Raw genomic sequence first — 66975 nt, 5'->3', positions numbered from 1 at the left:
CGAACGCCATCAAACAGAGAAAGGGGACTGTAGAGACACACATTGACATGCCACATACAACTACAGGCACCACAAAGTACATAAAAAACCCACAAACACCAACATTCCCATTCAGTGTAAGGTGTTTTGATGCCATTAAGAAGAATGGGATGAATGATCTGGAAATGTGCAGTGAGTTACTTAAACACTGATGAACCACGTGGCAATGGTTGTACCTCTTGTTTGTAACAATATATCCATACTCTTCTTTGTATTTGGTTTGATTTTTCGCTGGTGATGTATTGGGAACTCCTTTCCACTCCTTTTCCTCTACCTTCCACCCCTTCTCCTGTTTTAGCAAAGCGGCAGGAGGCTCTACTCTCTCCTCCTCTTTAATATCATTAGTTTTTGAAGATACATCATTGATGGAACCCTCCATAGCAAAAGTGGAAGGGGGTGAAATTGCTGGTACTGGAGCTTTTTGCACCATGTGTGTCATTTCTCCCTCAGTGATCATCTGTGAAAAGGAAACAAATTTGCATACCTGATTGCATAACATTGTTGTGATCAGTCACATGCTGAAATTCATGAAATCACTAACTACCTTCTGTGGTGTGGACGGATCCACCTTATGATCTGTGGAAAACGAAAGAGTGAGCTGTTATTGCTGTGTTGAAAAATCACCGAACTCAATAGCCTTTTTCAATAAGTGAACAAATTAGCAGCAGCTGTGAATCACCCTGATTGTGTGGGATTGGAGGTTCATTCTGCAGGAGGTCCAGGACAGTGAAGAGACTTTCCATTTCTCTGGGGTTCAAATTAGTCAGATCAAAGCCATGCTGCATTAGCAGCTTATTTAGACTCTGTTGAGTGGGGTCTGCATTAAAAACAGCCAACATGCAGAAAATATTAGACAATATGAAAATTTGGCTTTTACTTTTACATAAAATTAGCTTGATAATTGGGATTGATTTTCTCATTTTGTCCCCATATAAGATCTGTATGCCTGTGCTACACTAGTGTATAACGAATACAAATCTTAGACGAATACAATCTTAGACACCTGATCATAAAATTGTGCTGTGTGCTTTTTGAACATCCCATTCCACATTCAGTCCATCTACTGTTATAACAACCTCCACTCTCCTGGGAAGAGACTTTGGATTGCGGTTGTGGAGATTTGTGCTTGTTCAGCCACAAGGGCATGAGTAAGGTTAGGTACTAATGAAGACACGAGAAGGCCGGGGGTGCAATCTGTTCCAATTCCAAAGCAGGCCACTCAAGATCTTCCACTTCAACCCATGTATACCATATGTTAATGAAGCTGACTTTCAGCACAGGGGCATTGGTTTTAAACATGATTTTGTCTGGTAGTTTAAGTGACAAGAAAACTGAATGCTGTTGCATCAAAAGGTGGTTAAAAAATCGTGTGCCTCCCACATACGAGTGGAAATGTCATGTGTACCAGTTTTTTTTTTGTCTGTATAGTGCATTTCATTACCAAGATTATATAGGGTGTGTAAATTCCAATCCTAACCCATACTTCAAATCACATCAAACCTGATTTAAAATCATAAATATTAACCACGTTTAATACTTACAACTGCCGAAATGTAGTCGATTGCCTGCTGTCTTGTGGGAAAACAAGGGTCTAAACATTTGTCACATTTGTTCATTAAAAATTCAGCAAGAGCTCAGGTTCTATGGTCATGTCAGAGCATCACATCAGCGAAGACCAGTGAAGCAGGCCAGCATCCACACCAATACCCATAACAAGATGTTTCATTAATGAGCTAGTGCAGCTCAGGAGCAGCTATTCTATTCCTCCATTCTTCCATTATTCCATTTTAAGCAAACAGCAACCTGACCTTGAATGAATTCCTTTATCTTTCTGTGGATTATATTTTTCTATTCAAGACAGTCTTTTATTAAAACACGCATGACTGCTGGAGAATGTCAATTTAAATGGGAAATAATTAAATATTCAGCACATTAATACCCAAGTCACTGTTCCACTTCAATTTGATTGTGAATAGAATCAAAACAAGAATTATAATAATGGGCTGCACTGTGTTGTATCCTATGGTTAATAATGCAACTCTTGGCTGAGCTGTGGCCACACCGCATGCTTTAAAAACCTTCCCTACAGTTAACCCACTTCCCAGCTCCCAGTTCTCACCTTCATTACCAGGCCTATACTCCTTGGAGGACTTCTTCTTCTGTTCCTGGCTACTACCTCCCATGTCCATGTCCATGTTCCCAAGTGGGAAATCCAACCCTTGGAAGAAAGGTGATGTGGAGAGGGGTGTCGCCACCCGGTGGCGAGTTGTGGCTTGTGCAGGAGAGGAGAGAAGAAGAGACATCAAATCCTGAAGCAGCTGGGTGTCCTTATCCAAAGCATTAGGGCGGGGCCTTGTCACTCTGGAGGAAGATGATGGGTACATGTTTCCATCCACCAGGTTTAAAGAGCGCTCCTCATCATCTTGGTAACCATACTACATGGTGAGAAAACAATCCACAAATGGAAATAAGGTAAAGGTGTAAAAAAAGAAAGCAAGGGTTTAAACAGGGTCAACACCTTTCTGAGTGTATACATATGTGTTCTAACCTTTTGGTAGGTATAAGGTTCCAGGCTTTGCCTGTGAAGGGAGGACTGAGGAGGCTCAACAATCATGTAGTCCATGTAGTGCTGGAGTTTGGGGTTTAGCTGGTCTGCTGGACCTTCACCAGATCTGGACAGAATGAAAATGAGAATAGATGAAATTGTGTCGACACTTAAATCAAAGTGCAATTCACAGCACCTCGTGATCATTTTCAGTGACCACGTTGGCTCAAGCTGTTCTGCATGGTCAGATCTTAGAGAAACCCTAGCATCTCTTTTAATCAGACATCTTAAACATCTTAACACTGAGCATAACTTGTTTCTAGTAGAACACAGCAGCAACTAGCATATGCAGAGCTGAATAAATGTTTAATTACACCACTGATTGATTAAAACTACAGAAGACACAGTGGAAACATACAATAACATTGTTTATACAATAACATGCTCTGTTTTCTCTGTCAGGAGGGGGGAACAAAAGATTTCCAAAACCAAAATGGAACACCATGGTAACATTGCCTAGAATAGATATCGCTACATAATTTTTACAAGAAGGACAAATATTTATTGGGCCCCAATGTAAGGCAATATACATGTCTACAGCAATATTAATGTAGCTATAATTATATTGCAAATATTGTGGTCACTTTCTGGATGTGACAACAATTGCTAGTAGTCTGCACATGGTATAACCAATGGGGAATGATCGCTAGGTGAAAGTCATATCTCACAAAAAGAAAAATCCACACCCACCTCAATCCCCCCAAACCATGTTGTAAAATGTTTTATAGGTAAGGTACAACTTTTTGGTCATAATTTAAAAAAGCTATATTTGGCAGAAAAAAAAAACAATAAAAATCACCAAAAGAACCAAACATGGTGGTGGTAGCTTCCTGCTTTGGAGCTGTTTTTCTTAGCCTTCAGGCAATTGCTAGAATGATGATGATGAAAAGGAATTTCCCCTTTCAAGCACAACAGCAACCCAAAGCACACATCCATAATTAAACGAAGGAAATGGTTTTGCCAAAAGATCAACACTTCGGAATGCCCCAACTAGAGCCAAGACCTACTATATATTTGCTTGAAAATCTGTAGGGGCATGAATCTGGTGGCTCTAGACAGCTTAATCAATAGAAGAGGGGGAGAATAAGGTAAGATGTTATGAGTGTGAGGGCTTTAATACAATCAAAAGGTTAAGGTTGTGTACACTTATGCAACTAGGTTTTTATTTTCTTGAAAAATTCTGATTGTTTTCTGCTATTTTAAAATTTTGTGTAGTTTTTTTATTTACTGTAAGTTGGTTACTCATTTTTGAATCTGAATCAAACATCAGCAAAAAACTTACTTGTATTTGTACAGAAAGAAAAAAGTTCTATGTATCCGTAGCTAAAAAAAATTCTAGAAATAAAAGGCAAGAGATATGTGGTTCTCTGGTTTCGGCCAGATACTTTACATGGGTTGTAGTGGAGGATCTTACCCTATTAAACAGCTTTAAAATTAACTGAAAAGATGTCTGCACCCCAGGCCTCCTCACCACACCTACATCTCCTGAGTTTACGAAAGCACAATCCAAATTTTAGTTGAACCTCTTTGTAGAAAAGATTATTATAATAGGAAATGGGGACTAGATGTGTCCTTGCACATCTTATAGTCAGGTAGGCACATATTTTGTCCATAGAATGTACAGTATATTTACTGATGACTTTAACTTTATCTATTAACTCAGGAAGTCAGATCATGGACATGACCACTTTAGGTTGTTTGGTGGAACAAGAGGAAGTGGAAAGCTGAGATCAAGGTTCGAGTAATCAAGCACAAGAAGACCGTGGATTTTTCCTGGGAGCCTAGGACCTGTGTTGCCCGTAGCCGTAGGGAAGTCTCAAAATTAAATCGACATGTTTGCAAATAGAATATTAAGCAACACACTTGGCTTTACCTGTTATTCAGCTAGTCATCTTCCTGTTCGCTTTTGCGGAGGCGGAAGAAGACAGGAGGGAAAGATCACGGTAAGTGGATAAGGACAACACTGGATACTTCCCTAGAGATGTTACTTATGGAGGTACGCAGACATCTGAGAGGATAAGGCTGACTGGTATAGGCTGATTTTATTTAGTAATTCATTAGTCTATCATAGAGTTCAGTTCAGGGTAAAATCACTGCTGGTAGGAAAATGGACTGTGAGTAAGGTAATGTATTGTCCGTATAAGAGTGCATTCAGGTCTGGGAGGAGTGCTACATTATGATTTCCTGAGTGAGCGAGTGTTTTTAGATTAGATTGATAGATTTTTGGAGGTGATTTACTTGATTTACTGCATGTAACCTATTATGTAGGAGCTAGCATAAAATTATGTTCTGTATATCAAGTGTTGTAGTAATGCATAACATAGGGGACTGTGAAATCAGAAAATGTAGATACTGTGAATAAAATAAGCAGGCCCCTTTATGCTTTTACTGGCATGATTTCTGTTCCATCTCCTTTCTATAGACTTAAATCTTACTTTGAGGAGGGTGTATTCTTCACAGCAGATGACAGTGGGATCTTTAAAACCATGCTAAGTTCCTTATCTACGATCAATTGGGTGGCTTCATCCTGCCAGGTCAGTCCTACAAAAAACATTGTACAAACAAATTATAAAAATACCTACTGTTACTGTGGTAACATTTATATATTTTTTAAATTAGCAGATGGAATATAGTATTTTACTGTGATGTTTATATCATGGGCTGTTCTTATGGCATTGAATACACTTCTAAGCATTGTGGAAGATCAGCATTAAACATACAGGTTCAAATTACCATAATGAAAAGGTGTGTGTGTTTGTGATTAGACCTTTTCTCATGAGCATTTGCAGTAAAGACTGTAGTCTGTCCAGTAAGCCTGCAGTCACCCTGTAGTGAAATCTCTCTTGCTGCTGTGTAAGACACTGCCCAAACAACTCATCTGGAATTACAAAGACAGAACATAGCATATACAGAGGGTAAAATAAGTATTGAACACCTCACCATTTTTCTCAGTAGATATATTTCTAAACATGCTATTGACATGAAATGAGATGTTGGTAACCTCCCATTAAATCCACACATACAAAGAAATCAAACCATACATGTCCATTAATTAAGTTGTGTAATAATGTGAAATGACACAGAGAAAAAGTATTGAACATACTGTATTTAATACTTTATACCAAAGCTTTTGTTGGTAATGACAGCTTCAAGACGCCTCCTGAATGGAGAAACTAGTTGCACACATTGCTCAGGTGTGATTTTAGCCCATTCTTTTACATAAACAGTCGTAAAATCTTCAATGTTCTGTGGCCTCTTCTATGAACTCTGATCTTTAGGTCTTTCTAAAGATCTTTGATGGCATTCAAGTCAGGTGATTGGACCATTCTAGCAGCTTTATTTTCTTTTTCTGAAACCAATTGAGAGTTTTCTTGGCTGTGTATTTGAGATCGTTTTCTTGCTGAAATGTCTGACCTCCTTTCATCTTTATCATCCTGGTAGATGGCAGCAGACTTTTATCAGAAATGTCTCTGTACATTCTTTTAATTATATGTTTGCCAGTATTGTATGCTGAAAAACAGCCCCACACTATGATGTTCTCAACACCAAACCTTACTGTTGGTATGATGTTTTTGGGGTGATCTGCAGTGACATTTTTCTCCAAACATGATATGGCATCCATAAGAGTTCAATTTTGGTCTCATCTGACCAGACTATATTATCCCAGTATTTCACAGGCTTGTTGTGTATGTTGTGTAGCAAACTTTAAACAAGCTTCAATATGTTGTTGTTTTTTTTAAACAGAGTCTTGCGTGGTGAGCGTGCACACAGGCCATGGCGGTTCAGTGTATTACTTATTGTTTTCTTTGAAACGATTGTACCTGCTAATTCCAGGTCTTTCTGAAGCTCTCCACAAGTGATCCTTGGCTCTTGGACAACTCTTCTGATATTTTTTCATTTCTCTGTCGGAAATCTTGCGAGGAGCATCTGATTGTGGCCGCTTTATGGTGAAATGTTCTTTCAGCTTCTGGATTATCGCCCCAACGGTGCTCACTGGAACATTCAGAAGTTTAGAAATCCATCACCAATGCCATCAGTATGTTTTGCAACAATAAGGTTGTGAAGCTCTTTGAGAAAGCTCTTTGCTTTTACCCATCATGAGATGTTTCTTGTGTGACACCTTGGTAATGGGACACCTTTATATAGGCCACCAGTGTGTGATTGAACCAGCTGATATTAATTTGCACTGACACTGGGCAGGATTGCTTTCTAATTACTGATTGATTTTAGCTGGTGTCTTGGTTTTCCATGCCTTTTTTCACCTTTCTTTCTTTATGTGTTTAATACTTTTTCCCTGTGTCATTTCACTTCATTACACGTAACTTAATTTATGGACATGTATGGTTTGATTCCTTTGTATGTGCGGATTGCATGGGTTGTTACCAACATCTGGTAACAATTTCATGTAAATAGCACCTTTAGAAATATATTTTCTGAGAAATATTGAGACATGTTCAATACGTTATTTTACCCACTGTACATCCATAAGTATGCATAAGATGATTAGTGCTACTTATTCTAAATAGAACAATAACTACAGAGTTATTACTTTTTTTTTACTCAGTCAAATTGTCGTAAGCTTGCCAAGAGCATGCCATGTTTACTTTTATACTCCAAAGAAAGCAGGTTGTTTGAATATAAGTCATCAGTAGGGGTAACTCAAAAGGCATAAACAAAGCTTTGACTGCTTATTGGGGCTTTAAAATGAGTACTTTTGCTCAAAGAACCAATACAAAAATAAAAGAAAGTCACAACATATAATAATCTAAAACACTGTCAGACAGTTCAATTTATAAAAACTGGCTAAAATTTTAACTACCATTAAGTGTTTGTGCTTCTTGTTGCACCTTTTAATTGCTTTTTCTGCAATTGATGTCTATGATCAATATTTGTGACTTGTGACTTGTGAAAGTGTTTGTGCATAATAGGGAGTGGGGCGGAAAGGTTAAAAGCTTGCAAATACTAAATAAACATCAATGCATGTACTAGGGATCTGTTAGTACAGGGGTTCCCCAAACCAAACACCGGCTCATGGACCAGTACCGGGCTGGACAAAAAAAACAAAAAAACATTTGTATTATATAAATATAAGCTATATTATATTTATAATATAAATAATATATCTAAATCTTCATCTTCATCTAACGGCTGCTCCCATTAGGGGTCGCCACAGCAAATCATCCTACTCCATATTATTTCACCACATCCATAAAACATATAATATATCTAAATATATTATATATTTATATGTGGGCTGTCAATCGATTGAAATATTTATGTCATGAGTCAACTCGTGATTAATCGCAACTTAATCACACATTTTTATATGTTCCAAATGTACCTTAAATTAAGACTTTTCAAGTTTTTAGTAATCTAATCAACATCAACACAGACAACTACGGATGCTTTATGCAAATGTATGTTTATTATTAGTGAAACCTTACTCAACCTAAAGCATGAAAACTAGACATGTTTCAAAGGTCATATATGTTTTTCAGATAACTTCTTCAGGTCTATTAGGCAAATGATAAAATAACATACCAGGATCACATTACTTCTCTTTCTTTGAACTAAGCAATTTACTTACACAAACCAGTTTACATTTAAAGATGATAGGGCAGCTAGGATAAATAAATAAAAATTATGATGTTTTAATTTATATAAATCATCAGGACACCAAACAGAACTTTTCGTATGTTTCCACACGGACGGTATAAAGTGCCAGATGTGTGAATCACAGATTTTGGTGCTTAAATTAAAACTTGGCACATCAGTAAAATAAATGTTTAGATATTAAATATGTAAAAATTTTTTATATATATCTGAGTAATGAAAGGATGTCGTGAATAGATTGCATTAAAGGTTTTGTTGTGTTGAAGGTTTTAATTTAGCCTCTTTTATTATTTCATTATTTTTAAATAAAAATTGTCAAACAGAAATGCATGCTACATTAATCATGCGTTAATAAAATTAGTGCCGTTGAAAATGTATAAGTGCCGTTAAAAATTATTAACACAAATTTTGACAGCCGTAATTTGTATAGTATACAAACAACTTCTTCTTCTTTTTTTTTTCTATTAAGGGTCGCCACAGCGGATCATCCGTCTCCATGCTACTCTGTCCTCTACATCTGCCTCTTTCAAAACAACTACCTGCAAGTCTTCCCTCACCACATCCATAAACCTCCTCCTTGGCCTTCCTCTTTTCCTTCTTCCTGGTGGCTCCATCCTCAGCATTCTCCTACCGATATACCCCATGTCCCTCCTCTGCACATGTCTAAACAATGTCAATCTTGCGTCCCTCACCTTGTCTCCAAAACGTCCTACATGCGCTGTCCCTCTAATAAACTCATTTCTAATCCTGTCTATCCTCATCACTCCCAACGAAAACCTCAACATCTTCAGCTCTGCTACCTCCAGCTCCGCCTCCTGTCTTTTACTCAATGCCACTGTCTCTAAACCATACAACATCGCAGGTCCCACAGTCCTATAAAGGATAAAAACTTTTTGTGAGTAAAAGTTATAGTTTCATTCTATATGTAATTACATAATTAAATCATATAATATGTATAACTGAATTACAATATGCACATTATTGTGCTTAGTTATGCACCTGCATAATTGTCTTGCATAAAACTGGTCCATGGTGCAATAAAGTTTGGTGATCGCTGTGTTTTCACATGCAAAAGGCATTCATTTATGTTTATTCTGAACAAAATCCAAGTACACATACAAATCTAAAAACCCTTGCATTGTGCACTGTTTGTACACAGTATGTGTGGATTCAACATTTCTGCAAGAGTGAAAGGGAAAGTTTATAGGACTGTGGTGAGACCTGCGATGTTGTACGGTTTAGAGACAGTGGCATTGACTAAAAGACAGGAGGTGGAGCTGGAGGAAGCAGAGCTGAAGATGTTGAGGTTTTCGTTGGGAGTGACAAGGATGGACAGGATTAGAAATGAGTTTATTAGAGGGACGGCGCATGTAGGACAGTTTGGAGACAAGGTGAGGGAGGTGAGATTGAGATGTTTGGACATGTGCAGAAGAGGGACATGGGGTATATCGGTAGGAGAATGCTGAGGATGGAGCCACCAGGAAGGAGGAAAAGAGGAAGGCCAAAGAGGAGGTTTATGGATGTGGTGAGAGAAGACATGCAGGTAGTTGGTTTAAAGGAGGCAGATGTAGAGGACAGGGGGGTATGGAGACAGAAGAAGGAGAAGAAGGAGAAGAAGAAGATGTGTGAATTCGATATTATTTAAGAACTTAAGTAACTGTAGAAATGTCACTGCAACTCACTTTCCCTACTTCCCTCTCTCATATCTTTCTTACTTTCCTCAAAACCTTGAATGAAAGATGTTCAGTTTGTCGTTTTAAAATCACAGTTGTAATGAAAATGCTTAAAGGTTCCCATCACTGGATAAAACCAGGTGATCATAAAAGGCCGTGTTTATGGAGTAATTTGCGGTTTTGTTTAGATATTTTACACACATAGAGGAGCATATAAAACAATGGTGTATAAAAATATTATTTGAAACCTTCTGGTCAGTGCAAAGAACGAAAAATAAATACAGAAATATGAAAAGGAAAGTGATAAAAAAAGGAGCATGTGACATATGACAATTTCATATTTGGGTCTATTTTGACAAATTCATCTTTTACAGGATATCAGGTTGAATATGTATTCAGAATGAGAATGCTGTCTGCATGCATACTCACCATCCCAACAGACCTGACCATTGGTGCAAAGACCCCCATCAAACAAACATCCTGAGTGACAGACAGAGAAAGACAGAGGGAGGGGGTGGAGATAAGTGAGTGTGAATGAAGAAAAAAACAGGTAGATTGTGCATAAGGAAGAACAAACAGCAGAACAAAAGATAACAGAAGACCAGCCGTTAGAGAGAAGGTAATTAGTTCTGGAGATAAAATATTGGGGTTTCAATCCTGTTGCATGCTCTATTGTTTGTGTATGTGTGTGTGTGTGTCCTGTTTGATAAGCATAAGTGACCTTTAAGCCGTTCCGCTACCTGTCACAATCCAGGGAATCTCATTCACCAGGTAAGTGTTGATCAGAACATGTGACTGACCACCTGTCCATATCATTTGTAAATTTCCATTCACTTGCTAAATCCTTAACCTCCGAAGCCTAAATTGATTCGCCAGAAGCAGGCTTATCAGGCACCATCAGTCACCTGGCACCCTAGTAACAGGCAAACAGTGCTTACAAAGTGCATGGTCACCATTGCGGAAAGAACAAACATCACCAGACCTTGTTGTTCTAATATGAAATGTGAGATCAAAATCTCAAACATGGACATTCTGTTTGCGATTTAGCCATATTCATAGCTGTTTAGGCGGAGATAAACTACAGATCTACAAATCGTGTGCAGATGCACACACTGCATGTATAATTAATTCGAAGTACTAAACTTGGTTATAGAGTGGGAGTTCCATGACATTTTCTTCTCTGTTCTGTTTTTAGAGCCTGCAGTGGGCACCTCCTCTGTATTTCAGCTTGACTATTCTGGAGCTCACTTGAGGGAGAATGTGTGAGAGAAACATACAAAAACTGAGGGGCGAAAAAATTAAGAGAAAGAAAAATAGGTAGGGAAAAGTGAGTGAAGGAGGAGACACAGACAGAAGACAAGTGTATATCCTCTTTACCTATAAATATAACATCCTATTTGTTTCATTATTGTGGTAGAATAAAACGAATAAATGGTTATAAATTATCACATTTTAAAAAAAAATGTTCATTCGTTTATTCGATAAACCGATTTGCTTTGTCCAGCTAGGTCACAATAGACTTATAATGAGTTTAGTATACCTGTTTTAAGGGGACCAGTAAACCCTAAATGGCCCTCACAGCATAACACAGCCACCATTTCCCCTTGACTTTGTCGCCCATCTGTATGCCTGACAGTAAAATAGGTAATGGATGGGTGTTGTACAATGAGGCTGTAATGAAGTGAGCAGTCAGCAAATGAACATCCGTTAAATGTAATAAACTACAGCAACAGCTAAGTGTTCTGCACCATTACCTTTATCTCATAAGCTTTTACTTGTCAATCACATGACCCAGACAGTTGGATAATAATTGTACTTAAAAGGAATTAATCTCCTTACTTTGTACGCAACCAGTAAAGTGCAGCATAGAGGACAAGCCATGTCTTCATATACAAACAGTTTAAAAATGTACTGCATTCCTATTTAGTTCTGAAAGGACACATAATTCGACATTCCCACACTGATGGTGTGATGTGAGACAACTCATTAGAGGTGAGTCAACCAGCAAAAAAAGGCCAGATTGCAGATGCAGAGCGCATACGCATGCCAGAAAACGAGGGTCACACAATATCGCAAACCAAATGCTGTGAATAGCTGACTGGTCTACCATATGCTGAGGGAGTACAAGGCATGTTTCGCAAGGGATTTGCACAAACAAAACACACACACACACACACACACACACACACACACACACACACACACACACACACACACACAGTTTTTATAGGCCAGCCGTGTAAATGTGGGACCAATAGGACTGCAGTCACTATCCATGGTGCTGAAATACATCTGTACACAGCTGCATGGCCATGCCTTGGCAAGCTGAACTGGACTAAAACAGACTGTATTTAGATCCAAAGACATGGGAATTGGGGGACAGAGGTTGGGGTAATATTAACACTTTTTACATTTTTTCAGGTCTGATTTTAAAAACCATCAGCACAATATTTTTTGTAGTAAATCCAGGCTCATGTAAAAAAAAAAAAACAGGGATCTGAAGTGAGTTAGATGAAGTGGTGGAGAGTGTACCTAGAAAACAAAGATTGGGACTTTAATGGCCATTTTGGTGAAGGGAACAAAGGTGATGAGGAGTTGATGGGTAAAAGATGTGGCAAAAGCAATGGAAAAGGCATATGAGGAGCTGTATGAGAAGTTGGAGAGGAGGAGAAAGGAGAAAATTATTTGTAGTTAGAGCAATAAAGGATGAACCAATAAAGGATGTTAGTTAGATGAAGTTAGAGCAATAAAGGATGGAGATGGAAATGTGTTGACTAGTGAGGAGAGTGTGTTGAGAAGATGGAGGGAGTATTTTGAGCAGCTGATGAACAAGGAAAATGAGAGAGAGAGAAGGTTGGATGGTGTGGAGATGGTAACGCTGGAAGTGGATAGGATCAGTAAGGAGAAAGTGAGAGCAGCGATTAAGAGGATGAATAGTGGAAAGTGGGTTGGACCTGGTGACATTCTGGTAGAATACTGGAGATGTTTAGGAGAGATGGCAGTGGATTTTTTAACCAAATTGTTTAATAAGATTTTGGAAGGTGAGAGGATGCCTGAGGAATGGAGAAGGAGTGTGCTGGTACTGATCTTAAGGATAAGTGCAGACCTGCAGTAACTACAGGGGAATAAAGTTGATCAGTCACACTATGAAGTTATTGGAAAGAGTAGTAAAAACTAGGCTGAGGGTGGAGCTGGCAGAGTTGAAGATGCTGAGATTTTCATTGGGAGTGACAAGGATGGACAGGATTAGAAATGAGATTATTATAGGGGAGTAGGATGCATGTAGGATGTTTTGGGGACAAAGTGAGAGATGCCCGACTGAGATATTTTGGACATGGTGCAGAGGATGGAGCCGCCAGGAAGGAGGTAAAGAGGAAGGCTAAAGAGGCGGTTTATGGATGTGGTGAGGGAAGACATGCAGTTGATTTGAAGGAGGAAGATACAGTATGGAGAAGGATGATCCGCTGTGGCGACCCCCTGATGGGAGCAGCCGAAAGAAGTAATAGAAAACAGGGATGCATGAATACAAACATTTGTGTGAAGGCAAGAATGTATTTCTCTCCCTTAGCATGTTCTGTTTATGCTTTAACTCATGGCTAATACAGTATTTATAGCCTTCTGTATGTTTCACCTGATCCTGTGATGATGGACTTTAGCAGTTATATCATGGTAGCAGCAGCCACACTGAGATGGCAACACACTCATTTCAGACACAGCAAGAAGTTTGAAATTGTTTGCCAATGAGCACATTACATTATATTTAAAAGCTCTTTTTTTTTTTTGCAACTGCAAAACCAGTTTAAAATTGCACAATGTGAGCCCAGATTTGCTTATTATTAAGACTAAAATGATACTTGGCAAAGATGTACAGCTCTCAGAGGTTTCTGATTTGAGCTTATAGTGACTGTTAAGGCATTTACATGTACACACGCACACACACACACACACACATAAACACACTATACACACAAATTATATATATATATATATATATATATATATATATATATATATATATATATATATTTACATACGTACATACATCATACATACATGAATGAGTGTGTGTGTGTGTGTGTGTGTGTGTGTGTGTGTGTTTGTGTGCGCACTCTACATTTCTACACTGACAGAATGAACACATCAGTGACTGGATCAGCTTCATGGATGAGTCATAGTGCATGCAGAAGGGCCTGTGGGGAGGAGAGGAAAAAAAGGGATGCCATCTTTATTGCAGAAAGTCTTTTTTTTTTTTTTTTTTTTGCGTCGACTAGAAAACGCAGGGTAAGCTGTATAAATAGCTTGCCTTGCAACAGTTGTTTACAACAACAAAGTCTTTGCCAAGTCCTGTCCATACAGGAAATGACACAGTGGTCCTGCTTAAATTGAGATTTGGGTTAGATAATAATAATAATAATAATAATAATGATAATAATAATAATAATGCAGAGGGCTCATTTGGATTGGATGAAGCTAGGTCACGTTTTTTTTTTTTTTTTTTCCCTGCACTACTTGAAATTGCTTTCTGACGTCATAAGATAAAAAAAATAAACAAGAAAAAAATGTAAGTTCTGAGCTGTGATTCCAGCTGCAGTCACGATAAACGCATGCGTAATGCTGCAGGAGAAAAACAACAACCCAAAATAGTTTGGTTTTGGTATGTTGAAAGAAAAAAAAAACATGCATGGGTTTTTTTTTTTTGCTTAAGGATAGTAAGAGCTCCATGGGTGAAAAAGGGATTATAATTTGTGCACTCTGGTTTAACGCAAATCCGCAGCCCCCCGACCCTAAAGACGCCTGAGTGCGTGTGCGTGTTTAATGACGTACCGTATGTGGCAGAAGTGGCGAGCTGCTGACATGCGGTCATTACCCCGAGAAGGATCCAGAGGCGCGGGGACTTCATGATCACTTCGAGGAACGCGAACGCCCTTTAGGTCTTTCCTTAGGCTCACGCCGACATACCGACTCGCCTCCACGCAGAAGCTGCTAAGGGACAGAAGCGATGCTGCCGTGTAGACTACAGACTCCAGAAGCAAAAACACACACAACACGGTGTTTCCACGAAAGTGCACCGCCACTGAGTGACTGTGAGAAAGCAGCGTGTTTGCGCGGAAAGGATGGAGGAAGGGAGGAAGGCAGGGAGGAGGGAGGGAGAGAGAGAGTGAGTGAGGCGGGCAGAAAGAAACCTCAGGAAAGTTGGCTTGAAAAATGCCTCTAAAATGACCCCTCTTCCAATATAAGGCAATTAAATAAAGCGAATCTTAAATTCCCAGTATGTGTAAAGGCTTTTTTTAATACACTCAGCTTCTACACACACTTCCCTTTAATCAGGAGACCTTTCTGTATCTACTGAAGATAGAAAAGAAATTCTTAATATTCAGTGACACTGTGCCCTCTGTAGCTTCAGATTCTTGTACTTGGGCTGTTTCTGTTTCTGACAGGAAATCAGGGATATTTATGATACATAAATGTCAAATATAAAATAGGATTTTGTCATTTGTATTTGATTGGGTTGATGAAAATGGATTTTTGTGTTTTATACTTTTGTTGTATTAAAATCCTTTATAGGAAGTCTACATGATGGCATCATAAAATCATAAAAATCTCAGTAGTTTTCCCAGACTTGTTAAGCTCAGAACACAAAACTGATCCATATGAAAGAAGGTGGTGAAGGTAAGAAACGTGCAGGCTGTCAGCTTTCAAATAGGAGTCCAATGATCGATAATTAAATATTTGATTGCCAAATACTGTACCCTAATTGAGCTGTTTAGCAGAATCATGATTTTGCATACCATTGCATGAATGACTGCCTGGCCCATAATATATTATATTTATGATTAACAATCAAACGATTTATTATTTAAAAATTTGTTGCGATGAATACGTGTGCCATCAGTTGAGATCTTATTAATGACTTGTTTGTCATTGAGTCAGTGTTGCTGATGCAAAGCAGCCCTTCGTTACCAAACACCAAGTAATTCAATTAGTATACAATAATGAGTCATTTGCAAGCTGTTAAACATTAAAGTGTTGGTTATTTTACAAGTAACCTTCATCTGGGAGATCACAAGGATTATGTGTGAATATTTGATGTGTTAGTGTCTGTTTTATTGCATGACTCGGGCAGAGAAAAGCTGTCGCTATCAAACATTGTTTACTTAATCAACTGAGTCAGTGTAATGGTGAAGAACAGAGAAAATTAATGATGTTTGCAAAGAAATGTCATGCTCCCTTGTAAAAGTACTTTAAAATATAAAAATATAGATTATGTGGATACATGGTGTGGCTGCTGTATTTTGTAGTTTATTTCGATACACCTAAAGTTATTTTATTTTAAAATACATTTTAATGTATCTTTGCCCAACCCTGTCCAGTTGCCCAACCCTGTCCACACAGTTGTAAAGAGTAGATATTTTCAGAAACCGTTGTTCAAATTCCAGTCAGCTTCAACCAGTCTCCTGGCAGTTCTTGTTTGACCTTCTTCCTGAACAAATAGCTTTTCCCACCAGAAATGTATTTTCACTCTCTTTATTCTGTATAAATTTTTGGCTAAAGCGAGTTGTGATGAAAATCCCAATACAATAGCAGCTTCTGAAATACTCAAAATTGCCCATCCGGCAATAATAACCACTACACTCAATACTTTATAGATTTTATAGTAAGTAGAAAAATAGTTATGTCAAAGTGTTTTTGCAAAATCCCATTAAATACCCTTTTAAAAGGCAGACAGTATATAAATGAAAAGACTTAAAACAAAATGCATGGTGATTTAACCTTCAGGACACTGCTGAAGACAGATCATATGTTCTCCATCCAAGGAAGTCACTGAGCTACACCATATAGACAAAAGTTTGTGGACACCTGTGGACACTTTTTGTCCCTATTTACTGTGATAATATCCGCCACTCTCTGGGAAGATATTCAACTAGATTGTGGAGATTTGTGTTCAGTCAGCACAAGCGCATTAGTAAAGGCAGGTACTGATGTAGGGATTAGAGGCCTGGGGTTCAGTCAATGTTTCAAATCATATAGCATGCCACTCAAGATCTTCCACCCCAACCTATATCTTCATGCAACTCACTTTGTGCACACGGGCAATTCCATGCTGGAACAGCAAGTGAAGGAATAATGTAATGTTATCTCATTCAAAGACATCCTATTCAATTCTGTGCCTTTAATTTTGTGGTAACAGTTTGTGAAGGAATCACATATAGCTGGTAAAGTTAGGTGTCTTGTCTATATAACGTCTAAGGAAGGCTCTGTTGGCACACATAAATCATGCTGTTCACTTTCAGTTCCACAATCAACTATTTCAGGTAAGCTGCTAAGAGATTCACACAAGCATGTTTAATTACCTTTTTACATGCATTAATAAAATAGCCTAAAGTAGCCATGTTTTAAAGCAGATTTTGCTTTAAGTATTAACTTTTTTTTTTGATGAACACACAAAAAAAAACCTCTCACTGCCATGTAAGCATCACTGCTGTGCAGTTAATTGTCCTCCGTATTAATTCTCTGGTCAGCAGTAGTCCTTATGGCTGTCCCATTAATATAAAATATAGGTTATCATCAGATAGACTACATTTAGTAATTGCACAACTACAATCTATATATACACCAATAAGGCATAACTTAATGTTATGCCTGATTGGTGACCATCATGACCACCTGCCTAACATTGTAATGGGCACCCTTTTGCTGCCAAAACATTCCTGACCCATCAAGCATTAACTTCTTCAGCAATTTGAGGTACAGAAGCTTGTCTTTTGGATCGGACCACACGGGACCGCCGCTCCAATGAGCCTTCGCCGTCCACGACCCTGTCGCCGGTTCACCACTGTTCCTTACTTATACCATTTGTGATAAATAGATTTTTCCTAGTTTAATTTCAGGACTTAAAACTGCACCACAAAGAGTCCCAAAAACTTGATATATGGGATTCTTTTTTATTATTATTATTTCTATCAAATACAATCTGCTTGAATAAAAACAGTCAAACAATTTACAATCAAACAGATAGAAATATAGTGAGTAAAACAGTCTCATTCTTCTAATCCATATCAACTTGTGATCAGAGTAAAACGTAGGACCGTGTTTCAATAGATGTACTTCATTTGAACTTGATTTCGAGTAAAACCCTTAAACATATATGAAGCAAAAACAATGAACTAAATGATCACTTTATTAAGATGAGATGGAGAGATGTTTATTTGGATGTGCATCTGTCCACCTGTCTGGTTGTGGGAGGGTGTCAGAGCAGCACACTAGTCCACCACAACCATCTTTCTCACGGAGGAGAAGTGCTCGAAGAAGCCCTGCAGACAAAGAGGGAAACAAATCTGAGTGTGTAGTAAATTCTTGTGCAGACTCCAGAAACTGCAGAACAGATGCTGCCTAATTCTTGAATGGCTCCGTAATTCAGAGCATTTTTTCTTTGCCACCAAAAACATCAATAAGGCTGAGTGTGAGTTGACAAGAACCAAATTGGATTGAGGTCTTATTCTAAAGAAAAACAGTCCCTGAAGATTGAGAAGATAGAAATTAATTAGAAAATAATTTAATATGAAGATCATACAAATGGAAAGACCTTGAATAGAGTTGTGCTTTGGAGGACTCCGGAGGTACAGCACATCTCTCTGATGGAGTGCATGGCCAGCTGAGGAGCACCAATGTCCAAGACTGGAATTCCCAGCCGAGCAGCCAAGATGGGCCCAATGGTAGTTCCACAGGGACTGTCGTTCCGTACCATCACATCCTGGAAGACACACAAATCAATGCCTGTGGTGGGCTGGTTTTATCTGACATCAACTGAACAGGAGATCAGTATTAAATATTAGATGTACCTGAAGAGGCACATTTATCCTTCCTGCGATTTCTCGTATGATGGAGGCAGTTACAGCGGTTGTAGCATATCGCTGGTTGCTGTTAAATTTTAGGACCGGACCCTAAAACCAGAACACCAAGATTTTCAGCACACAGAGTAGAGGATAAAAAGTGTGTGTGTAACAGGGTGTAATGGTTACAATACCTTATGGAAAACTGGTCTGTGGTTCTCTTCATGTTTTTCCCTGTAAGAATGAAAAACAAAAAATCAATACCTTGAACCACATGAAACTATAAAGCTTTTACAGAAACCACAGGAACTGAAAATGAAAAATGGAATCCCCAGTATTTAAGGATGTTTACGGTCCGACACCTGTACGTTTGTTCTTGCTTTTAAAAGATATACGGTTGTAAGGTAACGGATCTGGAAAGAAATGCAGTGATTGGGAAAGTAACTGACTGGTAGTTTGGGTGCAGAGCATGAGCCATGTCAGCACTGATCATGAAAGAGATAGGCATGGCTTCCTGAAATGCAGTCAGATTTTCCTGGCTGGTTGCCAGGCGACACAGAATAAGCTCAGTCAGGTTGGACATGGCGCCCTGAGCACTCTCTGACCCTACCTGCAGGACAAAAGACAATGATTTGGATGTTCATTATGATAAACAATAGATAGAAATGGAGAGGCAAAGCTACATTTTCTTTCTTCTAGCACATCAATGAATAAACAAAATTATTTTCTCACCTCTTCGTTGTCATACAGAGTGACCATGCGAATATTTGTCTCTCCTGAGAGAGAGGCAGTAGTACTAGACTCTATCAGAGCCTAAAACAGATTAAGACATATAATGCTGTAAAAGCAGCATTTGTTGGGTTGTGTGTGCAATGTTACGTGACTGGGGTCATATTTAAAAAATAAATAAATAAATAAAAACACCTTACCGTCAGAGCACAGAAGCAACTGTGAAGGTTGTCCAGACGAGGAGAGAAAATAAACTCTTCATACACACCACCTAGTGCCTATAAAATGCAATACATACTGTATTAGTCTTATTTTAAATCTCTCTTTATGAGTTTGGTAATATCCCACTTTACTCAGATGTCAAATGTGAGTTCGAAAATTATATATGATCTTTTGAACATCTAAAAAACACAATGAATGATCATTAGCATGTCGAGTGATAGAATTCACAAATCATATATAAAGATCATCTCCCTTAATCCAGCTGTTAGGTCTAATAAGATCCCCAGCCCGGATAATGGGGAGGGTTGCGTTAGGAAGGGCATCCACCGTAAAACAGGCCAAATGAGCAACAGTATGCTTTCATACCAAGGAAAAGCACCACAGACGCATTATTTGCTTTGAGAATGTTGATGGAGAAGTATAGAGAAGGTCAGAAGGAGTTCTTTTGTTTAAAAAAAAAAAATTTAAAAAATTAAAAAAAAAAAAAAAAAAAAAAAAAAGAAATGCAAGATGTAACCAAAAAAAAAAATTAAAAAAACTAAAAATAATTTATGGAAATAAGAACAGCACCACCAGTGGCTGCACTGTAAGTAAAAATATGAAAAATGGAATGCCAGAGCACAGGTGTCCACTTTTATCTGGAAAGGGTAGCTTATATATCTACAGTACTAACTAGAAAGCAATCTACAAGGGGCGTTCAAGTCAAACCGGGACTTTTAAGTTCATAAAATAAAAGCACAAATTTGTGGAACATGCATTTATTTTTTAACATACTCCTCTGCTACATTCATACACATATCCCAGTGTTTAACTATGTCTGGAAAAATTCGGCATAGAAACATTTGTCAGTACGCCCGAACCATCCCAGGACAGCCTGCTTTACTTCGTCATCAGTGCTAAAATGCTGACCACTGAGGAACTCGCATGTTTGTCATGGAAGGTGCATCCCCAGTCTTAAGAGCTGGTGTGGGAGCAGGTTTTTATTCGAATCAAGCAGAAAGCAACACACAAAGTCTTTTTAAATCCAATATCAGCTATCGGCTCTCTCTAAGATTGAACACCAATAGAGTCAAGCGGTACATGTTAACAATTAGTTACAGAAAGGAAAAAAACTGCAAAACCTTCCTTGTATTTTCTTCCCCAGCAGCCAACATGACAGATCATACAACATGTAAAACATTCCAGCTCTGAGACAGCTGAAGTCAGCAAAATGTATCTTTTCAATCTGCTGCTCATGTTGCATCATAAGGCAGCATACCACCAGTAGTAAGACAATATCTACATATAAATAAGATAGCAGATGCTTGCTATTGGCAAGTTTACTGGGATTGACAGGAGAGGGAAAGACAGAGAAAAAGATAGTATGTCATCGTTCCTACTCAGAAAGCAATTTTTCTCCCTTTGCTTCTGTGGCATGACTTGCGATATCCTCATGATAAGGTGAACGCTTTCCTGTTTTGTGCTACTCAACGAGCCTGAATGTGTGTATAAATTGTATGTCTATAATCAGTTTGCATTGCTATTAGGCATAATGGTTTACTAATAGATAATGCTGGTTATTTTATGACCAGTGTCGCTGCTATGCATCAGTATCCATGCACTGGTATATCGATGTGCAATTTGCATGGACCACATAAACTGTCTAATAAAGTATGCCTACTAAAGTATGGTCTTGTAGCGCACATGGTTAAGATATAGTTGAAATGATAAAATAAAATTAATCTCAGTAGATTAAAACTCACACAGTTGACAGTAACTCAGTATTGTAACCATTAGGAGCAACTAGAGCACACATGGATTCAAGCCAGGCGTGAATCCATTACACTGATAAATGCAGAGAGACAGCATCAAATAGAGTTGTACAAACGAACCCCCTATCCATAGTCAAGTTTATTCTCCCTGGACGGTCCTGACAGGCGTTGAGCTGCCGTGTGTTCAGACGTGGCACCGGCAGCTTCTAATTTGCTTTGAAAAGCAAAACATCCTGTCAGATGCTCCTTAGAGGACTCACCGCTGGCTGGGTGTCTGCCAGACACAGCTCAAAATCCAGCAGTACATCAGACTTGACCTTCAGCTCATCACAGAGCAGCTGGAGCAGAGCCGAGTGGTGTTTCTCTGCCTGAGGAACACACAGAAGGCCAGATTCTTTTTTTGTAAAAATTGTATTATATTTACAAACTCACTGCCTATCACATTGTAAAAGCCCACATTCCAATTTCTATTGAAATACCTATGAATCTATTCTCTGTGTTTCTCCCACCATGTTCCTGAAGTATAGTCAGTAAATAGGACACTAGTCTGACTTTGATCAACAGACTTAAACATTATGTTTATATGATTATATATTATAAAATATATATTATATGTATGTAAAGATACAATACACATACAATATTGTGTATATATATATATATATATATATATATATATATATATATATATATATATATATATATATATATATATACGATTTTCTTAATAAGGCAATGCAGAATTCATATTTAGGAGGTGTATAAGATAATAAACACCTAGTGTAGTGATAATGTCTGTTTAGCCTCTACCAGGAGAACATTATAGGTTAATTAATATTCAAATGCATTCTAATAAGAACCCCATAGGACTATGTATTGAGTCTTTTTTGTAATTACTTGTGTTGTCTCAGATTTATTAGTATTTAGGGAACAGTTCAATCTCTGGCTCAGACGAAGCCTTGAGGCTAAAGTAAAGGTTTAGCCTCAAAAAAAAGGATGTTTTTGGTCTCAAGACTCGACTAGTCTTGGGCTTGACAGGGACGGTCTTACAACATTACTGTCATATTATTATTCAGTGATTTATCTGTTAGTATTATTCCATAACCAATAAAATATTAAGCAACTACCCTAGAACTATTACGGTAAAAAATGAGAAGTAAATTTGGATTGGGTCTATTTACTAAAATGTACCCAATTCTTTTTTTTTTTTTACACCAAACAGCTTTCTGACCAAAATGTAGAGATTTGAATTGACTTAACCATACTTTTGACATTTATTTCACTCATTAATTATACACGTTTATATTAGACAGTGTCTTCACAAACTTTAGGCTGACATTCTGCGAGTTAGAATTGTAATATGCACCCAAAAAACATACAGAGAGAAAAAAAAAATTATTGGAAGATTGTAGACTTACTGTAGATCCTGCAGTGCAGGTGTCACTAGAAGGAGTGACAGAAGCACCTGTCTCTAGCTCTTCCTTAATGGCGGTGGCCAGTAAAGGCACACTGAATAAAACAAACACACACAAAAAAATTACTACACATTATTGCATTATATTGTATTGTACTGCTTCTAGTCTCTTCCTCCTCCCTGTAGCCTTCTCCTCATCCTGTACACTCACAGGTGGTTTTCCTTATTGGGGCCAAACGAGTCATTGACATCCCTCTGCAGGTGAATGGCCAGATGGGGGATCCTCAAAATAGGCCGTTGGACATGCACGAGACGATGCACCAGCTTGTCTCCATCCTACACTCACAAACACAGAAATCAGGTGTTTGTCCTAACACAGCCGGGGTGAGATATCCATATGTAATCTGTATGTCTACACTTAGATGACATACCTTGACCATAACACGGCCGGCAACCGTCAGATCCCGATCGAACCACGTGTTCCAAATTCCTCCTCCGTAGCATTCTACGCCTACCTGCAGGCAGCCTGACTTCGTCTTCTTGGAGCATGGCTTTACCTGGTCACAGGTGTGAACACACACATATATATTACATACCGTAATTTCCGGACTATTAAGCGCACTCAAATATTCCCCACTGAATTTTACAAAGATTTTTATTTTGAACATAAATAAGCTGCAGGTTCCTACACTGAAACTAATGAACTTTACACAGGCTTTAATGAAAGACAGTGTCTGTTACATGACTTGTATCTAAACAGTAGCCTACCAAGAAAGTCATTGTTCACTGTCTTCCTCCTTCCTTTCACAACTATTTCTCTCGGGAGTTTTTCTTTTGGCATCGTCGTATGTTTTATAAAAATCACCATCAGTGAAGCTTTTCTCCTGATGCCGTGCAGCTCAGAACACAGGTGAAGTGCGTTTTTTCATGCCCGGATGTTTTCAGCGTGACGAATGATTCGTATTTCCTGTAGACACTCCGAGTGAGCGGCAGGTCAAACGTCAGAGGAACATCATCCATATTTATGATGTGGTGCGGCCCGATTCAGTGGGAGCGCATCTGATTTAATATAAAGAATTTCATTGGTTCACCTGAACCCGTTCGGCAATTTCATTGGTCTAATGTTATGAGGCTCAGTTTTTTAGCATGAAGCTTGTGAAACCGGGAAAAACCCAGGAAAAATCCATAAATTAGCCGCTTCGTTGTTTAAGCCGCGGGGTTCAAAGAGTGGGGAAAAAAGTAGCGTCTTATAGTCTGGAAAATACGGTATATTACAATACACATATTTCCATTTTTCTGGATGCTTAATCTATTTATCCAAAAGCATCTATGTATAAAAGTCCTGGGAATGAAATCTGCTTCTCCTATGTGCCAGAGTGAGTCATCTGTCCACCGATGGTTCGTATAATAAGATCAGAATCACCTGCAAGTTTTTGTGCCTATACATAAAACAATCATGTATAATAATGGTCTAGATTTCTATAGGAAATTCTCAAAAAAAAAAACAGTTTGTAAGCTCTTACTCTTAGACAAGGGCTGTCCGTGTGGGCTCCGATGATGGAGAACCCGTTGCCTGGCTTGTACAGTTCACCCACAGCAAAGGCAATGATGGTAGAGTAGTTCCGGGTCACAAAGTACTGTAGAGAAAGAGAGAAAAAAAATAGACAACGCTATAAATCGAGTCAGGACAAATCATTTATTAGATTTATGCTCAATTCTGGCGCATGCTACTAGAATAAAAAGTGAAATACTAGATGAGTCCAACATACAGCATCATCTGATGCTGGTGCCTGATCCTGACAAGCTACTCACCTTCAAAATTTGTCTAAATCGTCCTAAATCATCATCAGTTTGGAGCTTTTACACTCACTTTCTGCTCTTGTAAATAAATCCGAAGCCTCGCCCTTGCTTAAATGGATAATCTCACCTGGATACTAAAGATTTGTACCAATGATCTGCTGCTGCATTCAGAAAGACTTTCCTGTGCTTGTCCAAGGACTCTTATTCACTGTACACTCACTTAAGATATCCATGTATTTCTTATTTCTGAAAGATTTCCTCTCCTGAGGTGATTTTAGAGATCTTTCCCATATCACTATATCTAATTTGGTTTGCTTACTAGGGATTTAACAAGGATGCTTTGCATATTTAGAGAGAATAGCTTTCAGGCATCAACATTAAAATTTCTTTAGGTATATTTAGTTTCTTAACTTTTGCATATTTTGTCAGGGATTGTTTCTGCACAGAAACATGTAAACACAGATACACACACACATACTAGTTTTGCCGGTTTGATATCCCAGTGTTCGGATTCCTTCAGCTCGGTAAAACCAGCTTTTAAAAGCCGAGTCTTGCACTCCTCAACCACTGTAAGAAAAATGGATGAAAAGTGAAAAGAGCAATAGCAATAAGAATAAAATTCCTGGCTCTAATCTAATACAAATTGCTGCCTTGGAGGCACATTATTGTTGAGATTAGAGGTACATGGACTTTGTACTTAAACCCTTACCTGGATTCATCAAAGCTTTGATCAAGAACAAAGGTTCAAAAAAAGGGCACAGTGCAAGTATTAATGACTCATGAGATAATTCCTGACAAACAGAGTTGAGACTGTTCAATCTTTTCCAACTTAAGTAACATTCATAATCATAAAGTCCATAGTATTTGCTATTGTAATAGACCCTTATGGGGTTATGTTGCTTTTTAATGACTCAATTAGGTCGCTGTCTATAGTTCATTCTTTTGAAACTAGTATTGGGACCATTTTTTTTTTATTTATTTTTTTTATATCTACTCCTACTGGCCATAACAGATAAATTAGGAATCTATTTTAGAGCAAAACTGTGTCATCCCTATATATGTTGTGTATGTTTGGAATGGCTGCTTTGATAACATTTAATAAAAAACTGTGTGGACTCTGTATTTTATCAGACACTTCATCTTTTCTATCCTACCAAGCTGTATTTTAAAAAAAGATCTTTCCGGACGTTGATCCTTTATGTTCCTTCTGTGGCGCTGAGGATGAATCTGTTCTTTATCTCTTCTTCTGGGAAATGTGCACATACGGCTTTGTTTAGGAAAGGTTTGCACATCTTTGTTTGTGTATTTTTTTTTTTTGATCAGCCTACTTATCTTGCAGGCTAAATGTTTGTTACACGAATGTAAATGGCAGTATGCTGAGCCCTATTTTGTTTGGAACTTACTGTACATCCTACATGGACACTCTTTTAAGCCTTCCATGTCTCTGTATCATCTGTTTGATATTTCTTTTTACAGTTTTATATGTAATTCTAGTTTCTTTTTACCCCTGGCATTGATGTCTATGCTTTAAAGTATAATAATAAAAATGTCCAGTGTATCCTCTGCAATTATGCATGCACATAAACTAGTTTAATGACAGATCAGACATGGAGCTGTGTGCCAGAAATCTTACCATGATACGGTGAAACTCCACGATTAACAAAATTTAGAAACTCCTTGGCAGCGGTTTGAACAGCTTCCTTTGAGGTTTTCATGATGAAAGACTACAGAAAATAGAAGAAATCAAAAACACAAGAGATGCATAAACCAAACCATTGGATAAGTCTCCAGACTATTCTGCCGTGATGTACAGCAACTTAACGTCTTTTACATTGACCTCACCTGCATAAATGTTCAGCAAATATTTCCAGACAGCTTCAAATATCCGCAATAAATCACTAAAACTCGTGCGTCTGTGCGTAAAATGACAACCGCCTCACTGTCACCATGGCGCTCTTCCGCCATCTAGTGTTGTGGAGGGCAGAGCCGGATGATGCAGTAATCCCAGGATATATTTATTACAGAATGCTGACTGCTCAAACAATAAACAAGTCACAGAAGAAAAAAATATTAGAATAATGAACATAATACTAAATGATTAGACATATAATCTCCCTCTCTCCTACTCTCTCTCTCTCTCCATGTCTCTCTCTCATATACTATACTGTATATGTATGTAGAATTGTAAGTAACAATTGTAAGAGCCAAATTCCTCCTGAATTCCTCCTGGTCGATGTGTGTGTGTGTGTGTGTGTGTGTGTGTGTGTGTGTGTGTGTGTGTGTGTGTATTTTTATATATATGAATTTTTATTTATATATATATATATATATATATATATATATATATATATATATATATATATATATACATACACATTTGTCTCAGTTGTTTAATTTATGTTTGTTTTTGTCTACTTTTAGGATTTGTGTGACACGTGATTATGTGCTATATTTACTTGCAGTTGTTTATTGTTAGTTTTGGAAATGTAAAGTTTCTTTTTTAAACACTAGATGTCACTATAACATAAAATGAAATATGTTGAATTGCCATCTAAAGATAAACATGAGATAATAGACCAGAATTTTAGCTTTCGTCTCCTGAATTTTACATCCAGATGTGTTAAACAACTCAAAACTTAAATCTTTAGGCAATGTTTCTGGCTGCTCAGTCAGATGTTTCTGGCTGCTCAGTCAGAAACATTGATGGTTTTTACATTGACAGTTTTAACAATGAATAGCTGAGAATTTCAGCTCTTAATTTGAGCCTAGGTTTTGCCTGGAAAAACTACATAGCCAATGCAATGGAACCATTTAGAATGTGCTAAATAAGACATAAACCAGAGCTGTACTAACAATGAAGACAAGCAACGATTTGGCTAGCAGTTGATGACAGAAAAGGTGTGAAAGCTGTACAAAAAAAAAAACCCCAAGACAACAGCCAGTTAAAAAAAAAATCTTAGGTAGGATGAATATTTCATGTGTGCTGATGTTAAATATTGGAAATGCCTACACTTAAATTGGGTTTAGGCAAAAGAAATATATGTACGTATGTATAATGCCGACTCTAAAAATCTCTGTCCCTTGAATATCCTCCTCCAAACACAATATTCACTACACTACAATATTCAGAGCTTGATGTTACACCTGAAGAGGTTTGTTTTGAGTGCAAATGGCATAAAGCTGTGATTTCTTTCTTCCCAGAACAAATCTTGCCATGAAATTGGTGTGTTTAGGTGTGGGGGTCACTTGATTAATGTTATACACATATATTGTATATAGATGTACCAGATAAGGACAACGTCTTTTTCTGCCATTAAAATTTTAACCTGCTTTCCATTGTTCTAGAGGACCCAGCCCTGTTTGTCTTTTAGGTACATCTCGAACAAACTTTTAGGACTAGTGTATCTTTTCAGATGTCTAAGAGCAAAGATAATGATCCCAGGTGATGCACAATGTGTGCAGATAAAAGAAATAGCAAAAGCAGGAAATACAATCTGTACTGCTCTGTCCTCTCAAGATATTGGCAATTCACCTTAGATAACAATGTGCAGAAAGGTCATTCATCCGGTAAAGTCCATTTTCCGTTAAATTACAGGAGGATCAATGGGAGTTCAATGGCATTGTTAATACTGAAGGACACCAAAAACGATTCTGCATTACCGTGTTTTATTTACGTAAAGAATCAGCTATAGATTGTTGACATCCAGAACCCAAAATCCTTTGTATCACAACACTTGCCTGAAGATGCCTTTCAGGTTTCATGTGTGTCCATACAACCAATACATAAAGCTATTTTTTGAGACCCCATTTGGATTGATTGGTGATGTGGAAGTCATGTTGGTTGCAAATTCACCAGAATGGTTTTTATAGCTATAATATGAGATTTTGGTGAAAGACCATTTTTGGAAACATAGCTTAAAATAATTGCAGGACTTGTTTACAAACATTTTCATCAAATTATGCACAATTTCATACATTTTAGTGTATGTGGTCTCACTCATGTTTAGCCCCCAAAAAAAGTTTTTTCCACAGAGATATAGTTGTTTTTTGTGTATAAACCATGATTGGCCTGAATGAGTGGCTGGCTTATCTATACATTTTAAATTGTGTGTGAAATCATGTAAGAAATCATGAGTTAGAGTTGTATGTGTAAAACAGTCTTCTCCTTGTAAGAATCAATTCATGTATGACTTCCATAATGTTTTCAAATGTAACCAATGTTTGATTGTTATTGAGGTGCACAATCAAAAACAAAACAAAAAGACAAAAAGAAAGACAGAAAGACAAAAAGAAAGACAGATCAATGTATGTTTAGGTGTGAAGTTGGGTAGGTGTGTGTAGATGGTGTGTATGTAATTGTGTTTGTAAGTAGGCATGTAGGTGGAAAGATGGGTGGGTAGGTGTGTGTAGGTAGGTGTGTAGATGGGTGGTTAGGAAGGTGTGTATAGGTAGGTGTGTGGGTGGTGTGTAGGTAGGTGATTTGTAAGTAGGCGTGTAGGTAGGTAGTTGGGTGGGTAGGTGTGTGTAGGTAAGTGTGTAGGTGGAGTGTAGATAGGTGTATTTGTAGGTAGGCGTGTAGGTGGGTGGTTAGGAAGGTGTGTGTAGGTAGGTGTGTGTAGGTGGTGTGTAGATAGGTGTATTTGTAGGTAGGCGTATAGTTTGGTGGTTACGAAGGTGTGTGTAGGTAGGTGGGTGCGTGTATATATAGATGGATGTGCTTGAAATGTTTGTAATTTTAATAACAACAGAAATTAAGGCTACTCCTTTGAGTGCTTCAGGGTTAAAAATGAAAAGGATTCATTAGAATTAATGCCAGAGCTATTCATGAATTCATGAGCACGGTGGTAAAAACTGGTATATAGAACACCAGAACTGACTTTTTTTAATTTCCTGGGTAATGTTAAAAAGACTATCTAATGACGAACTGATAATGGAAGGTTAAAGGTCAGAAAGTACTGTCGCTAAAGCTTGTCAACATGCCTATGAAATAGATTAATAGTTTATTCTCGGTTACAGGAGTGTGTTTCCCTTGACATGGCCACTTTAATAAACCAATACACATTTCCGGAATAAGATGTGAATGTTTGCATTCTGTTGCCTGGCTGCAATAGAATATTTAGAAACATGACCTGTCATACACACACACACACACACACACACACACACACACACACACTTTTCGTACTATTCTTGTAAGGACCTTTCAAAACTGTAATGAGTAAAGCAGCTAAATCTATACTATAAATCTATAAAACTTTAAATACTTTAAAAACAGACAAAAATTGGTGCACACTATAATAAAACATAAAAATATGTATACACACATACACCACACACCTCTACACCTTTATGCATTCTGCACATAAAGTTCACTTTCAAGTCAACTCAAAGGTGCTAATAGTTATAGGAGGATATCAAGTTTAGTAGAGGAAAACTTTTTATTAGCAAATGACAATCTTGAAGTTTAAATTTCAATGTTTTTATTGTAATATTTTTGCCTGGCTGCAGTAAACGATTTAGAAGCATAACCCCTTTCTCTGTCTCACCAATACACTCTGTTAGCTGTTAGCTGTAGGTATTTATAAAAATGCATACAAAAATATATTTGAAAACCAAGCTAATAGGAGAAAAAATAATTAGACACCTTGCTTATAAAATTATAAAAAAAAAAAAGCACGTACCATATTTTCGGGACTATAAGCCGCTACTTTTTTCCCATGCTTTGAACCCTGCGGCTTAAACAACAAAGCGGCTAATTTATGGATTTTTCCTGGGTTTTTCCCGGTTTCACAAGCGTCATGCCACCAAAAAACTGAGCCCCATAACATTAGACCAATGAAATTGCCGAACGGGTTCAGGTAAACCAATGAAACTCTTTATATTAAATCAGATGCGCTCCCACTGAATCGGGCCGCACCACATCATAAATATATCATAAAAATTATGTTCGTCTGGCGTTTGACCTGCCGCTCACTCGGACTGTCAATAGGAAATGCGAATCATTCGTCATGCTGAACCAGGCATGAAAAAACGCACTTCACCTGTGTTCTGAGCTGCACGGCATCGGGAGAAAAGCTTCACCGATAGTGATTTTTAAACGCACGACGATGCCGAAAGATAAACTCCCGAGAGAAATAGTTGTGAAAGGAAGGAGGAAGACAGTGAACAATGACTTTCTTGGTAGGCTACTGTTTAGATACAAGCCGTGTAACAGACACTGTCTTTCATTAAAGCCTGTGTAAAGTTCATTAGTTTCAGTGTAGACACCTGCGGCTTATAGACAGGTGTGGCTTATTTATGTTCAAAATAAAAAATCTTTTTCAAATTCAGTGAGTGCGGCTTATATAGTCCGGAAATTACGGTAGTTACAAGTTACATAAAATACATCAAATTCTAGATATTAATGCTGCTCAGAAATGGTATCTGTATGTTGCTAAGGGGAGAGTGGTGGCTCAGTGGTCAAGATGAAGACGTAGTGAGTTCAAATACTAGCACCACCAAACACCCCCTCCTGGGACCTTGAGCAAGGCCCTAAACTCGCAACTGTTTAGATGTATAAATGTAAGTCGTGCTGAATAAGGGTGTCTGCCAAATGCCAAAACTGTAAGTGTAAATGTTGCCAATTGAATAGAAAAAAGCTCAAATGTCCCTGTCAATATACTTGTTTAAATAATATGCAGAAGGAATGTTCATGGAAGGACTACTAATGATCCTTGCAAATATACACAACACACAGTTTCACAACAAGCTTTCAGACTAATGATGAATAACCTCAAAGTAACAGAAACAACAGTTACACGGAAAACAGTCAATAATGACTTCACCTCAATTATTTCTGTTCCTGAAACCATGGAAAAGAAGCAGTTTTCCTTTCACTGAAACACAGGTAGACCCAAACCTGTTCTAGAATAACAATGACCCTGTTCACAAAGCCAGCTCCATGAAGATATGGTTTACATGGGTTGGTCTACATGGGAAGATCTTATATAGGGCTAGGACCTCAACCATATTAAACCCCTTTGAGATAAATTGAAATGTTGACTTCACTCCAGGTCTCCTTGTCATACATCAGTACCTGACACTGTTGTGGATGACTGAGCATAAATCTCCTTTAACGCACTCTGTGTGATCAATAAGAGTGAAGATTACAAAAATAATAATAGCAAATAAAGTCTAAATGTGGACCTGAATGAACAAAAAGCACATATTAATCTTTATGGTCAGATATTATTAAACGTGTGTCTATTAAAAGTTTAATTCCGGTTGCCATGTTTGGAAAAAATGGCTTGTTTGCATGATCCCACAGTAAATATGGTGGTGAGTATATCATTATGTAGGGTTGAAATGAAATGGAAATGAAATCTGGGTAGAAAATGGCTTTTTCTTCAAGATGATGTCCCCAAATATAAGGCCAAGGAAACTAAAGGCTGAAGAGTTCTAAAAAAAGAAAAAAAGGAAAGGAAAGTGCTTGTATGGTCTTATGCCTTAACTTTATCAGTAGAGGATTTTGAAATTGTAATGTAGTTTCTAATCTTATCTAATAAATCTAAAGTGTAAATGCAGACTTTATGTTGGTGATTTACCGAAAAAAAGAATTTAAGTGAAAGCTATTGTATATTGTAAAGATTGGTAGAGGGACCTGCAGGTTATGGAGTGGATTCTAATCATAAAAATCTGAACTCATGAGGCCAAATGATTTGGGATCATTTCAGGTCTTTGGAGTATTTTCTTTTTTGTTGTTGGGTAGGAAATGTTGCTCCAACTTGCCAACCCTGGTGAATGATATTAGCTTTTCTGTATACACCATGCTGGAAATACATAACTGAAAACGTATGTTTAAAACAAACTACCAGACTGGATGCTGGAGGCTGGAAAATTTGCTAGAGAGAAGCCTTTTTGCATATATGAAAGAAGATAGCCTTATGGCAGAAATTTGTTTGAGGTTAATGTCATCTTGCCCTGACAAAAGCTGTGAACCCTGAGAAGTAAACTGAACAGTATGTAGCTGGGTCGAAGTGATTGTAACTCACCTGCAAATGTGTGAAATCATACAACCTGATACAAGTGCTGAATTATTTTCCAGTTTTCATTAGGAAGCCATATAGATCAGAATCACTAATGGCCAAGGTGTTCATACAAAAGTGTTTATTTAAAATTGTATTTATTTCTATAATAAAAAAACAATCATATGAACAGTCGAAGTTTATTGTTAATTATTTTGCTTCCTGGAATGTGAAGATGTCCATACTTACTTATTGGTGTCTTTTGTACAGTAAGTTATAGTGATTTATGGTCAGCTTAAGTGTAGTGTGACTTGCTTCAAGTATATACGTGTACACATTTACAATCTAAAGTTATTTGCATACAGGCTGATATTTAAGTGATCTTTAAGTAATCCACATTTAAAACATTTTTACATTGAAAAATTCCTCAACCCGGCTGTTTCTAACAAAGAGATCCTCTGTATACGTGGAAGTTAAACATAAGAAGTTTGCTCTACCTTATATAGAGGTAAGAGCAGAAGCAAAAGACGGACGAGAAGGTGGGGGTGAGAGAAAGCTCGAGGGAGGAAAAGACAGAGAGCTAGTTTACATCCTCAGTCACCTCTGATCTCTGTCCCTTCTTGAAGACTTCCAGAGAAGCACTATCCCTGAATGACTATAAATAGGCTATTGCTTTGATGAACTCTTCCTATTGGCTGGTCCAGCCTTATTTGATCATTACACTGAACATGCCATTAGCATCGAATCTGGATCAAACATGCACACTGATGGCGCCAGATGAGCAATTCTTGCTTTGAATACCCAAGCATCAATCCTGGCCTCTTGCTAGTATATCTTTTTGAACACAGGTGAGGTCATCAACCAGAGATGCATCATGATAACTGACATCATTAACGGCACCCTGTGTTTACAGAAGCCAAAGCCGAAGAGCATGAATCTCGCTCTTCTAGGAGACACACATCACACTTCTCCTCTGCCTCATGCCTTTCCTTTTTAAGGCAGGTTGAACAGACCTCTCCGTCAGCCTTTAGTGCAGTATTTAGTAGCTCTGCCTTAACAATACGAGAATGAGGCAGTCTAATATGCAACTGGTCCATCCACAGGCTATGATGTCAGAACATCAGAATAGCATGATGTGGGATGTTGATGTTCTTGCTCTTTAAAAAAAATCCAGCTGACAAACTGTGGTTTGTCCCATGAAATCACTGTGTAATCCTTTTATGGGAATGAGACATAAACAGAGATAAGAGCTGACAATCTGAATGGAGCAAGCAGATCCGAAAAAATTATTGGGAAATTATAAAATTATTAATCTTTAGCTAGGTAAAATTATATTTTAATAAAGCTTTATTTTTGAAGAATTAGTCGGTATATTTCTGCACTAAAATCCACAAACAATCAGCTGGGTACACAGTTGAGAAGGCCCAAGAGACTGCTACAAAGTAGATAAATAAAAAAAGAGAAAACAAAGAAAACATAAAGATGTTTAAGGCAGAGGTTCATGCTTGAGAAAGAAAGAGGAAGAGAAATGGTTAAAAGAACTATGGGATCATATGAGATGGGATTGTCCAAAAGGCTTTAGGGAGGGGAGATTCACAAAGAGGACCTGACTTCTACAAATAGCCCCAGCTGCTCGACGTCCCTTCACTCCTGTCCTCGTTCCTCTCCTGTGTATGAGTGCGTGTGGCCACTCCATCCTTCCAAAATGAGCCGCGCCTCTTACGCCTCCGCCCAGTCCTCCTCCTCATACCGCCGTGCCTTTGGCGGACCCGGCTTCACTACAGCCCCCATTACCCGCTCCTCTATGCTTGGCCGTGGCTCCGGAGGCTCACATGTTAGCTCACGGGTCTATGAGGTCACCAAGACATCATCTGCATCACCAGGCTATAGCAGTTACCGCGCATCTTCCTATGGCATCCCTTCTCTTTCAGCAGGCGTCTCCCGCTCCTATGGCGCAGGCATGGGTGAGACCCTGGACTTCAGCCTGGCCGATGCCCTGAACCAGGAGTTTCTGCAGACTCGCACCAACGAGAAGGCCGAGCTGCAGCACCTGAATGACCGCTTCGCCAGTTACATCGAGAAAGTGCGCTACCTGGAGCAGCAGAACCAGGCTCTGACAGTGGAAGTGGATCGACTGCGGGGCCGAGAGCCGACGCGCATTGCTGACCTCTACGAGGAAGAGATGAGGGAGCTGAGGCGCCAAATAGAGGTTGTGACCAATCATAGGTCCCGAGTTGAAGTGGAGCGGGACAACCTGGTTGATGACTTGCAGAAACTCAAACTCAGGTGAGGACTAGTCAATAAATCCACTTCTATAAGAATAGATAGATTTACTGGATCAACAGTTCGATAGGTACTGTTTCAGCAACCAAAGGAACTCAATGAGAAATGCTTATTATGTTGTCACTACACATGACATTAAAGATTTTGAAAGAGCCAGAGACCATAAAAGGTCAGAAGACTCATAAGCTTACTGAAACTCAGTTATTTTTGTCTCTAAAACAGTCATGTGAATGCCCTGAATGCCCCCAGAGGTTGGGTCTGTGTCAGAACGCATTGATATCCATAGACCCCTGAGTTCCTGCTGTTTTATTCTGCAGCTCTGTTTAGTGAGAGACAGAAGAGCAGCAAATTTGCTTCTACCATTGGGTGTGGAAAGAGATTTTTAGATTTCTTGGCATAAGACTAGCATGTTTGCATTGGGCAATTTGCATTGAGACTGGTCTTGACTTCTTTATCGCAAAACACCACAGTACAAAACAGGGTGTCTAATAAAGGCAGTTGTTAAAGTTTACATTACCACAGTTTTTTCCTATTCAGGACTTGATATCAAGACATTTTTGGCCCCACTTCCAGTTGGGGTAATCTGTGTATGTTATGAGACAGCAAAAAGACTCCTGCCTCTATAAAAGGAAAAGAAGGAAGTGGCTTTTAAGGTCTGTGTATTGTCTCTGACTGCAGGCTGCAGGAGGAGATTGCACAAAGAGAGGAGGCTGAGAACAACCTTGCAGCATTCAGAGCTGTAAGTCTAGCTGACAAACACTTGCAAGAACTTTACTTGTATCATGAATATAGTGTGTATTACTGAACATATTATTATGGAATCCATAATTCAATTAAATTGACATTGAATGTTTTATGGAAAACAGGATGTGGATGCAGCCACTCTCGCTCGTTTAGACCTGGAGAGACGCATCGAAACTCTCCAAGAGGAAATCGCCTTCCTCAAGAAGATCCATGAGGAGGTTAGATCATGCCCACACACACTTCTAAACAGCAGGTGTTTACTAATAGTATTCTAAAACAGAACACTAATGTTGCACAGTAATGACTACAAAGAAATTACATGTCGAATAAAACAATGTTTTTTATTGTTCCATTCAGATGAACAGTTTAACTCAAATGAGAGAAAAAAATACAATTGTTTTATCTTTTAATTATTTACATCATTTAATAATAAAAAAAAAATTATCCAAATTTTGCAATAAAAACATTAACAATGAGACAATAAGCTAAACAATTCAAATAAGACTCATTGTGTAGTCCAACTGGAGTGTAATTCTGAAGCTATATATTTTAGGGGAATAGTTGAAGATTTAATGCTGAAACTATCAGTTAAATCTTCACAGAGGTAATAAGAAATGAGGACTACAGCTTTTAATATGCAATAATATAAATAAAAATGTGAAAAAAAAAGAAGATTTAAAAAAAAATGTTTTATTGTGTGTGAATAAATCCAACCACACCCATATATATATGTGTGTGTGTGTGTGTGTGCGTATGTCACCAAGCTGTTTAACACTAATTCCTTTATTTCTCTCTGTTTAGGAGATCCGTGAACTGCAAACTCAGATGCAAGAGACTCAGGTGCAGATCCAGATGGACATGTCCAAACCGGATCTGACTGGTGCTCTGAGGGACATTCGTTCTCAGTATGAAGCCATTGCCGCCAAGAACATTTCTGAGGCTGAAGACTGGTACAAGTCCAAGGTAAGGAAAGAGTAGAGAATTAGGGTTTTGATGTCTCCATCAATAAACATACTAATACTGGTTCATTACGACTTAAACTTAGTGTGTTCTGTTTATCCAGGAATCCTTTCAGCATTCATCACATTGTTGAAATATATTGAATATTATTTATTTAAATAATAATTGAACAGGGCATAAAGTTTACAACAAAACAAAACAAGGGTCTTGTTGCATATTAAAAAACTAAAATGCTTGATAAGAACAATAAAATACAAATTTATTTAATCTGCTAATAAACCATCTAATAATAAATCAATTCTGACCCACAGGTTTCAGATCTGAATCAAGCAGTATCCAAGAACAACGAAGCCCTGAAGCAGGCCAAGCTGGAGACCATGGAGTACCGACACCAGATTCAGTCCTACACTTGTGAGATTGACTCCCTAAAGGGCACGGTGCGTTTATATCATGACTCATTTATGTAGAATCATCAGCAATATTCATACCTCTGCATTAATACAAGTCATTGCTGTTTCTGATCCCCAGAACGAGTCTCTGATGAGGCAGATGCACGACATGGAGGACCGACATGGACGTGAGGCTGCCGGCTTCCAAGACACGATTGCTCGTCTGGAGGCCGAGATCGCTAACATGAAAGATGAGATGGCGCGACACCTGCGCGAGTACCAGGACCTGCTCAATATCAAGATGGCCCTCGATGTGGAGATCGCCACCTACAGGAAGCTCCTGGAGGGAGAGGAGAGCAGGTAAGACATGGGTTTGTCTAAAAAGATGTTCCAACCTCAGGCAAAATCCATCCCCAAGAAGATTTATAAATATATCTGTAAAAGTTTTGAATGGGTTTAGGACAATCCTTTAACACAAAGACAGCATGCTTTTAATTTAGACAAACTGCTTTTTTGCTGGTAAAGCAGTTTTTCCCTTATGATTTGCCTTTTTCATATCACCTCTTTATATTAGAAACAATTGGATTTTGTGTGAAACAATTGGTGTCTGTCATTTCTCCAACAGGATTGCACTGCCCATGCAGGCCTACTCCACCATTAGCTTTAGAGGTAAGAGAGAAAAAAAAAAGCTAATGTTGTCCATATGATGTGAATGACCAAATAATGTGACCTCGAAGTGTGTGAAATGTGTGTATGGGACAGCAAAGTTTCAAATATTTGACTAATTATTTTCAGTGAGTATTAACACTCAACCAATTCTTTACCCACTTTATTTATAGCATGTGTGTGAGATGACTTTGCTGAACTATGAATGAAAAGACATGTAAATATATACATCATAAAAGCTTTTTGGCAGCAGTTAAATTTGCGCAAGAGATCTTTAAAAAACGTGTGACTACATAATAACAATAGTTGCCCCATAGTTGGTTGCTGAACATCTCATTCCACAACCTCCACTCTACTGGGAAGATGTTCTACTAAATTCTAAAGTGTGCTTGTGGAGAATTTTATTCCTCCACAAGGATTTTAGTACAATCAGCATTTCAATTTATCCTATGTGTATTCAATAGGGTTGAGGTCAGAGCTCTATAGCAGACCATTTAAAACATATCTTCATTATCATTCCGGAACAGGTTTGGGCCTCGGAGTTCAAGTGAAAGGAAAAATTAATTCTACCACATTTAAAAGACATCATACAATTGTGTCTCTCCAACTTTGTGGTACTAGTTTGGAAAAGAACCACATATGGCTGGAGAAGTCAGGTTTTCCATTACCTTTGTCCATTTAGTGTATATATTGGTCCACCAGAAACCTCTCTATTTGTTCATTGTAAAGTAAATACAAAAAAAATGACCAAAAAAAAAAGCCATGGATAAAACCTAGGAAGTTCTCTGTTCAGAAGACTTTCTCACAATAAAAAAACCCTTTCAAAAGCAGACACTGGACAGAAACAATACAAATAAATATACACTTCTTACTGTTAAATATCAAAGTTCAGAGTGTCCACCAAACAGCATCCAGTAAATGAGTTGTTACTATAGAAACAATAATGTATTGCAGCAAGGCCATTAGTATAAACCTGCCACAGCTGCTTTCACACTTTCTAAATTGAATGCTGAAAGAGGAAAAAAATCCTTTTCAGCCATATGTGCTTTTTTTTTTCCTCAAGCTGTTACCAGAAATTTGAAGGCACATAATTGTATAGGATGTCTTTGGATGTGGTAGCATACAATCTTCCCTTCAGAGACCCAAATCTGTTCCAGCATGACACTGTGCACAAATCAACTCCTTGAAGACATTTACATGGGATGGAGAAGAAGATCCTTGAGGTGACCTGCAATAAAGCTCTGACCTCAGCACCATTGAACATCATTTGGATGAACTGGAACACAGAGCTGCACCGAGACATTCTCACCGTACATCAGTACCTGACTTGTGGCTAAATGAACACAAATCTCCAGAAGCACATTCCAAAATCTAGAACAGGAAATGAGGACTAAATGTGCAATTGGATGTTTAAAAAGCAGAAATCTTATGGTCGTGTGTCCACAATCTTTTGTCCATATTGCGTACTTTAAGGTATTTAAATGCGTTTACCATGGTGTTGTGTGACTGTTACACAGAGACCAGTCCAGAGCACCAACAACGAGCGTCTGAAATGCACTCGAAGAAAACAGTGCTCATCAAGACCATTGAGACCCGTGATGGCGAGGTATACACACACACACACACACTCTTACAACCAAACCACACCACTCAAGCATACTTTAAAGCAAACTGTATTGTAGCTTCACTCTTACCATAGGCTCATATGTTCCCATTTCTGCCCTGTTTTTGACCTTTACAGGTGGTGAGTGAATCTACACAGCACCAGCAGGACGTCATGTAGAGCTTCACCGAGGAGCTGAACCACAAAACCCACAAGAGGTTGCAATAAAACCATAAGGTCCAGCTTTCATATCCTGTGCTTTTTTTTTTATTACTCCATACACAGCTTACTTGAAACCTGAGCACTGCTTCCAAAGCAAGCGAAAGGAAGAGATCTTTGACGTTTTGCATTTAAAAAACAAAAAAAACAACAAAAAAAACCCACCACACAATAATTTCTTAAGTGATCTACGACAAAGATCCTTCCGTATTCACGCACAGCTAAACCATGAGAGAGGAGTTTGGAAGGAAGTAAGGACAAAAGTTAAAACACAGGGAGGGGCTTATATGTAAGTGAATTAACCAAGGCAAGAGAGGACAGGAGGGAGGGCAAGTGATGCAGATTGAACTCATAGACGTGATATGTTTTGACGAGGAACTCGAAATAAAGTAAATATGCATCAAACTCTACTTTGTGTCAGTGTATGTGTGTGTATGTGTGTGTTAAGTATACAAATGAAAAACTATCCAATAAAAGCACATCACAACCCAAACCCACATGGTGGAATCACATACTTTATCATAATATCCAGGTCCATACAAATGCATGCTTTATAATAAGAAGGAGAATAAGATTAGATTGTAAGGTGCACGTCCTGATGAGAAATGTTTGCTCGGTTCTTCGCTTTTTCAGAGTTGGATATTCTGCATATCTTGAACGCAAATAAATAAGCCAGCAAATAAATAAACACATCTGTGTGCTCATCGAATGTAAGTGCCTAATTAAAAAAAATAATAATAAATTAAATAGCAGACTTCACAAATAAAAAGTTAAATAAATAGCAAAGGCAATTAAAAGGGTAAATGTGCATTCTAGTGCATTCTATGTACAAAAACAGAGGTGCATTGATCTGAACATACAAAAAAAAAAAAAATACAATAAAATAAAAGATCAACAGATGCCTGAGCATGGTCTTATCAAACACAGATCATCAGAAATAAAAAAAAGCCGATTGTGTTCTTAAGGACACCACAGATGTTAGTAGATGGCAACAGCATCAGCACTTTACTTTACAACAGCACAGCAAAAAGCACAGCGATGAGTGACAGGATTTCACGCAGGGATTCTCTGATGCCAGATGAGTGGAAGTCCAAAAAACACTTACCAAAGAAAAAAAACACAAAAAAATCTCTCTCAACTCCACCGTCCTGCGTTAGTGCCAATAGTTCCACAGAGTTCAACAGTTCGCAGTGTTTCAGCAGTCCCTGAGTATCACCTCTGTCTCTTTTTTCCCGTCACAATCAGAAATTGCTTTCAGACTGCACCAGATGCTGTAATATGGCTCTTTCCTCTGCAGCCTTGTTAAAACGAGGCCTAGGAGCAGATTCTCCTGAGACAGCCTCGCACTGGAGCCTCAAGGCAAACCCCGTTTCTGCACAGCTATTTGGTTGAGTTCATGACAAAACAACGTGAACGACGATGCAGATGTAAACGGTAGACTCCACAGATTTACAACGTAGAAGAAGGATCTGTATGTTCCAAGATTCAGCACCAAGAGAGAATTTCCCTCATTGCAATAATGCCAGATGACAGACAGGAAATGTTTTTTTCTTCTTTTCACTGCACTGCCTGACATCACACTGACATTATATAAAATTCAATACAATGTGATGGAGCTGGGCCTGGGTTTTATTCTTTCAAAGATGTTTACCTCATTTTCCTACGAGTGATTTGATGTGCCACGGCTCAGGCACATGTCCAGCAGTGAACGGGAGTGTGTGTGTGTACTGTAGGTGCGTGCAAATCTTACACTTCTTAAACAACATGCTCAAACTTGTACTCCACCCCCACCCCCTCATTGCTCATTATCTATACAGTTGTTACAGCTGTCCACACACAGATGGGTCAGGGACAGCACCAGGTATGTGTGATGACTGTTTCAGATTGTGTAACTGTGTGCGAGGGTGTGTCGTCACACTCGAAGGTTAGGTCCAGCCCCAGAGGTGAGGGGGACAGTTGAGCCGCACTCGTAGTCTATGTCCACAGCTGTGTGTGTCCCGGAGAGCCGAGAACCTGGATACACACACCCTTCCCCTTGTCGCTCTCGGAAACTCTGGATGTAGCTCTAAAACAGGGAGAGAAGAGAGTGAGGATTGGATACATTGGTGAAAAATGAAGTTGAGAGAAACAATGTGATGGAACAGTGTGAACTGATTGTGAACAGGTGTAGCAGTAAGCCACAAGCATGAGCGCAGACACGTGTGTATCCCCACACCATTACCAAACTTCCACCAGCCTGAACTGTACACACAACGTAAGCTGGGTCAAAGAAGTTCATGCAGGTTTGACACCAAAATTTTGGCCTTATTCTTTACAGGTTGATGTTCAAATCCCTGTTCTCCGCTAACATGAGTGGAACTTGTTAATTTCTACTGTTGTGGCCCGTCCGCATGAATACAAACACGTGTGTAATTGTGTGCTTGTTTTTTTTACCGGCGAGAGGACATCTCCATCATATCGGCGGACGGGCTGGGGTTTCCTACGGTATGGCGGTTCTGGGTGCAAGGCTTTGCCCAAGTGCGTGTGGAGCTGAGACTGCTGCTTCCTCCTTTTCTTCCTGCTGCACTCCCTCCTCTCCTCCTTCTGTCTGATCCGCATGAGCTGCACTCGCCGCTGCTGACGGCTAATCATCACTGACGCATGGAATATGCATGATGGAGACAAACAACAGGAGTTAACTTACACTTAAAATCTGAATTAAAACCCTATTTACTAGGGGGGGTTTGACAACGACACTACACACATATGCTAAAAGCTTAGATTGGTTTAAAATTTTTACGATGTGTTTAATGTAATTTGTAACACACACACACACCCAGAGTCCCCTGCTGGAGATTCATCTTAGAGCACACTGACAGACAGAGCCATCTGTCACACTGCCCACACATACACACGGTCGTGCAAGCAGACATCCATTCTTAAAATGCACACACAAACAGTATGTACTTGCTCAAACACTAGAAAAGCACAATTAACTGGAAAGATGGAATGCACAAACATATATTAATCTTTCAAAAATCACTGTCAGGCATGAAAAAGACACAATGCTGCTGCATACTTGCATTATGAGCAATCCCTTGCTTATCATGATACTTGGTTCTAGAGATAGAGGACTGGAAATGATGGTCTCAATTATCATTGGTTTGTGGAAGTATAAAACAAATGTCTGACTGGTATTTGAACGTCTATGCACACAAAACCTATAGTAAATAAGAACCCCCTTTTCCTGCCCCATTTAAACCCTTAATGGCATGGATTCCATAGGATGCGTAACACTTCTTTGAGATTCTGTTTTGTGTTGATGCTGGTGCATCACAAAATTGCTGAATGTTTACCAGCTGCACATTTATGCCATAAAATTCTTCATTTACTACATCCGAAAAGCGATTTATTGGATTCAGGGATTTGTTAAGGCCACTGAAATGCACTGAACTCATGATCATGTTCACAAAAACAGTTGGAGATTACCTGTGTTTTGCATCCTGGTGCATTATTACGCTGCAGGTAGCGGTTATAAAATGAAGGTGGAATTAAAAAGATTGGTATTAATTAGCCCAATGGGTGGTAAGAATGTATTCCCCATACCATTACAAAACCACCACCAGCCTGAACTGTATACACAATGCAAGCTAGGACAAAAAATTCATGGTTTTGACACCAAATTCTGGCCTTACTCTTTACAGGTTGATAAAAGGGTGTATATACCCTTATGCTACAAGATGGCTGAAAGGAGCCACAGCCAATCAGAAGAAATATGTGTATAAGAGATCAATTCGTAATGGTGTTTATATATATATATATATATATATATATATATATATATATATATATATATATATATATATATATATATATATATATATATTTATTACTGCCACCATGCTCTTTAACATAATTACTAGTGCTACAGTGCTACTTATGTCATGTTGCTACCCAACACTGGTGAGCTTGTTGTAGGTCCACATGACCACACAACAAGCCATGTGTATTGTCTGTTAGGTGTCAAAAAACTCTGTATGTACAACAATAAGTCCTCACTTACCACATGGAACACAAAATGAACCTCAAATAAGAATCACCTTTGGGTTTCTTTAGAGGGATTTAAATTCCTTGCTATGTTCACATATACACAACAAAATGCTGAGTCATTAATTTGAGAACACTTGAGGCACTGAAACAAACCAAACGTAAAAGACCCTAAAAGACGTTTTCTGGTATATATCAATGTGGTTCAAGAATAGAATTGAGGAAGTCTTAAATGTGTAAATGGTATTAGTTGGTAGTGTTGCTGTATGAACGTAAAGTAACAAACCACCATACCCATTTTCTTGTACCTCATTGTCCTTACCTTTAGTGTGGGAATACCCTTCAGCCGTCACACGCCACTGGACGAGTGCTCCCAACAGGGCGAGGGCAGGCCAGGCTCCGAGCACAGCCCATGTCACCCAACACTCCGAGCGTGCCGGCACAGCCTTCACCCTCTCATAGATGTAGTGCACCAACGCGAACAGCTCTACAAAGTAATCGGCTGCCACGGCGATAACGGCTGCTCCGAAAGCCGCGGTAGACAGAGTGGTGAAGAAGCGCTGCCACTGCAGTGTGAGAACAGCGAACAGCATTCCCAGGCCCAGCAACACCCCGAGCGGCACCCACACTGATCGCGGCGGTGCGGATGACAACTCCTCCATGCCCACCAGAGTGCCAATGCCTGCCAGCAGACCCAGGAGCAGGCCTACCATGAAGAGACCAACACTGCGCACCAGCATAGTGACCAGACCGCATAGTGTGCCGATGCCTAGCCCGATTCCTGCGCTCGCCTCGGCGCTAAGCTGTGTGTCCAGCACTCGTTCCTTGTAGCACAGCAGGAAGACCACCACCGAGCCGAACATCAGGCCTGTCAGGAAAAGCACGGCCTTGAAACAGCGGTAACCTGTGAGAAAAAGATTATTTTGTAGCATCGATCATCTATTAGCGATATGAAGTTCATTCCTCGGAATATATTACTAGCCCATAACCTGACAGCATTGAAACTAGGGTGCATTTAAGGTTAACATTATACCTAAAGAAAAGGGAAGACACACTATATGCCAACAGTTTGCAGACACCTGGCCATCCCATTTCAGATTTATTTCCTGTTTGCTGTTATAATAACATACAACTCTTCTGGTAATCCATTGGATTTTGAGCAAGAAGGTCCAGTGTGAGCAAGAAGGTCCAGTGTGAGCAAGAAGGTCCAGTGTGAGCAAGAAGGTCCAGTGTGAGCAAGAAAGTCCAGTGTGCAGTCGGCATTCCAGTTCATCCTAAGTGTTCAGTAGGGGTGTCCTCGTATAGGGATTTACATAGAATTGATAGAATTGTCAAGTCTTGCTATAGTCGACTGATAGTCGAAGCATGTGTGTGTGTGTGTGTACGTTTTAGACGGGGACTAAATTAAAGTGGCTAAATTGTCTGTTCAACCGTGCTCTAAGTACAGCAGAACATCGATGCACTGAAATACAATCCAAAATGTATTTACATTTGAATAAACTAAATTAGAACACAATATACCTTTACAGAATACTTCAGACCATGAAAATAAACACCCCCATATAATCGAAATGATGATCCTTATTTCAGAACATCTCTGCGAAGTTTCGGCTGTGAGATTGGTCGTCGCATTAGGCTCCTCTCGTCTAAACATCGAATCTTCGAATATTCAGGGTTACCCCTAGTGTTCAAGAGGGTGGAAGTCAGGGTTATGCACAGGCCACTCAAAATCGTGGGCCCCTTTAGTTCCTATGATGGGAAACTATAATGCTGTAGTTTACTTGAACATTTTAGACAATTATGTACTTCCAATCTTGTAGCAATCATTTAGGGAAGGCCAAGTGACCCCAAAACTTGGGATATACAGTGTATAAACAGGTAGTATTTAATTGAAAGAATAATAATAAAAAAATCGTTGCTCAGACACGCCCCAATTGCTTTGGTCTGTATACACAAACTAACATCACAGCCTCACTTTGCTAAACTCACCAGGATCAATTGAAGAGAAAGGAAATCCACCTTGCCCACTGACAGCAAGGCTGATTATGCTTGTTTGTGGGATTTGAAGTCGCAATATCTTGAAAGGAGGAAGCACCGTTTCAACATCACCACATAACTCAGTTCTACACAGTTTGAAATAAGGAATCACTACTTCAAAGTTGGTGGAGACCAAACAAATACCGTCAGATTAGACAGTGAGATAAGGAGTGACGAAGAGATCATTTTGTGATGTAGAAAATGGACTGAATGACACTGACATGAGTCGTGCAAAACGGGAGTGCGGAATTTGGGGTCACGTGAACATCTACCAGCTGTGCTGACTTCACAGTTCCAAAACGGTTCACTAGTGTGATCTTGTGACTTTTCAAATCTCATTAGTATGTGTCCTCTTTCATCACCCACCCCATCTGCAAGCATCTGAGAGACAGACTGTGCTTCATCGCTACATTTAAACGGCATTCTGGTCTTTCAAAGGCGAACAGAAGCTGGAATAAAGAAGGTGCGGTGCTTGAATCTTGGATATGATTTATGAAGAACTTATTTTAGGCCCTGCCTTTGCAGAAGGTTTAAAACTGATTAGCAGCACAAAAAAAAAATTATAAACCGCTTTGGTTCTGTGAGAACAATTACATAATCTGTAAGAAAAATAAAGCAGCTATGGTTAACTGCGCAAAGTAGGTATGTTCTTCAAAAAAAAAAAAAAAGTCCCTTGCTTGAGCAGTGGTCTGATCAGGCCTTTTCCTATCTAGTGTTTTAAAAAGACACAATGAAGTGCGCTAACTGTTTATTTACCATAGATATAAGCAGGAAGTAACACAGTTTACCAACATTTTCTTTGATGAGCACCATTTTGTGAGAAAAACATTCGTCATTTAAACACTTCCAGAACACCAGGGTACGTCACTGACCGAGAACACAGGTGGCCTTAATTTGCATAAGCACAATTTAATTTGCATAATACAATAGAACACATCACTCTGTCTACATTGTGACTGTTAAAGATTTTTAAAGCACAGCATATTAGTGTCTATTTTTTTAAATTAGCCCTATTACAGGAAGGGTGGTTGTGTTTGGTCATGAATTGGTCGCTGATGCTATCATCATCATTATTTTCTTGGTGGTTATTCATTTGTACCATACCATTTTTACGTAACTAGAATAAAGTGTAAGAGCGCTGGCTAAACTTGCTATGTTTTGTAAATGATTTCTTTATTTTTACTTAAAAGTCACTGATTAAACTGGAGCCACTGGATCGACATTCCCACAAACATCTCGCTAATCATTTTTCCATCGATCTGTTCTTTATCCGTACTTTAGTCAATGCATTGCATATCTCTCTATCCCCTATACCTGGTCCATCTATCCATCCATCCATCCATCCATCCATCCATTCATACATACATTTCCAATACATGCATCTCTGTTCAATCATCCATTATACAAAGGTAACTATCAGTAATATATCTAAACAATCATTGCGGTCTCACATACCAAAAAAGCAGTAGATAATGCCAAACAGGCAACACATGGAGCAGACCACGGTTGGTACCACCTCATAACGGCGTTCCGTTCCCAAATCACAAGGATCAAGTGGCTCTGGACCAACTTCTCGTGGGGGCGGAGCCAGTTTGAAGGCCATCGTCTGCCGAGTGGACGTCATGATGACCAAATGGTTACAGGCGAAAAGAACCACCAATGGCAGGATGCAAGGAGGGGAATGGGAAAGGGAAGGGGAGGAGCTCTGAGATTAGGGAACACCTCCTGTCCACATGGATCTACCTGGAAATACAAAAGTGTAAAAATATAGATAAGAAAATCAGCATGAGCAGCAGTGATAGATCAGAGCAAAAGGCTTTGAGAATGCAACATTGCAGATTGTTAAACACACAAAGAAACACTGTATCGTTTGTCTCAGAGTCTCCCTCCTCTCAGTCTTTCCTCACAAGCTCCTAACGTCATACGAGACTGAAAAAATCGCACCTCGTTCAGAGAGAGAGGCGCGGATCTCTGTTCAGTTCCCCCCGTTCTCCACTCTGCTTGTTCAGACATGATGTAATCTTCTCTTCCTCCGCTTATATATCAGTAAGAGCCTTTACATGGTACACTTTTTAAAATGTGATTAATACAAACCCACGCCACGCTAAACAGTGAGTCAGCTATCCATCCATCAGACAGCCTGTTACCATTCCATCCCAAAACTCCTATTTAGGTATCTCTGTCAATTTATACATCCTACCATTGGTTTCCCATCCCAAGCCATCCATCCATGTAAATATCTTTTTAAATCTTGACTTAAATCCCTCAAATGAATCATATCATTTTCTCTCAGTCTTCTACTGACCTCTCTGTCTAAGTTTATCCGTCTTTCTTAACATTTCATTCTTTTTTTCTCTCTACCCCATCTCTATTTTAGATCCATTCTCATCCTATCCCTTCATCTCTATATCCTTCTTTCTATCTATCCCTCTTCATGCCCACTTATTCCATGTTTTCAGCAATCCATCCATTCATTAATTTCCACATGCATCCAAAATTCTCCCATTCAAGTATCTCTGGCCAGGCAGCTGAAAAGTCTGTCTGTCTGTCTGTCTGTTTATCCATCCATCCATCCATCCATCCATCCATCCATCCAAAACATATATCTGTTAACAGTCATTCATCAATCCATGAGAAACAAAAAACAAAACACACACTATGTGCTGAAATAAACATATTGTCTTCACCTCTCCATGTGTCTTTGCCACTCCATCTCTTTATCTCTCAAGTCTCTTATTGCTATCCTTTCTTTTCTTGTTTCTCCATCTCCCCTTTCTTAGATTATGTCTCTTTTCTTTAGCATTTTCTCTCTCCTACTCCCCTCATTCTTTTTATCTCTCAATTTTTTCCCCTTCCATTTTCTCTCCTTTTATTCTCCCTGACTCTCTTTCTTATACTCCCTTTTAAAACATGCCTGACCATGATAATTTCTCCTCTGGAGCAGATCGTATCGCTGTTCGACCAGGTCAGGACAGGGGTGTTACTTATTGTTGCTCTTTAAAACACAGTCTGATTCTCAGTGCTGTAGCACATCCTGTACATTCAATCTCCCAAACGATAACAATCTCCAACTTCCTGTCTATCGCCATAACAACCACAAAGCACTGTCCTCGTGCAGCCTGGAGTGACCAATGGGAGGGCAGTCTAACCTCCCATAGCAACAGCCTGACAGCCAATCGGAATGGTGCCATTTCCCTGTGGTTTGTGTGTTTCTGACTAACGCTCTGGCAGTGAGACAAAAGCGAAGCCGCGATTTAAACGCATGCGTACACCTACACCGACAGAGTCACAGTCATACATCCTCACACGTTCATGTGTTCTCTTCGATCCGGTGTCACATGCTCGCACCGTCTGGCATTCTGCAACATCAGACAACACTCACTATGATATAAGAAAATGCATGCATATGAAGCCATTCTAATATAAATACGCTTGATAAAAATAAACACACGGACAGTGGGACAGGTACGGACAGGATTCTGTCTTTTCTTAATTTCCTTAAGGAGTTTGTTAGCAAGCGTCTCAACAACTTTCAATAACAAGTGTCAAGCAAACGCAACAACTATTGTCTTTACCCAATTTTTTTCCAACGACTTAATGGCCCTTTTCACTGACATGAACCTTAAAGACATAAAGTCGAGTCGTCCTAGTGGTTTCTAGAAGATTTTAAAATAAATTGAAAAAAGCTGGTTTAATCTGTTGCTTGTTTTTCTATTTTGTTTTTAAGTAGCAAAAATTTTTGACTTAATAGCCCCCCAAAATACAAACATATAACAAAGAGACTCAAGTCATCCTAGTGGTTTCTTTAGGACTTTTTTAATTATTCAGGAAGGATTGTCCTGATACCCTTCTACTTCTGTGTAAATGATGGCTCACTCAGACAACAAAGAAACAAGAAACAAGTTAATATATATATATATATTCTCACATCTGAAACTGGAAAAAGTGAAGCTGATGTAAATCCTTAATTAACGGCACACTTTCCCGGACACCATGGCGATAGTGTCACTAATGCATGCTCACCTATATAGTTTCCTATCATGTATAAGGTCTGGCATTAATGAGATTTTAAGGTAAAAATAGTATGAAATCAGTTTAGGTTTAATACAGGGTTAGAATGAGTTTACCAATTTAACTTTAAAGCTGACGTGTACATAATATGAACTTGCATGAAATGTTAATCTGAACAGGAAGAACAATGTAGTGTCAATTTAATAAATATCAAAATGATTATAATGTCCGTCCCTGTTTAGCAAAGAGTTGCATTTCAAAGCGATGCCGCATCCTTGTTAGGAAGGATGATAGTGTCGTCAGCTTTCCCCCTTTATTCCCAATGAAGTGCATTTTCCTGTATATAATCAGGTCATGCTATGACCTATGTTGTGTATTGCAGAATTGTCCTCAAATATTGTGAAATGCTCTTTTTTTGTCTGATCACACACTCATATAATCCAGTTATTGGAGTGTTTGGATGAATTCCACTACTGCGCTCTCTGTCCTGCTCTTCCAGGCCTAAACTCCTTTTCGGCTCTCTCTTGATTTATCCTGATATCTTCAACCATGGATATGTTGCATTCTATTCATACAGTCACATATTCCAAAGCAGTTTGCTTTTTTCATTTGTGCTCTCTGTCTCTCCCTCTAAGCATTATCTCATGGTTTGAACATGACTCACTGTATTTAAATTAGGTTCTGATTTGGTTACAGTGTCTAACAGTGCAGAAACTATTGCCCACACACACACACATATATATTCTTAAGGTTGATACTTCCAAAACAGGAAAAATGGGCAAGTGTAAGAATCGGAGGAACTTTGACAACTTTGGTGTTGTGTACTTTCAGATAGTTGAGTACATTTACAAATGCCAACCTCTTTATTTATTATTTATATTAAGTCGGCCATTTCCAACAGTTTGCACTCTATATTTTCAATACGCAACTATTCTTTAATCACATCAACATAGCAACTATATACAACAAACGAAAACACAGAATAATGTGTTTTCTGAAACGTAGATACATTTGGATAGTGGCTCTCAAAGAGCAAAAAACCACAATAAATAATACCGTCACATTTGTAGACATTTACCCCAAAACATCTATGAGTATATTACTTATATCAAAACAATGTTTATTTCTTTAATTATTTAAATAGGTATAAAAGAGACCCAAACCCTTCAGCGCCAAGCAGAAATTCATTGGCACACATGCATGCATGCATGCACACACACACACACACACACACATACAAACCCAGATCAATATGGCTTCAAGCAAAAGCAGTGGAAAAGATTAAGTGGATTTTGGTTCATCTATTCCTTCATTTACATCCCCTACCCACTAGAAATCGATAAGCTAGTCTACAGCTGCTCTGGCCTATAAGCGTTTTCTCCTACACACACTACCTTGTCCTCCAGCTTTTTCCTCTCCTGACACTTTCTCCTCTCAGTAGCCCTTATTCCATTCCTGCCCATTTATTTTGCCCTTACCTCTATCCTGGTGTCTCTCTTATGCATGGAATAAATCCTTAGACAGTAAACACACACATTTAGCAAGCTTACCAGACCACTCGGTGGTTCGTGTATCAGTAAACAAGTCGACACTCATTCAGAAAGAATAGTCACGGTGCATAAAATCGGAGTCGTTTGTGTGCGTGGCAGGTGCGCCATTTGCACGGGGTGTGATGCTACATTGTGCAATACGTGCCACCTGCTCCACCTCGCCAAGCTGTTTCCTCCTACCCAGCTATCCGTGGGCTCTTCACACTCACGACTGCCTTACTCATTCTCCCGCAGCATGAACGGGGCCATGAGATAAGCCACCTACAGTACAAAATGTGCTTCTGAGTTATGTGTGACTGATCATTAAAGTGCGCGTTTTGTGTGTCCGCGTGCTTGGTTGTGTCTGGAAAGAGGTCAATTCTTGATTAATTTAACAAAGGGAGCATAGGGTATATTATAAATATGCCTGTGGCATTACCTCACCGATTATCAAATAATTGATGTATATCGTTAAACACATATATATAAAAAATAAGAATTAAGTTGCCACACAAGTGCACGGTCAGCAAATATTTCAAAATATATTGCAAATATTTCAAAGGAAATTCATGAAGGAAAAATTATGCTGCTTGTGTAAGTATTCAACCCCCAGGTTGTGAAAGAGATAAAAACACTGTCCTAATGAGGGCATGATGTACTGATAATTGGCCTCGATATGAGAAATATTAAAATAGCTCCTATTTTCTGAACAGAAAACATCTCGGATGAACATTCACTGAAACGCCTTTGGGAAAGGAGTGAAGATGAGCCCAATAGAAGTTAAAAATATACATCATAAAATTAATTATTTGATGCATCCCAGTATCTGGATTTCCCAGTACTCACTAACAGATCAATAAAGAAGGATCAGAAGCTGCATTAAACCTCGCAAGCACTGCGTAGACAAGGCAGTTCCTCTAAACTCAGTGCCTAAAGAAAGAAAATAATTTAGGACTGTATGGAAAACCATTCCTCAAGAAAATCCCAAGACCACCAATAGTATGTGGCATTAAGGTGATCAGTCTGTGGCACTGCTGAGGTGGTTTGGAAGCCCAGGTTTCTGTGACAGTGGCCTTCAGCTCATTTGCATTTTTTGGTCTCTTGTTTCTCATTTTCCTCTTGACAATACCCCAGAGATTCTCTATGGGGTTCAGGTCTGGTGAGTTTGCTGGCCAGTCAAGCACACCAACACCATGGACATTTACAACTTTTGGTGCTTTTGTCAGTGTGAGCAGGTGCCAAATCCTGCTGGGAAATGAAATCAGCATCTCCATAAAGCTGGTCAGCAGAGGGAAGCATGAAGTGCTCTAAGATTTCATGGTAGACGGCTGTGCTGACCTTGGACCTGATAAAACACAGTGGACCAACACCAGCAGATCACATGACTCCCCAAACCACCACTGACTGTGCAAACTTTACACTGGACCTCAAGCGACTTGGATTCTGTGCCTCTCCTCTCTTCTTCCGGACTCTGGGACCTTGATTTCCAAATGAAATGCGACCTTTTCTATCCTTTCATCTAAAAAGACGACTTTGGTCAACTGAGCAAGAGTCGTCTTTTTTTGTCCTTTGCCCAGGTAAGACAACTCTGACGTTGTCTCTAGTTCAGGAGTGGCTTGACACAAGGAATGAGTTGTAGCCCATGGATACGTCTGTGCATGGAGGCTCTTGACTGGCTCCAGACTGACTCCAGCTGCAGTCCACTCATTGTGAATCTCCGTTAAATTCTTTACTCGGCTTCGTTTCACCTTTTCAACTACATTTTTTCCTTCCATTCAACTTTCCATTAATGTGTTTGGATACAGCACTCTGAACAGCAGCTTCTTTAGCGATGACCTTTTGTGTCTTACCCTCCATGCGCAGGGTGTCAATGATCGTCTTCTGGACAACTGTCAAGTCAGCAGTCTTTCCCCATGATTGTGTAGCCTGAACCAGACTGAGACACTATTTAAAGGCTCAGGAAACCTTTGCAGGTGTTTGGATTTAATTAGCTTAAACTTTCGTTACCTATATTCATTCACTTTTTCTACTTAAAATGCACTCTGTTGTCAATTGTACATTTTAAGCGAACATTCATAATATATTACATATTGTGTTTAAGTCAGTGTTCAAGTAGGGATTAGTGAATGAGTTGAACAAGTGTTTGATTTTAAACACACAAGATGTCAAGATGTGATTTTATGGTGTTATGTGACCAAATAGGAGACACTGAATTTGGTTATAGAAGTTTTACAAATTCTCTCTCAGTTTTAAAATGATCCCGAACTTTGGAAACTTTCTGGCCTTTTCTTTGGCCTGAATCTTTTCCTCGCTGTTTTCTCTCCGTTCCTCCATTTTTTTATTCTGCAACGTCTTCAATGTTACCGATCCAAAGCGTTTCAGAGTTTAGCAGGTGGTGCGTCAGTAATAATGGTCCGTGGGAAACGCAGTGCTCCGTGTGTAGTTAAATGGACTAAACGAATTTGCCTCGATAAATATTTTTATATGAATTACTAGAGCTACTTGAGGAATTATTACAGCCCTAATAGGGACATCAGCGTTTTCAAACATTTCAGTGTGGATGAGCAACTTTTGGGAAACAACGGAAAATTATAGTGTGGCCGCAAACCGTTTTTTTAAACGAAAAGCCCCATTTTCAAATCCGGTTAAACTCAAAACCACACCAACAAATCTGGATTTTAAGTAGTATTTAGTTTGTGCTGATTTCCTCCACAAAAATAGTTTGTGGTCTCGTCCTCAAATTATCGCTGACTCAAACAAGAAGACCTTCATCTCAAACACCAAACAGGCCCTAACTAACGAGGGCAGCTCGTTATATAATAGGTTTCAAAGAGTAAAGAATAGCACATTTTCCTTTCTTGAGATCAACGTCAGAACATTGTTTCCATTCCAAGCAACCCCAAAATAGCCTAATGTGGTGTGATAAAGCTAGTCCCTTCCTCTGTCCTACTGTGAACAGCAGAATTTGCTACTCTGTGTGTAAGTGTGTGTGGGCACACTAGGAAAACTGCCAGCCAGAAAAATCATGGGCGGTAAAGAGGTGGGTGGAAAATACGTGTGGGTTAAAAATGGACTAAGAACATGAATGAAAAAAAGCAAGACACACAGATGGAGAGAGACTGAGAAAAAATTAGAGGGTCAGAGAGAGAGAGCATAAAGAACACTAATGTAAGCACAAAAAAAAGAGAAGAAATGTTCAGTATTGTATATTAAGAAAAATGCAAATGCCTGAACCGAGAGAATCAGAGGCTTACATAATTCCTTCATAATGTCTCATCGCTTGTCTAGAAAACGTCTCCTACTGCTCCATCTGCCAACACGGGTAATCAGAACATGCAGGACTATGCAGAGATGTCCATTTTAAAACACACACTCTCTCATCACCAGGGACTGACTGAGTGATTAGGAACTGTTTGTTCGCTGCCTTTTATATCTCTATACATTCCCTCGACCACAAAAGATACTGCGGATATGCCTATTGCTTTGCAAATTGTATGGGCATATGTGTTGCTGCTTTGAGACTAAGCGGTGGAGATTTCCAAGACGATGAAATGTACTTTTATGTTTAAATAATGGCTATCCACAACTATTTATTTCTTTATTACATTTACAACTCGATTATGATCCAGTGCCTGTCTGCATGTGTTATTTCGGTGACAACTGTGTAGTCCCGACTCATATCCCAAATTGCTAGCGCATTTAACATTGGCGTTTAATGTGGGAAAAAAAAAAAAAAAAAGCAACATCACAAACATATTAATAATGCTGTAACGGTCAGCTGCTCACGTTCCACCATCAGCATCAAAAACCGAGAAATTAATAGCTTTATATCCCAAAGTCATATTTATAAGAACTCCATGAATAAAGTAAAGAAAAGCTATACAGTACAGCTACACAGGGCAAAAAGTAAACTCGATTAGTTATCGGTCTTTGAGATGACATGCCTGATTCCACTGTTGATATTCAATGCGTGCAACTGACCCCGATCAAATACAAACGATGGAAAAAAGCATGGAACACGTCCGATCCCTGAGGTTAAATCTTTACATCAAAAGCACACCTTTAGAATGAGATTTGCAAACAAAAGAAATATTGGCATTTATATTTTATGCTCAATCTAAACATTGAGGCCAAAATTTTATGTTTAGTATTGCTAATCTCTTTAGCCGGTTATACCTATATTTTTATGAGAATTTCTTTTACAGTCAAGTTGGAAAAATACTAGAACCAAATAAAGGCAGATATAATGATTAAGGGTAAGTAAATAGAGGGTGCAGATGGGTGTCTGACAGGGCAGCTGGGAAGCTCTCCTGACATGACTTGAACCTCGAAGAGGCTTTACTGAGATTACAAGAGATTTTGGTGTACGGCCAGGTGCTGAACACCAGCACTCGTGTCCACAAACAAACAGCATCTGCTCTGATCTTTCAGAACCTAATAAAAGAAGCGTGGAACAAAAGCCAAAATGAATGTTCAATATCCTTAAAAACCTTCATTATGCAGCAGCAGTGTGATTGATTAATTAAATGAATGTGTAGGTGTTTTTTTTACTTTCGGTAACAGTGATTTCCATTAAACCCATATGCATATATTAATGATTTGTACATTACACAGTACATTACTATTAGCTGAGTGCGTTTACTTTAAACCCACAAATTTCTCAAAACTACAAAATAGAAACTCGAGAATTCTAGGTGGCATTGTTAAATTTTCCAGTAACGCAGCTCAGCCATTACAGTGCCCTGGCAACCACACTATCACTAACTTCTTATTATAGTTTTAAGCTTTTTTGGTCTTAACTTAATCACTCAAAAAATTACTTGGACACTTTCTTTTTATTTATTTATTTATCATAGTTCTAGTGAATAATGTTGATAAGTATATTTTAAATATAGTTGCCACTCCAAAATTTTCTGAGATTTTTTTGTTATTCATTCCGGTGACATTTCTTCATTTTTCCTGTATAATGTATACCAAAGTGCAGGGCAATTTACACCTACTTTTATTGCCCCCACAAATAGACCTTGGTCTATATGGCCCACATTCTTCGAAGGTGTCTATACCTCTGTATAATGTATAGGTATACCTTAAATGGCAATTCTTTATGAGAAATTTATTAAATCCACTTTCTGTCTCAATTGGCTTTGAACAATCTTTGCTACCAGAACCGTGATTTTGCGTGGTTTTTTTGGCAGACTTTCTTCCAGGGTACCTGGTTGGAGGCAGCAGGTGCAGCAACGTATCAGGTAACGAACCCTATATTCTGACTTAGGCCTAAAATTCTATCGAATATCTTCTGACTTTATGTATGTATTTAATGTTTTTAAAAACAAAAGTGATAGGGGGAAAGATAATGCCACAATTTACCATTAGTGTACTGTTGGCAATTTTATATTTATATTATAACTATGGGTTCTTTTCAAATTGCTAACTTGCCCAAGACCCATCTAAAGGACAATTTTTTTTCAAAAAAACAAATTTTGCTTCATGTGACCACAGAATATTATTTCAAGAAAAAGCTGTGTAGCTGCTATTCCTGCTGCTTTCGGGTCATCCTGCAACTTGTTTCAGATGACTGCTGGTTTCTCTCTTATCCTCATTATTCTGAAAGCACGTTGCTATTTTGTGTGACGCACCTTTCCAGAGACAATAATCTGTGAATCTATGAATCTTGCATTTGAACTTCATCCAACCAATAATACTTACAAGGATCTTTTGCAATGACTAACTTTTTCCATTCGGCTGCTGTTTAATGATGTTGTCCCTGAAGACTTTTGAAGCAATTTATTTTATTTTTGAACCTTGCTCTCTAGTGTTGCATAACTTAAATACACTTTTTACAACATGAATACATATATGTTTTGTTCATACTGACAAGGACAACATATGAATGTTTGAAATTACATTTAACTGAGGGTCACACTAGCTGTAATGCCTGCTCACACATACAATTGGACCAAAGGTCTCCCTGTACATCAGATCATGCTGTATGTAAATCTGAATAGCGAATAGATGAATAGCTCTTATAAGGCAAAACGCTAAGTAAGTAATATATTGTCATATCTCCTGACATTTTCCAGAGATTGTCCTGGGCCCATATCGGGCCCGACCTCAGACTATCGTGTATCATTTAAAACCCCTAATTAGGCCATGTATTGTAAGTTGTTTGTTATTCCATACAATATAAAGCATTGCGTAGCTGATGTTTGAAAGTGCTTAAGTTTGCACATGATTTTAGCAATGCAGTCTCAGTTCTGCTGTATGTGTGTCCAGTTAACAAGATTCTGTGGCTTACACTGTGGGCAGCAGAAGGGTGGATTAATGGCATTACGATCTATCTCTGTCTCTCACCCTCTTGCACTCAGACTAACTTGTAACACTAGCTTTACTGAGGTTTTCCAATGAACTGCACTGCACCTAATACAGTGCAGCTTTTACAACAAAGGTGGCCTTTTTTTTTCGTACACTTGCCACATTTAATGCAAAACCTACCGGTTCTCTTTCTTTCTTCATTTTCTTAGATTTATCACACTTTTCCTCTCTTTCTGTTAGCATTGTGCCACTTGAAATTTCTTCCTTATCTCTTCAGACCCATTCCCCTGGTAAGCTGCAATTGCTCACAGCCATTATTATACAACAGTGGATTTAAAATTGCAAAAGTTGTTTTTGGTATATAATACACCCGCCCAACACCTCGACATCACCACACATCTCTCTCTCTCACACTCTCACACACACACCTGAACAATCCGCAGTCTTATTGCTGACAGACTGCTGAATACCTTTTAGTGGGTGACTGTTAAAAATTACATTTAAAAAAATATTTTTTTTACACAACATTTATGACCTTTTCTAAAAGCATAAACTCGTTTCTGGAGCACCTCAAGGAATTCAAGAGATCACAGACTTTATGTATGTGTATTGTCTACCTTTGTGTAAGCCACAAAACCAGCTGGGACTGTGGCATTGGAGAAGATAAAAAAGAAAAAGGTCTCATTCTTGGCAGAAATTAGGAAAGTCTTCTCAGAGATCCATTTATGACAGAACACATAAAGAGCATTTTTGAACAGTGGTGGACAATAACAAAGTAAATGTGATTTGTTACTGTACTAAATTATTTTTTTTCCGTATCTCTACTTTACTGAAGTATTTTCATTTGGGGAGACTTTTACTTTAACTACAATTCAAAGTCAAATATTTTACATTTTACTCAAGTACATTTTGCAAAATCAGTTGTTCCTTTTTATTTATGAGTGGATAAAAACTTAACTGGTCAAACACGCAGCAAGCCACCAATCAGGGTAAAGCGCAGACTGTTTTAAACTTGTTTTGATTGCCGCTGTGCAGTGGCGGATTAAGGCATATGAGACATGGGCAGGGGGGCATTTATTTTTATTTTTTTTACCACTTAGAATAATTGATGCAACCATGCAAATATCACGTCACGGTGAATGAACCTGTTTGGGATTTGCCCGGATAAGTTCCTTCACTCATACACTCTGGGAGGAGAAGCGGGGGTTGGGTGACGTCATTTCATTAAGGAGAGCTGAATCTAAACTAAAATTATGGATGACAAAAAAGGTCAAAAGCCCAGGAGCCCAATTCAGAAAGAAAGAGGAACGAAATAGGGGGGTAACGAGCTAAAAATAAAGGTGTGTATGCAGCTCTATCACTCATCTCGTTATAAGGATAGTGAAGGTTAATGCATTAAATGAAATCTGCTAATATCTGTATATCACTTATGCTGTGTTGCCTGCTGAGGTTTTACGCATAAAGCAACAATATTTCTTTTAGTTTGCATAACATTATAATTTATAGTATGAAGTTTATCATAATGTCTGTAGCTTGCAACAAAACAATTACAGCCTAACTAGTCTAGTTGCATTGTAGTTAAACAGCACTTGTTGATTTGGTTACCTTTAATTGAGGTGAAGCCATACAGGTTTTCTGAGATTATACTGAAAAGGTCCTGAAATGAGTTCAGTGAGGGGGGAATCTCCAGTGCAGCTTAAAAGGCTCGTTTAAAAGACGTTATAAGGTTATAGATGTTGTATGCCTCTTATAGCTACAATTAGCCAAGGAGTTGTTTGGTTCTTGGTTTTGAGAGTTTGATTAATTGTATTTAATTGTGCAATAAATGCATTTAGGGTGATATTTATACATAAAATGGAGTTCCCAGAAATGTATCCAAATTTGTGGACTGCTCTGAGGATATGTCTTACTCATTTAGTAACGGTAGCTGAAGCAGAGAGGAGCTTTTAAAGCTGAAACTTATCAATGGTGGAGATGTTGGGTCATGGCCTGTTTCATCCAAGGTGCTGTTCAAGCTACAAATGCCATTGCGGATTGGTGGTATCTACTTAGTATGTACATACAGTATAGCATCAGTTCAACAGCAAGCAGAACATTTTGAGAGGAATAAATGATGGAAGAGTCACCTGACTCTAACTTCCCACAGCACCTGTGGCCTTTTTTTCACTATTCTTTTTTTAAGTTGCTAAAAAAGGTTTTGGGCTCATGATAATCTATTAGATATCAATCAGTGTTTAAGTCATTAATATTCTATTAATAGATCTGTGTGCGGAGAGTCTTTTCACATAAAATGAGTTGTGATAAAAATGATAAGTCAAGTCAAGATTTATATCCAGAATAAACCATAGTACTTGAATACCTTGAAGTACATTTTAAGGCCATTACCTTTGTACTTGTACTCAAGTGAAAGTTTAAAGGGAGCACTTTTACTGGAGTCATATTTCACCTGGTATATCTCTACTTTTACTCAAATACAAGCTTTATGTACTTCATCCACCACTAGTTTTTCTTTTCTTTGTGCTGTAGCTGCTTCAGGGTTGGGAATTAACTGTGATATGGACATGCTGATTATAAAGAAGGTACACTATATGGACGACAAAAGTTTGTGGAGACTTTACCATAAGATTTGTATATGCTTTTTGTGTTTTTATGGAGATTTGTGCTCATTCAGCTACAATGGCATAAAGCCAGGTGCTAATGTATGGTGAAGAGGCCCGGGGTGAAGTCAGAGTTCCAATTCATTTCAATGGTGCTCCATTGGGTTGAGGTCAGAGTTCTACACTCTAACCTATTTAACCATTTCTTTAAATAAAGTAGAGCCGCGTCCAGGTTTGGATTAGACTTTGGATAGGAAAGTCACAAGTTTAAATCCCACCACCACCAAGCTGCCACAGCTGGGCCCTTGAGCAAGGCCCTTAACCCTCTTAATAAAGGGTGCCTGCCAAATGCCGTGAACGTAAATGTGAAAATGTAATGCTACAGCATCTAAAGAAATCCTATACAACTGTATGCCTCCAACTTTGTGGTAACGATTTTGGGGAAGAACCACATATGGCTGTAAATTTAGGCATCCTGAACACTTTTGTCCATATAGTATGTTTTATTAGTGTAAAAATGTACATGTAATGTACATTTAATAATATAATATAAATGTATGTACAAAAGATGTTCTCTTTCATTTATGTGGAGAATTGCAGCCTATTTTGTTTTGTCAGACACCACTATGTGTAACATGTTTCTAAATTGTACTTTATTATATTGAACTTTGTTCACCTCTCGGATTAAGTGGATCAATGAGACTCACTGACCTCTAGCACTCTGATTAGCTCTGATGTTTTTATGACCTTCTCATTCTGTACCCTGATTCGACCCTTTTATTCAGACCTCCAACTGGCCACATGAATCGATGACAACCGATCACACATCACAACTGATGAGGTCAAAATACAATTCATATATGCAACAAAGATGTAGTCAGTAACAAGAGGCTAGTAAATTCAAAACCTTACATTGAGCTCATTTGAGCAGAATGTTTGAATGCATATGTGGAGCAGGACAGCTAGATTTTGCCTTTGGACAGGATCAGTACTGGGCTTGATGGTTGAAGGGTGCCATGTACGAACAGCAACCATCCGTCAAGAGCATGGAATCTGGCCAAACACCAAATGTAGCAAGTGATTGTGTGTGTCAGTCACACACAGCTCAACAGCTGCCCTCTTCCTGATCAAGAATCACACACACACACACACATATATATATATAAAATGTGTGTGTAAGTGTACTTTTTGGACAACAATATACACATACACGTGACTATTTCCATAGAACAGCACATGGATATTTTCATATATTTGATACTTTTTATTTATCTACCTTTTTTTTTCAATTTTATTTTATCCTTCATTTTATTCCATTCCTTTTTATGCTTAAATGCTGGACAATCGTACATTTCACTGCATGTCGTACTCTGTATGTATGTGTATGTGACAAATATAAAATTCGATTAAGATTTTTTTGATATAGTAGTTGTTCTCAAAGGCAATAAAACCACGCAGCTTGTCATACTGTTACAGAAAATAAATCATCATCTGACCGATTACACTGGCAAAGTCCGCTAAAACAGAAATAGTTCCAAGGCTTGACAATTACATTTTACAGCTACATCAAATCACATGCAAGTGAGAAAGCGAGTTCTAAGGAAGCAGTCTGTTGTGGTGACAGTGAGATAACCTCATTTTATTTGTTTTGGTTTGTTTTTGCCTCCGTTCTCTCGCTCTGCATGTTCCAACAGGCTCGCTCGTGAGCAGATTGCTTTTGAAATTGTATCAAAACATGAGAACGTGCCACAGAGCAGCTGATGTACGTGAGAACACCTTTACTGGCAGGATGAGAAAGACTGGATCTCAAAGGAGATGTTTCAAACAGCACTTGAATTATCTGATAGTCAGGGAAGGGAGAATATAATAAAAATGACTATGGTTAATTAGTGTAATCTCAAATTGAAGAAGGTGTGTCACAAATCTTGGCACTTCTACATTTAGTAATTTAACACAGCCTGCTTTTGGGGTGAAAAAAATCTTTCCTCAGTACACAAACTCATGTTTTACAGAAAATACCAATTCCTTTTACCTCACATTTTCACTTGGGTTTAGTTTAAACGACAGTCATGTCAAAAGTTAGATTTTGTGACCACTGAACCATTGCGTGAGGATTTTGGTGTTTGAATGTTTGTTCTGGATGACTGCACTGCTAGAAGATCCCAACATGATGAAGTTGTAACTTCCAGTCGGATTTTCATTTCAAGTTTCCTGTGACTTTTATGGAGTACATAAAAGTCTGCACTTGCGTATAATGGTTTCTATAGAATTTGAGCAACCTCATAACATTGATCTTCCACCATTTCTAACATGTAGCCAGGACTATTTGTGGTTGAACCAAAAAAAACCCAAATAATTATGGTCCACAAATCTTTTGGTATCAAGTTAATCTATGTATTCATTAAGTTCCCACAAGTTGATCAATGTCTGATAAACTTTTAGGTGTGCTCTATTTACTAGTTGTATCAAATCTGTTGAAAAGTTTCTCTAACTTTAACGATGCAAATAAAGCTGGTGCATCACAAAGGCCTTTTTTCCTCATTATATTGAACTTGTATTTTTCAAAGAGGCTTACTGATTTTGGACTTTTTGTGATTTTGTTATTATTGACACCTGAAGTAAATTTATGTCAACCAGATTGTAAAACCTGAAACTACACAAGACCTTTAGGAAACATAATCATACATACATAACACAACACAAATGAGGTCATGCCACAATGTCCGGTGCAAATGATTATGTTTGTGGTCCATGTATCAGTCTCATCCACCTGCACATCACTCTGACAAATCCTTGTTCTAAACTGTACCTTTACTCGATCCTGGAATGGCATCATTAGTACCATTTATGATGTATTTTTCACCTAAAAATACACATACAGTGTAAAGTGAACAAAATCGGTCACATAACTGCATCATAATTCAGGGGTCCCCAACCACCAGACTGTGGATTATTCGGTACCGGGTCGCACAGAAAGGAAAAAAAGTTGTAAAGTTGATTTTATTTCAATTTAATTGACTTTAGCAGCCTGCAGGGTGGTCTATTTTTAAAGATGATCACCTCCTCCTGTGCCAAATCCCCAGGCACACTTGTGTCAGTAGCAGTTTTTTTTATTCACCAATAAATTAAGCTCTGCATTATAGTGAGTCGAGTTAAATTTTTATAAGATATGAAATAATTAAATTAATAATTTATATAAAAAGAGTAATATGATATCCATGCTGTTTTATTTAGTTATGCACCATATCCCCCCCAACCCCGCCAATAAGTGTGTTGCGTGAAAGTGATCCGTGGTGCAACATAAACTTGGGGACCGGTGCCATAATCTGATCCTACAAAAAAGTCAGCATTTAGCTGCATGAATTACTTGATGTATGCACCCTATGTAGTGCACGCACATAGGGAGCCATTTCGTTCATAAGCAGTAGATACTACGGGGACGTGGTTTCCTCATACAGCCGGATGTCTGTAGTAAGTGTTCGGCACAGGTATGCTCGCGTGTACCTTTTGACCGGAAGTCCCCTCTAATAAGTCTTAAGTGAAGCTGGGGGCAAAAACGACACGAAGCTACTGGGGTTTAGACAAGACTGAGTGCTAATCAGGTTTATCCTGACACCTATTTAATAATATTAAAAATAAAAATAAGAAGAAATTTCACATTATATAATAGCAGGAGAGTTTTGTAGTCAATGACACTCATGGCTTTAATGCATGAGTGTTTGGAGGAAGATCTAGGTGTGTGTGCGCTCACCCTTGTAGCGAATAAGCATCCTCCTGCGCTTCCCGATGCTCGGCCTGTGTCCTTCGTTGCGGCTTTGCGCCACCGCCAGCTTCCGCATCATCTCTGGCGAGCCTCACCTTCCCGATTCTCGGTTCCGTCCACAACAGCTAAACCCTACAATCAATCAGAAACGACTGGTTTATGGTGATCTTTTCTCCCTATCAATTTTTCACCACCAGTCTTCGCTTTATTCCACTTCACTCCGCATTTATAACACCATTGTGTATTTTACGCATCAAACACTCACTACATTGTCCAAAAAAGACGAAACTAAACGAAGGACTAAACCCATAAAACTAATAGTCTGGTCCTTCTGCAAGCATAACTATACTCTTTACCTAGATCGGCTTGGAACGTACCATTTCGCTCCAACGCACGGGGGACACCCAAAGATGTAGGGCAGTGCCATGCGGCAGGCGAATGCCCGATTGTGTTAATATACTGCAGTCTTGGGACAACATTTTTTCACAGTGTTATTATTACACTATGTTATTGCATTGCTAACGATTAGAATCCTGTAAGATGATTCATGTTAGAAGGTTGGCATTAGGATTGGAACTATCATTACTCATCCTGACCTAGTATATATGAAGGACGTGTGGTCTGACGTGGAATGCACGTTGTATGAACGGTGCTTTGTGTCTTTCGATCTGAAAAAAGAAAGAGGCCTAACAGTTGACACATATACATTACAGCACAGTGAAATCCGCTCTTCACTTATTAGGAAGCTGAGGGCAGATATACAGCACCCCTGGAGATCAGAGAGTTAAGGGCCTTCCTCAAGCACCTAAGAATGGCAGGTTGGTCATACTGGGGCATCAACCAACAACCTTCTGATCAACAACCCAGAGTATGGGTTAGGGTTATGGTTAGGGTTAGAAATGGCTACTCTCAAAGTCTGTCAATCACTAAAACATCATTAAGAATGATGTGGGTGCAGATTTAATAAAATTTCCCTGCGATTTGGGTTGCATGAAAAAGTAGAAAATGATTCGAGGCCTTCTTGTAGTGAAGACGTTTGTGTCTGTAAGTGAAAATAGGACTTAAAGGAGAGGTTCATGCTGCCAGAAAGGCCAGCCCTGGCGAACAGTTCAAGATCCATATAAAAGATACAATATAAGCAAACAGAAAAAGAAAAGGTCACTATAATGGTCAGAAATCTTTATAGTGGCATCAAGGCAGATAAGACATGGGTGAATGTGTGTTGAAAGAATCATAATCCTTCTCAGGAGGCATCTGAGGATGATTATCTGGATATATTCCTCTCAAGTCTTTGAGCATTTACTAACTTTTTGAGATTGCCCAGCATTGTTAGGGACCTTGGGAGTGTTATTATAATCGAAATGGCTTTTGTGGGTTTGCAGAACGCCCATGAACATGATAAAGCAATTTTCATGTCTGCCTAAAATGTTTGGAGTGAGTGTTAGACTTCATCAAGAGTGTTTCAACTCCTTTTTGTGGTTTTCATGGACATAAGAGCAACATACTGCCAGGGTTGGAATAGTGCCTTGTATAGGGGACCAGCAGGAAGGTAAGGTAAAGTTATTTGCAGATCATGTTCACTTGGCACCATCTGACACACACTTACTCCTGAGTGTGTCGTGACTGGGATAAAGATCCGAGGCCACGTGTCTCACCTAGAAATGATTAGGATGCTTCTTTTAGATGCAGGAAGAATTGGTGCTGCTGAAAGAGAAGCACCATGACAGTGATGGGCTCAGCATTCTTGGTGCACCTCAGAACTGAGCCACTGCTCAGGCGAATCGAGAAGTGCCAGTTGGGGTGGATCATGCACACAAGGATGTCCACTTATTCGTTTCTTTTAGAGCTGATTCAGGCACATATCACTTGATAGAGACCTCAAAAAAGATCCACTACCTGCTGCAAACATCTCACAAGTGACATGGAAACTCTTGGGGTTCCTCTAAAGGTGCTGGGATAGAGAAGTCAAGGTGGAATGGAGGATGAATTCTAAATTGTGAGGCAAAAAAAATAATTTCTTAAGAAGATTTATATATAAAAATGTCATCTGCAATTTATTCTCCTTTTAAGAGACACATTAAAACACATCCTGAAATGTTGGTTACTTTGGATAGCAAGTGTGTTCTCTATTTAGCTTATAAAAATAAATAAAAATAAATATATATATATACTGTATATCTTTTTTTTACATGATAGTGACAGTGCTTTCCCTAGTAATAAAATAGCTCTACCTATAGATACCTAGAAAGCATGACTGAAGGCTCATGGCTTTTCTTAAAGTTCAGAAACTTGAGACTTGACACTAGCTTGGAAAAAGGAACTTGCGAATAACTCTGCTCTCATCCCATCTGTTCCCATGCACAATCTATCACCTTGTCCTTCAGTGTGAAGGAACCAACGACGGACCAGCAGTGACAAGATATTATTTGTATCATGGATCAGATGCAAAGCAGTCATGCTGACACAGTAGTGTGTGTGTGCACAGCAGTGCTGCTGAGGTTTTTCAAACACAGGGTACACATATTGTTACCTTGTTTTATACACCATATGGTTTCACAGTCAGCGACAAGAGCTTATTAAAAACCAAAACATCACTGCTGCACATGAAACAAAGCAAAAGACACAAACTTGTATGTGGTGGGTTTATATACTTATAATCAAAGAAGAAGGAAGATTCTAAAGTGCAGAGCATCAGATAGGCTTTGGGGTGTAAGTGTACAATCTACAAAACATACCTTTATGATGGTTGGTAAAATAAAAAACTAAAAAAAGTAGAATAAAAAAAATTGAGTGGCAAAGTAGGTGATTATTGTGCTTTTTAAACTTGTTAAATACATGGAAGAAATGTTAGACTACTGCTACCACCTAGTGTTTGAACATAGAGTGAAAGGAGTTTGACACTTGAATACTGGAGACACTGTAAAGTTTCTTTTAACCTTTATGTAACAAAAAGAATACTGAACTATTCAATTTCTCTCTCTCTCTCTCTCTCTCTCTCTCTCTCTCTCTCTCTTACAAATGCTCCCATGGCCTAAGGTACCAGTGACCAATGGTTTTGTCGCTTTCTTTTCTTTTGGATCCACCTGATTCATCCGAAAGCCCTACCTCTGGAGACCACTCTGTGCAACTCTGTGAACAGCCTAAAGATTAATAAAG

General features: G+C 38.7%; 4 protein-coding genes across 8 annotated transcripts in view; 1 reads left to right on the top strand and 3 right to left on the bottom strand.

Annotated features, from left to right (window-relative positions):
• The window catches only part of ptprnb (protein tyrosine phosphatase receptor type Nb), a 32059-nt gene extending 16862 nt beyond the window's left edge, over positions 1-15197 (bottom strand). Inside the window, exons 1-10 of one of the 5 annotated variants that reach the window (XM_046870923.1) lie at positions 14755-15197; positions 10360-10410; positions 5412-5522; positions 5080-5185; positions 2588-2711; positions 2159-2474; positions 719-856; positions 584-615; positions 216-496; positions 1-27 (exon numbers count right to left, since the gene is read on the bottom strand). The exon at positions 1-27 is cut by the window's left edge and continues 60 nt beyond it. In XM_046870923.1, the coding sequence (XP_046726879.1) occupies positions 1-27; positions 216-496; positions 584-615; positions 719-856; positions 2159-2474; positions 2588-2711; positions 5080-5185; positions 5412-5522; positions 10360-10410; positions 14755-14830 (1262 nt within the window). In that variant the 5' untranslated portion in view covers positions 14831-15197. The remainder of the gene's footprint in view (positions 28-215; positions 497-583; positions 616-718; positions 857-2158; positions 2475-2587; positions 2712-5079; positions 5186-5411; positions 5523-10359; positions 10411-14754) is intronic. The other 4 variants (XM_046870596.1, XM_046870679.1, XM_046870841.1 and 1 more) reach the window with 4 other exon arrangements.
• Positions 15198-17853: 2656 nt separating this feature from the next.
• On the bottom strand, positions 17854-26656 carry LOC124393558 (aspartyl aminopeptidase). Its single transcript, XM_046861472.1, has 15 exons — positions 26520-26656; positions 26311-26401; positions 25156-25244; positions 24401-24514; positions 23309-23434; positions 23089-23213; positions 22882-22972; positions 21724-21831; positions 19691-19768; positions 19494-19574; positions 19211-19371; positions 18956-18995; positions 18771-18872; positions 18515-18682; positions 17854-18242 (listed from the first exon to the last, which is right to left on the bottom strand). The coding sequence occupies exons 1-15, from the start codon at positions 26523-26525 to the stop codon at positions 18192-18194; spliced, it is 1431 nt and encodes a 476-aa protein (XP_046717428.1). The 5' UTR covers positions 26526-26656; the 3' UTR covers positions 17854-18191.
• Positions 26657-34307: 7651 nt separating this feature from the next.
• Positions 34308-39954, top strand: desmb (desmin b). The gene is made up of 9 exons (XM_046849494.1): positions 34308-34966; positions 35642-35702; positions 35830-35925; positions 36509-36670; positions 36979-37104; positions 37196-37416; positions 37682-37725; positions 39240-39328; positions 39464-39954. Exons 1-9 carry the CDS (start codon positions 34386-34388, stop codon positions 39503-39505), a joined length of 1422 nt encoding a protein of 473 aa, XP_046705450.1. The 5' UTR covers positions 34308-34385; the 3' UTR covers positions 39506-39954.
• An 89-nt stretch (positions 39955-40043) lies between these two features.
• On the bottom strand, positions 40044-64182 carry tmem198b (transmembrane protein 198b). Its single transcript, XM_046849509.1, has 5 exons — positions 63808-64182; positions 47063-47350; positions 43893-44474; positions 41978-42177; positions 40044-41609 (listed from the first exon to the last, which is right to left on the bottom strand). Exons 2-5 carry the CDS (start codon positions 47229-47231, stop codon positions 41457-41459), a joined length of 1104 nt encoding a protein of 367 aa, XP_046705465.1. The 5' UTR covers positions 47232-47350; positions 63808-64182; the 3' UTR covers positions 40044-41456.
• Between the last annotated feature and the right edge of the window lie 2793 nt (positions 64183-66975).

This window comes from Silurus meridionalis, chromosome 1 (genome assembly GCF_014805685.1).
Source record: "Silurus meridionalis isolate SWU-2019-XX chromosome 1, ASM1480568v1, whole genome shotgun sequence".
Classification (NCBI taxonomy): Eukaryota; Metazoa; Chordata; class Actinopteri; order Siluriformes; family Siluridae; genus Silurus; species Silurus meridionalis.
This window is presented reverse-complemented; position numbering and strand designations above follow the sequence as displayed.

What these genes read in the sequence shown, in the direction of transcription:
- LOC124393558 (XM_046861472.1), bottom strand. An exon ending in TGGAGTTTCACCGTATCATG is followed by an intron (nt 25,245 to 26,310) that starts GTAAGATTTCTG and finishes TTTTTCTTACAG; the next exon opens with TGGTTGAGGAGTGCAAGACT. An exon ending in AAAGCACAACTCTATTCAAG is followed by an intron (nt 18,243 to 18,514) that starts GTCTTTCCATTT and finishes CTTTGTCTGCAG; the next exon opens with GGCTTCTTCGAGCACTTCTC.
- desmb (XM_046849494.1), top strand. Translation starts at nt 34,386, where the DNA reads ATGAGCCGCGCCTCTTACGCCTCCGCCCAGTCCTCCTCCTCATACCGC. An exon ending in TCAAGAAGATCCATGAGGAG is followed by an intron (nt 35,926 to 36,508) that starts GTTAGATCATGC and finishes CTCTCTGTTTAG; the next exon opens with GAGATCCGTGAACTGCAAAC. An exon ending in CTGGAGGGAGAGGAGAGCAG is followed by an intron (nt 37,417 to 37,681) that starts GTAAGACATGGG and finishes TTTCTCCAACAG; the next exon opens with GATTGCACTGCCCATGCAGG.
- tmem198b (XM_046849509.1), bottom strand. Translation starts at nt 47,231, where the DNA reads ATGACGTCCACTCGGCAGACGATGGCCTTCAAACTGGCTCCGCCCCCA. An exon ending in CATTATCTACTGCTTTTTTG is followed by an intron (nt 44,475 to 47,062) that starts GTATGTGAGACC and finishes TTTTTCTCACAG; the next exon opens with GTTACCGCTGTTTCAAGGCC. An exon ending in ATGGAGATGTCCTCTCGCCG is followed by an intron (nt 41,610 to 41,977) that starts GTAAAAAAAACA and finishes TCCCTGTTTTAG; the next exon opens with AGCTACATCCAGAGTTTCCG.